Raw genomic sequence first — 72089 nt, forward strand, 5'->3', positions numbered from 1 at the left:
ACGAGTAATAAATTTTTGTTTACATGACCTATTTTATGGGCGCGCAATGTAACTGAACAGTGAAAAACGCTACTCCCTTCTCTCTTTGACGTGGGATAACGTGAGAATTCACGACATTTGGATTCTTGCCGCAGAAACGTGGCAGCTGATTGCTCTCTCACAACGCAGGGTTGCCAATATCGATATACTGCAGTAATTATCAACTTTTATAATTCAATCTGTTCAATATGTTTGAAATTTTCTTAAAATAACTCAAAATCAGAGTCCAATGCTATTATTTATAAATATATAAACTATTTTTAATAGTTTGTTTTCAGTTTTAATATTTTATATTGTAAAAAATTGTAATTGAAAACAAAGATGTGCTCAAAGCTATATGTATATGCGCATTGAGCAATGGCAACAATGTTCAAATGAAAACAAACGAAGATGGCTGATTTCTGCGTTTTTCCTACGTTCTCCACTGTGCACACATTTCGCGCGATAAGGAAGGAAAAGGAAAGAAGGCAGTAGCGTTTTTCGCTGGTTCTGATATAAGTACTGATCCGTTACTCTGTCTGATTCTGTCAGTTCGGTTCATGTACACGAAGTGCACCGTTTGTCTTCAAATCAGCGATAGAGAACAACTTTGAATCACTAGCGATCAGCTTATCTCTGATTTGTTTATGAACGTTCACATCAGCAGAAAATACCCAAAGTGATGCAAACTCATGTTTCAATGATTGAAACAATCGACAGCGTTCGGTTTGTATGTCATCCCCTAAACCAGTGGTTCCCAAACTTATTTTGTCTACCGCCCACTTTGAGAATAAATATTTTTTTAGCGCCCCCCTTTTTTCACCTATTTAAAAACCACTATAACTTCAAATTAATTGCTGTGACCTATATATGTATGTTAACGGAGAATTCTAAACGAAACTTTTACTATAACCAGCAACTTGAAACCTGAGCGCAGTAGGTAACATACAACGGCGCTTAGGTCTCAAGTTAACTCTTACAGGCTCCACCTGCCAATAAGAATGATTATTGAAACACAACTTTATAGTATTAAAACAGAGAATCTTTTATTAAAGTTAAAACTAAAATAATCGATTCATATATAAAAACTAATGTGAAGGATGAATCTGATGCTGTTTAATAAGTTAGTTAATATCAGGTTCCAATTTACTCAAGAACAGTCGCAAGTCGCCACGTTCGGTAACAAGCAAACGATTTCTATTTTTAGTAAGCTAGTAGATAGTAGTTTTAGTAAGTAGTAAATCCACGTTCACACAAATATGACGATGGGAATGCTATCAAGAATCGTTGAACGATTGACCACAATCCAGGGTACAATTGCGAGATCGGTTTTTGTAGCCAAAATTCTTGGTAACCATTGGTTGGTAACCAGGTTGTAGAATCGAGTCAGACAATTGCCTCTTGATAGCCAACGAACTTCAGTATGAAACAACAAATGATTGAAATCCTCGTCATTAGTAACACAAAGCTGATGAAATAATCTATCATTCAAAGAGCTGTTGTGGATTTTATTGACTGCTTTGATGACATATTGCAGTGATTGAAATAGTTTTTCACTTAAGTTTCTAGCAACTAAATGTTGTCTATAAATAACGCAATGTACACCAAGTACATCTGTAATTTTATTTTTTAAGTGAGCTATTAAGCCTTTCTGACACCCTATCATAGCCGGAGCGCCATCCGTAGCAATTGAAATAATATTTTCAAAGGAATCTCTTTCTCATCGCAAAACTTTTCCAATATATTGAATATGGTTTCGCCTTTTGTATCGGTTTCTAAATTTCTAGCAAGTAATAGTTCTTCACATATTTTCTCATCTTTAATAAACCTCACGTAAGACAACAACAATGCTTCATTAGTTGGTAAAGTGGACTCATCGAGCTGAATTGAGAAAATGAGAATTGTCCTCAGGTGATCGCACAATGATTCTTCAATGTTTTCAGCCATTTCATCAATTCGTCTTTGCACAGAATTATTACTCAAATGAATTTTTCGGATAATATCTGCGGCCGGTTTATGAAGCACGGTAGTTATTACTTCATTTATTGCTGGCAATATTAACTCTTCTCCGATGTTATGTGGTTTGCCTTTTTGAGCAATTAACAAAGAGATATTGTACGAAGCTCGAAGTCCGTCGTCATCTTGCTTAGCAGCCGCCGAAAATAGTTTTGCTACACTTGGCTGAGTATTATGCTTCTTCTCTAGGTCTTGAAAATATGCTACATTCTTGTCTCTCTTATCTGGATGCATTTTATTCAAATGATCTTGCAGTCTTGAAGGCTTCATTGCTTCATTCGAAAATGTTTTTAGACATAGAAGACACAAAGGCGAGGATGGGTTTGTGGGATTTTCAATGAATCCGAATTTAATGTATTCCGCACAGTATTGCCGTCTCTTCTTTTTTACTTCCGACATTGTTTTGCTTTCAGAAATACGTTTAACTTCGCGAGTAGTATAAAGGAGGCGTAAGTAATGCTCATCTATTGCGCGCAAAATCACAAATGAATATAAAATAAATATTACATTGTTTATATAGGAATGCTTAAGCACAATTATTATATAGTAGTCCAAAAATATGAATTCTTATTTTTCCTAGAAAAACATTTGTAAAAAAGGGATCTTTCTCCTTTTCGTATTATCTTATTTTTCCCACAAATACATTTGTAAAAAATAGGATATTTATCCTTTTTTTATTTTTCCCAGAAATACATTTGTAAAAAAAGGATCTTTCCCCTTTTCTTATTTTCTCCAGAAATACATTTGTAAGAAAGGATAAAGATCCTTTTTTTATTTTCCACATAAAAGATTTAAGGAGTTCAAAAGCTCAAAACGTGCGCTACATCAGCTACCTACCCGACGTCATTTCGCAAGTGATAAAATAAATTTTTCAAGAGCTCAAAGCATGCGCTACATCAGCTCGAACCTACCTACCCTACACTTTTGCGCAAATTATTATATGTATTATGATAGCAAATGCCCACATACAGATTTGGCAATGGCAATAGCAATACGTTTGACAGTTAGTATTCTATAAATTCTATCCTGTCGAGATGCCCCGTTATGAAACGGAGCGACCGATTGACATGATTTTCATTTTTTCTATATTCAATAAAATAGGACAGATATATGAACTACGCGGAGAGAAATATAGAACCGAGTTTGAGCTTAAAAGACTGCTCATATTAGTTGATGTTCACAACTTCTAATGAAATAATGTTTTGCCGCAAGATTGGTAGTCCTGTCAAATGCCTTTTACTAATAAACAGAAACAACTGGCGGATGTTTACAACTAATAAAAAACATTGACATCGCATGTTGATCGTATTTGCCTTTTTGTTCTTTCTATTGACATATTTTAAAATTGTGTGTATTTTTCTCTGATTTCAACGTGATTAACATTCTGCGTACAACACAAATCAAGTGAGTATTGTTGTTGTTTCGTATGTGATGCCATGCGGTTCGATTGTCGCTTGAAAATGCGCGGTGTGTGTAAAAAAAAGTGTTTCAACATTGTGTGTTTTTTCCAGATTTAATTCCATCGATTTGTTACATTTATTCGAACCGATTTTGTGTTTTTCTGCTGACCGTGCAACACACACAAAGCACGTGAGTATTGTTATTGTTTCGTTAGTGCTTCCATGCGGTTTGCAAATACACTGTTGGTGGGTCTTATTGCATATGCGTGTGTAGTTTAAGATGTAGTTTTAGGTTAATTTTTACATTTTTATTTATGTACTTCAAATATGCATACTCTAGAAAATGCCTCGACTACGCCAACGTAATACGGTTGGCAGGCATACGAGTGATTCACGTCGAATGTCAATATTAAGAAGAAATCAAAACGAAGAGCAGCGCGCTGAAGTGAATGCCCGAGGTAGAGCGGTGTACAGAGAGCGGCGTGCACAGATTAGAGCTGAATTCGCCGACAATCAACGGCCAAATTACCGTCAAGGCCGAGTTCCGGTCCGCCTTCGCGATCAAATGGAACATGTTGGCTTTCACTACGATCCTGACTGCGACTACAGCCTGCATGGTGCCATTGGAGCAATGGATATTATTTGTACGCATTGCAATGCAGCGAAATTTCGAGGAGAAACAGCTGGCATGTGCTGCTCCAGTGGCAAAGTGAAACTGCCTGCATTGGAACCGCCACCAGAACCATTACATTCCTTGCTCACTGGAGAATCGCCGACGTCTAAGCATTTCTTGCAGAACATACAAGCGTACAATTCATGCTTTCAAATGACTTCTTTTGGTGCCACAAAGATCATTAGAGATCCATTTATGCCGACGTTCAAGGTGATTACTTTGCATGGAATTTCCAGTGAAACATTTGACATTTTTATTCTGCAGATTCAGGGACAAATATACCATCGAGCAGGCTCGCTCATACCATTTGCCGATGCCGACTATCAATTTTTGCAAATATATTTCATCGTTAATGAAACTGACCAACTAAATCAACGATGTGAAATTGCGACCGGCACAAGGCGAGAAATCGTACTAAATTTGCAAAGATTTCTCCATGAGCACAATGAATTGATTCGATTGTTCAAAATCGCATTGGACCGCATGCCGTCTGATAACCATCGAATCGTCATCAGAGCAGACAAAATGCCGATGGGGCAGCATGCCAGACGATTCAACGCACCAACAATCGATGAGGTGGCAATCGTCATTGTTGGCGAACAGTTTGAATCGCGAGATATTGTACTGCACCGTAGAAACGAACAACTTCAGCGTGTTTCCGAGCTACACCGTTGTTATGATGCATTACAATATCCGATATTATTCTGGAGAGGTGATGACGGCTATCACATCAATATGCGATTGATAAATCCAACTACTGGTAAAAAAGTACAATTTCTGAGAAGAAATGCTACTTACGATTCAATATTTTGTGTATTGTTCATTTATAGGCCAAGAAACACCGAAAAAACTGAGTGCGATGAACTTCTATTCGTACAGAATAATGATTCGTCCGCAAGAAGATAACTACATCCTGAAATGTCGCAAGCTTTTCCATCAGTATTTGGTTGACATGTATGCGAAAATCGAGACCGAACGTGTCAACTTTATTCGATTCAACCAAGCGAAATTGCGTTCTGAAGAGTACATCCATTTGAGAGACGCCGTAATGAATGATGCAAATGTGAATAGCATTGGACGTCTGACAATATTGCCAGCCACATACATCGGCAGTCCGCGCCATATGCACGAGTATGAGCAAGATGCGATGTCGTATGTGCGCCATTACGGCAGACCGGATCTGTTCATAACGTTCACGTGCAATCCCAAGTGGAATGACATCAAATACCATTTGTTCCCCGGTCAATCAACAACTGATCGTCACGACTTGACAGCACGTGTATTCAGCGAAAAGCAAAAAGCAATGATGGATTTAATTGTGAAACTTCGTGTTTTTGGAGAAGTTCGATGCTGGATGTACTCGATCGAAAGGCAGAAAAGAGGATTACCGCATGCACACATCTTGATTTGGTTAGTTCGCAAAATACGACCAGATCAGATTGACAAAGTCATCTCAGCGGAAATTCCAGCTGAAGCAATCGACCCACAATTGTTCGACGTTGTAACAAAAAACATGATCCACAGCCCTTGCGGCGCTATTAATCCAACGTCACCATGCATGATTGACAATAAGTGTTCAAAGCGCTATCCTAGAGCTTTAGTTGATGATACAATCACTGGAAATGACGTATATCCATTATATCGGCGTCGATCCGCTGAAGATGGTGGTAATTCAACGGTCATAAAAGTTCGGGATCAAGACGTTGATGTTGATAATCGTTGGGTCGTGCCGTATTCACCATTGTTGTCAAAAATTTTCGAAGCGCACATAAATGTAGAATATTGCAACTCTGTCAAATCGATTAAATACATCTGCAAATACGTAAATAAGGGCAGTGATATGGCAGTTTTTGGAGTAGCTGATTATCAGACAATCGATGAAATTCAGCAATACCAAATGGGCCGTTATATAAGCAGCAACGAAGCGGTATGGCGCATTTTATCGTTTCCAATACACGACCGGCATCCCGTTGTTCTTCATTTGGCAGTTCATCTCGAAAATGGTCAACGCGTTTATTTCACTGCAGACAATGTACAACAGAGCGCAGCACGACCACCGCGGACAACACTAACTACCTTTTTCGAGTTGTGTGAAACCGATGAATTTGCAAGAACATTGCTATATTCCGAAATACCACAATATTTCACTTGGAATCCATCATCGAAAACATTTCAACGACGAAAGCAAGGGGAGCGTGTTGACGGTTATCCAAATGTCCGTAAAACCGATGCCATAGGACGCATTTACACCGTCCATCCGAACAACGCCGAATGTTTCTATTTGCGTCTGCTATTAGTCAACGTGCGCGGACCAAGATCATTTGATGATTTGAAAACTGTTGACGGTCAGTTGTGTGCGACGTATCGTGAAGCATGTCAGCGATTGCATTTGTTAGAAGATGATATGCATTGGGACACCGCACTTCATGACGCATCACTCACATCTCATCCAAAACAAATACGCGTATTATTCGCAATAATAATATCTACATGCCTTCCGTCAAATCCGCAAGAACTGTGGAATAAGTACAAAGACTGCATGACCGAGGACTTATTAGTTTTGGCGCGTAATCGAGCATCGGACGCAGACTTGCTATATACATTACAAATGTATAATGATGCTTTGATATTGGTTGAAGATCTGTGCCTTACAATTGCGAATAAGGCATTAGCGCAACTTGGCATAACTGCGCCCAATCGTTCAGTGATTGATATGCTTGACCATGAGCTTCAACGTGAACAACAATACGATTGCAATGAATTGCGTGCTTTCATACAAGCTAACATTACCAAATTAAATATTCAGCAGAAAAATGCTTATGATAAGATTATACAAGCGGTTGACAATAACGCCGGTGGATTTTTCTTTCTGGATGCGCCCGGTGGTACAACGTCCGGTGTGTTTTACGTGGGTACCTGTTGTCGACAACCTTACTCCACGGCGCTCAAAAGCACAGCGGATCAAATCAATGCGTTGATCAGCGCCCTGAGAATGCTAAGCATTTTCAGTACCAATTGGCAGTGTGGAATGGGCGCCCGGTGGTACAGGGAAAACGTTTTTGATCTCTTTGATTCTTGCTACTATACGGTCACAGCAGAAAATTGCGCTGGCAATTGCTTCGTCAAGCATCGCTGCTACTCTACTTGATGGCGGCCGAACAGCACATTCTGCGTTGAAATTACCGTTGAACATCCAAGTCGTTGAAACACCAACATGCAACATATCGAGGAATTCAGCAATGGCAAAAGTTTTGCAAGGAGCTGGAATAGTTCTATGGGACGAGTGCCCAATGGCTAACAAAAAGTCATTAGAAGCATTCAATAGAACAATGCAAGATTTACGCCAAAACCAACAACTTTTTGGCGGAGCATTAGTCTTATTATCCGGCGATTTTCGGCAAACTTTGCCAGTCATTCCTCGATCAACTCCTGCCGACGAAATAAACGCATGTTTAAAGTCGTCAGTTTTGTGGAGACATGTTCAAAGGCTGACTCTTACCATCAACATGCGAGTCCAATTGCAAAATGATCGATCCGCAGCGGCGTTTTCGAAGCAGTTGTTGGACATTGGCGAAGGCAAAATACCAATCGATGATACCGGTTTGATCACATTGCCGAACAACTTTTGTACACTTTTACAATCGAAAGAAGAATTGATTGAAAGTGTATTTCCGAATATTGTTGAATGCTATCAACGCCACGATTATTTAAGTGAACGCGCAATATTGGCACCGAAAAATGTACACGTCAACGAAATCAATTTTGCCATTCAAGAAAAACTGCCAGGAGAAGCTACACATATACATCGATTGATAGCGTTTTGAATCAAGATGAAGTAGTCAATTATCCAAATGAGTTCTTGAATTCTTTGGATCCCCCCGGTCTGCCACCGCATCGTTTGGTCCTGAAAGTCGGTTCACCCATTATACTTCTACGAAATCTGAATCCACCGACTTTGTGTAATGGCACAAAGCTTTCAGTCAAAAAATTGTGGCCAAATTTGATTGAAGCAACAATACTAAATGGCAAGGCAGCAGGTGATGTCGTACTCTTACCACGCATTCCCATGATTCCAACGGACTTGCCGTTTGAATTTAAGCGCTTGCAGTTCCCGGTACGTCTTGCCTTTGCGATGACCATCAACAAATCGCAAGGGCAAACGTTTCAAGTGTGCGGCGTCAATTTGGAAGAACCATGCTTCTCCCACGGCCAATTGTTCGTCGCATGCTCGAGAGTGGGAACACCAAGGTGCTTATTCATTTACGCGCCAGGTGGAAAAACCAAGAATGTTGTATATCAATATGTTTTATAAATAAGTAACAGTTTTACAACAATAAATAAAACACAGAGTAAAAAGCCTTAAGAGTTTTAATCGATTTAGGTGTAGCGAGGCACACAGGGTAACAGCTAGTTCCATATACATATGTACGTACTTGATGGAATTTTCATTATTTACACGTTGAAAATTTGTAACATGCGCACATTTTCAAATCGGATACATTTTTTCCCACACATGATTCAAATCAGTCCAGCAGAAAATTGTTGTTGTTCGCTGTACTTATAGATTAACCCAAATATTTACTCGTGGATTTACTTATAGTTTACCCAAAGTTTCACATCAATTCAAACAATCCTCGCACCGCTATAAACTGTCATGATACGATTGGAACCGAAACCAGCCATACCGTTTACTCGATCGTGATTGCCGAAGAACAGATTGTTTGTGTTGCATCAGATCAGTTGACGCTGGCGGCTACTCGAATTGATTAACAATGTTGTCTATGCTGAACTGAATTGATTTGATTGTGTTTCTGGCACGACTGTTTGTTGGCGAGAGAAAAGTTCTACGAATGATTTATGGTCCTCTGTGCGTTGGCCACGGCGAATATCCCATTCGATGGAACGATGAACTGTATGAGATATACGACGACATTAATATAGTTCAGCGAATTAAATGGCAGCGGTTACGCCGGCTAGGTCATGTCGTTCGAATGGACAAAAACACTCCAGCTATGAAAGTATTCGACGCAGTACCCGCCGGGAGAAGCAGAGGGAGAGGAAAACCTCCACTCCGTTGGAAAAACCAGGTGGAGAAGGACCTGGCTTCGCTTGGAATCTCCAATTGGCACCACCTTGCAATAAGAAGAAACGACTGGCCTATAACGTCGTAAGCCTGTAAAGAAGAAATAGCATTTAGGAATGCAAATACAATAATGGCAATGCAAACGCTTTTTGTTTTCAGCGACAATCCGCTGTTGAACTATTGAGTTTTTCTTCAACTGATTTCAGTGCTACCACTACATCAACGAACGGATCATTAACATTTCTTTGTTTACAAATATTGTGTAAAGCACAGCATACATTAATAATCATTGTTGCTTTACCACCCATAGAGTAGATAAGTAGAATCACTTAAAAATATTTTCGTTTTAGTATTTATGTATGTATGTAAGTAGTAGTACCAGTACTATAGAACAAAGTAGAACCCTCTGCTACATACAAAAAATAATTTTTACTTATTGTGTATACAAATTTAATAATAAAGTGAACTCGAATTCACCGCTACGAGAAGAAAGTGAAATGTAAAACAAAACTTACCAACGTTACTTATATAAACTCAATAATGTACGCAGAGTGCTTGTTCAATTATCAAAATTTAATAATCCTATGAGTGACAGTGAACTAGAGGATCTAGTGTCCGGTTTGTCAGGTTTACCCATAAAAACTAATCATTTAAAGCCAGATGATTACGAAAATTGGTGATCCAATCAAAGCCAAGCAAACAAAACATCGTTCAGAGAGTTGTAAATTAGGGCTCTTATCGAGTTTGCAGTTAACACTGCAAATCAGTTTCAAAGTTTTGAGCAAAAGCTAAAAAATATACAGAGAGAGTAAATTTCAAAAAACATATGTAACAGTACCCAAGGTACAATTGTAAAGATATGCCGAAATAATACCAACAATGTTCAAACGAAGCTTTAGATATAGTAAAGTCAGTACCCGACTTTAAACGGAAGCACGAAATATACGTCTCATGACGTAACGCTCCTCACACAGCCTATAAAGTTTTTGAAAAGTACGAGGGAAGTTCGAAACATTATCAAGTGTTAGGCATTCTCAAATTAAGCGTAAGCTGACGCTTCTCATTAATATAATTATAATGACACACAAGAGCACCTTGGCTGCTCTTAACAAAAAAATCAGAACAGATGTACTAAGAGTAATTATTCCAGATACAAATAAACCCTTAAATGACATTATTTTTGCGGCACATTCAAATGAACTGCCATCAGCGTTCACCATAGCTCAATAAATTGAGTTTAAACATGAACACTTTCAATTCACCAATAATTTTGTAAAAAGTTTGAAGGAAAGAGCTCATAGGGTTGAACGACGGCTGTAAAAGAGTTTAGACTCGGACAATACAAATCTACACCTGGGTAGAAATTCATTTTTTAACAGACATAAGACAGATGTCATTCCCTAAGCGGGAGCCATCTCAACGAATGGACATTGACAGTTCAGCCCGATTCAGACAATCTATCCAGTAACCAAATAGAAGTTTCTCTCCTTAGGCACCACCTTCGAATCAGACCATCAAAATGCCAAATACTGGCACTACAAAGTATACGGGACTGAAACAACAAAGGATAAATCATATTTCACAAAATAAAAGTGATTCTACTCTGGTTAGGTTAGAGGACTGATCGAAGACCGCATGTAGAATGCTATATGTGGTCCTTTGTTAAGCCATAGGAAAGAAGAATTCCTGTGTTCAAACTTATAAATTAGCAAAACGCTTACCTTTACTTTCCACTCCCGCCAGTTGGGTGGGGTGTCTGAAGGTATGCGCTCCCAAGTATTCAACTCTTGACCTTTCCATAAAGCTTCTGCTGATGGCGTCTGGTAAGATTCCTAATCTTACAGTATTGACGCCAATTGGGCAATGATCTGTTAAAAACCCTACAACTAGGGAGAGGCTAAACTTACTCAGGGCAAAGAGATCAATATATTTTTCCTGCAATCGATCTTGGGTCAAAAGGCTTTTGCCACAGCGCATTTATCGATGGTGGCCCAACTCTGGCCTAGCTTCCGCGAAGCCCAGCTATCTAGCAGTAGAACTTCTGACAGTAACCCTTCCACAAATCTTTCCCCAAAGCCTTGGCCCATCCGTAAATAAGCTCAGTGCTCCTCTCCCTATCTTCCAACGATGTCACGGGCACTATGTGCAAGATGGCGTTAAGTGCCATGGTTGGAAGACACTTTTGGTGAAAGACCCCAACTTTCGCCAATGTCTCCTATATAGCAGTATAAGGCAATCAATATCTTGTTTTGCTCTTTTTTAGATATTTGACTTCCATGAAAGCTTCTTATCCAGGATAGGACTTAGATATTGCACTGTATCTACCTGTTGTAGACGGATGTCTCCCATTTGCGGCAGCGATACCACTGAATTCTTATTTCGGTCACTGAATTCTTATTTCGGCTTTACTTGGGTTAATGGCGAGACAACTTCTGACCGCCCAATTTGTTACGACGCTGAGATACCCACCCCTGCATCATTTCATACACGGTGGTCAGGAACCTTCCTTTGATCATAAGTGCTACATCGTCCGGCAGCCACGCTTCTCAAGTTTTTAAGTAGGTTGTTAACGACCAGAATCCATAGAAGAGGAGAGAAAACTCCACCTTGTGAAGTTCTGCTACCCACATTCCCTCAAACGCGTGCGTTGCCCCTTTCCGTTTTAATCACTCTGCCGCACAGAAGACTGATAATGAGGTGTTTGAGTTTTTATTCACTCCCAAGACCGTCCAGAGCAGTAAAGACTCCTTTTGGCAGCACGTTATTAAAAGCTCCATTAATATGAAGGAAGGTCCCAGCAGCGAAATCCTTAACCCTACAACCCTTTAATAAGCATGTTGCGCTCCTTATGTACCAGTTCATCAGTCTCTTCAGATTTTTTTTTTGTAGAAAAGAGAGGCTTATAGACCTAAAGTCCTTGGCCGTAACCTGGGAACCCCTACTAACCTCCGGGATGAACGTAACTCTGACTCCTTTCCAGGCCCCTGGGATGTAAGCCAGTCTAATGCAGTTCACATAAACAGCTACATGACACCTAAGATGCATTATGCCATGCGGTCCCGGGGACTTGAATGGTTTGAACGAATCGATCGCCCAGCTCAAGTGTCGTTCATCCAAAAGGTCAACAAAGGCCGCACAATCATCCTGCAGCACTTCGAAAAATATCCCTCCCGAGGACGTATTGGTCGGGAAGTGAGCATCAAGGAGTATATGAAGTTTATCTTTACTACTTAAAGTCCACTTCCCATTTGCGTCTTTAAGATATCCCGAGGAAACAGGATTCTTTGCGAGAATACGCCTGAACCCAAAGAACTTTAGACAGCCCTCCACTTTTTCGCAGAAGGTTTTCCATGAGGTCCTGTTTGCCTTTTTTAACTCGGTTAACTATTGCAAGTCCAGTCGTCGGTTGAACCACTCCTACGGGCCTTATTGAATAAACGTCTGCAAAATGCTCTGATTTCCGAGAGTTCTATAGTACACCAGAGTGGTTTCCCTCTGACCTTCGGTTTTTTCTGTGGACAGGAACTCTCCAGTGCAGTTTTACACGCCGAACTGAAGACTTCGACCCATCCGTCTACCGTTCTGACCAACAAGTCTATCCCTACCCAGTTTGTATTCCTAGGATTTCTAAAAGACTTTCTATGCGGACATTCACCGACTAGACTGAACTCAATATGACGCCGGATCTGACGCCTTCGGAGAAGGTCTTCCTCAACAATAGGGGAGGTAGTTCCACATCATCGTCGTACGGCATTACGAAATTAACGAGAAATATCCGTCGTCGTACTCCACTTTTGCTTTATTTTGTAAATTGGCAGAAGCCGCCTTCGCATATTGAAAGCTAATCTGAAAGAATCTCATCCTTCTGACTCTCCTACAGAAGCGCTAGTTCAATACCCATGTCGTGCTCGACCTACACTTCGTCTAACAGCTGTTCGAGGCTAAGGACGGATTCGCCTATTGAGGAACCGCCCCCAGAACTCGCTATGTCCGAGAGACTTGCGTCCTTCTCCATGGTCATTTGGCCATCATCGCCTGTCGTACCCATCGCATCTGCACCTTGAGAGCCATTAGCTTTGGCATCCTTGGGAACTCTACGAATGGTAGGCACCTTGTCGTGATGCAGGGGCTTCACTGCAATGCACTCATGTCTCCAACCTTCATGAGTGGTGCGCCATGGCATCTCTCTTGAGGGTTGTCATAAGCTGCATGTGTGCGGCGAACAAGAGCTACCACCTCCTACTCCGAGGTATTATTCGACTCACATGCCCATTGGATGATTTGCAGCCAGGAGATTAATTCGGCTGTTTTCGAACGGAGCCTTCTTAACACCGGGCCGCATTGTGAAGTAAGGGCGGTCTTACCGCGCCGTGGGGCTCATGCGTGACGGATCTCCCTTTCCTTATAAAAATGTAGACCCGACAGCTCACCGTGTTGAACCACGGGTCGTTAGACAAGGATGAAAAACAAAAACAGCCAACAAAAGATAACGATAAACTCAAATAAGGCAACGGATCCGCGAAACGACCCTCTCCCACCAAAACGAGAACCCACCGGACACGATGACCCTCATAGGAAGGGAAAAAGTGGTGTCAGCTTGAAGTGGGCCCTGCGATACCTCTGGCAGAGGAAGACTCTTTAGGTGACGGAGGTACTGGCGAGGAACAGGACCAGGGGAAATAATGTCTACCTTGCGAAGGAGCGTAGAGGCAAAACCGCGTACGAACGCAACTCCGACCGGCAGAGAACACCTTCAACTACCCAGTCATAAACCGCGAAACGGAAGAGTGGGAAAATCCTGTGAAAGGAGCCCCCCAGTTCTAAAAGGCTGAAGGCCAATAACATGAAGGCAGCTGGAGGCCAACCCTCCGCACCAAATCCCTCCCAGGTGGAAGAGAGACGTCGCAGATATTCGGATTCTCCAAAAGGCATCCAAATGGCTGTGATGCCTCTCAATTACCCGGGGGAAACCCCTCATTGGACTGGTTCCTCATTGAGCCGATCCTGTAGTGACCGTCAACATGGAAGTTGCCCAGGTGAACTCGCACCACGCGGCGGCAGCCTCGGCTGTCATAGCGAGTAATCCGGATAATCGGGACATCCTGCTGATCCAAGGGCCATAGGTCTACAAAGAGGAGGTTATAAGCTTCAATTCGGATGCCAACAAGGTAATCTGGGATCTGTAAAGCGAGAGCTAGAACATGTGTAGCTGTCAGGAACAACATTGACTTCTTTTGTATTTCAGAGTTCCTGACACAGGATCTAGTAGCAGTGCAAGCCAGGGACAGCGAAGGAGCAGACTTCGTCCTGGCTTCAAGTTATTTTTCGCGAGAGGCATCCGCACAACTTCCAGAGACTGTGGATAGACTGGTGAGTCACTGCAAGCGACACCAGCTGCCCCTGATCTTAGGATGTGATGCGAACGCCCACCAAACTGAATGAGACAATACGAAGTGCAACACTTGAGGTGAGTCTCTTTTAGAATACATAATTATTAGTAACTTAGCCATAGAAGATATGGGTGGTGAACCCACCTTCGTCACAATATGGATGTCAACGGAGCCCTCTTTTTCGGATCATAGAATTATAAACGCAAACTGGGATACCTTTTGGAATACGCAGTGGCCAGAGTCAAAACTGACACAGTATTAGCATGAGATGGGATGTATACGACCTACGTGGAAGAAAGAGCTACGGATTTTCCGCGGGCGCACTTCCCGTAAAAAAATCGGGAAGATCATTGTCTACCCGTAGTCAAACACAAGCCATCTAGCTCTTATTGGGTAATCGATCAAATGGGCTATGGCTTTGTTCGAAAAATTCAATTCTCTGGGAGAGGACGGCATCTTTTCAGCACTCTAACAACAGGAAGAGCAGGTTCAACTGTCATACCTTGTTCGGCTGATGAGGGCTAGGCCCGCACTGGCGTACATCCCTGAAATACGGAGGGTCGCGAAGGGGATTTTCATACCTAAAGTAGGAAGAAAGAACTATTCACTGGCAAAATCTTTCAGGCCAATTTGTCCAACTTTCTTCTGGAAGACTCTGAAAACTGCATGCCTGCATGTGAATCAGCATGCTTACAGAGCAGGCAGATTAAGCAATACTGCTCTGTATCAGCTAACCTTGGATATAGAGAATTCGCAGGAAGGAGAAGAAATGATGTTCTACGCTTTCCTAGACATCAAAGGTGCTCTTGACAACATGTCTTACAAGAGCGTAGCCAAGGCACTGGTGAAAAGGAATGTAGTAGCGCCGGTGCGCAGATGAAAAGAGGCCATACTGCGCACCAGAATAGCTGAAGCCACAGTCGGAGATACAAGGATTCGTTTTGGTACAACAAAGAGCTGCCCACAGAAGGGAGTGCTATCCTAACGCCATGGAGACTTGTCGTGGACGAGCGTCTAGTATTGCTAACTGACAATAAGATCCTCTGCTAAGGGTACGTGGACGACATTGTAATTATAGAGATAGATATGACCAACATAATCAGATATCTTAGTCTCACGCTGGATTCCACTCTGCGGTGGAAGCAGCATGTTCACCTGACTTTTGTCAAGGCAACAAAAGAAGTGATGGTGTGCCATCGGCTGGCGAGAAAATCATGGCGCTGCAGGCCTGGGATTGTTAGGGGGTTGTTCACCCCTTCGCAGACTTTGGTAGAGCTCCAACTATCGAAGCTGCAATGACTTGCAAGTAACTGTATGTCGGGTGCAATGCGCACTTGTCCGATGGTAGCACTTGAAGCTCTTCAAACCTATGGAGGGATTTCGAGCATTTTTCAAGCAGAAGTTTTTGCCATAAGTCGATGCATAGAGATGAACCTCCAACGCAACTTTCGCAATGAGCGCAGCCTTACTTAGCGATAGTCAAGCGGCACTAAAAGCAGGTAATTAGAGGAGGGAGCCCCGTGTGTACTCGTTATACATAATTAACAGTCAAACAATTTAAAAATAAAACTATTAAAATTTATGAAACTTTATGACATTTTATGAAACGTTCTCAAACCACTGCTTACTCGCTATTTTATGTTGTTCACTTGCTGACGGTTGCTTTCTGACTGTGCCCTTTTGTTGCTGCCACTTGCTTCATTTTATCTGACACTTGTTGGGAAACAGAGTTGCCATCGGTTACAATGACCCAATGTGGCGCCCTCGCCCATGGTGCTCTCATCTTCGTCGTCTGGATCATTTGGTAGTAGCATGCACCAAGTTTTAAATTGATCTGATGCAAATACGGCTTTGTAATGACGGTGTGTTCGTTCGGCATGAGGTAAGTCTTCAATTACTTACCGATCATTTGCCAGGGCTTTGGTGATAATGAACGGTCCTCTGAATCGTGGTTCTAATTTACGTGATGTACCGGAGCTGATTAGTTCTTTTTTAGTCAAGACGAGATCACCTTCGTTGTACGTCTTCGGTTGATTATGCTTTGCGCCGTATACATAGCTTCTTGGCTTGGGCTTTTACGTCGTTTATTTGTTGAGCAGTGTCGACTCGTAGTTGCTGTAGGTCGGTGTCGTTGATCAGGTCACCATCAGCGTCTTGGAGTGCCTGGATAAGTTGATTCTGCAGGATGTCTCGTGGCATGTACCCATAAAGTAGTCGGAATGGTGTCCAACCGGTGGTTTTATTCGGGATGTTATTATGTATGTCCATTGTATTTGGCGTAGTCTTTTGTCATCAGTAGAAGGTAATAGCATGGATAGGATGACGCGGTTAGCTCGTTCAGCGTGTCCGTTAGCGCGTGGCGTACGCACTGCGTTGAGAATATGTTTGACGTTGTTTTCATTGCAAAACTTTTGGAACGCTTTTGAAGTGAAGGCCTTTCCTCGTCGGATATGATACGTTCATGCATTACCAAATAGCTCGAGATCGCGAGCAATACCGGAATTACAGAGTTTGTTTGCGGTACTCTTGACTGCTTGTAGAATTGTGAATTTGGTAAATGAATCTACAATTACCAACACATGCTCGTTGCGTTTTGAACTTTTTGGGAACGGACCCAAATGATCAATGTGCATTGTCGCAAACGGTCGTTGTAATATCGACCCTCACGTCGTCCGGCAGGGATTTTATTTAATTCAATTTATTTATTCACAACCCACACATGAGTTGATGTAGCTCTTTAAGTAATTGCGCATTCGAGGAAACCAGAAGAGATTCAGAATTCGTTTTACTGTTTTGTCAACGCTCATATGACCTGCCTTATCGTGGTATTCGTAGAGTGTTTGGAACCTTAATTGCTTCGGAACAACCCACAGTAGTTTATTATCGTATTTCCGATATAAGCGTCTCAGTTCAACAACGTAGTCGGGATATTCTGGTTTCATTAACGATGTTTCTTATTTTTTCGTCGTGTAGTTGCACTCTAAACAACCAATCTGCCTTGTCGGTAATAATCTTGGAAATTTTGAGATCAGCGGTATCTACTTCGTGTGCCCCTTCATAAGGTGCACGGCTCACCGCATCGAGATGGGCCATACGAGCACCTAGTCGATGTTGAATTTCAATGTCGAATTCTTGGATTCTCAACCACCATCGGCCAATGCGTGGTATGAGCTCTCGTTTCGCCATGGTTGTTCGTAGAGCGTTACAATCAGTGATAACTTTGAACTTCTTTCGCGTGCGTTTCAACTCATATAGGCCGTCCGTTGTAATGAAAGCAGTGTACTTCCGATTATCGGGTGTCATTTCGATCTGATAGTACCCACTATTCAAATCGAGTGACCAAAATTATCGAAACGGCTACATGAACGTTCGGGACTGGAAAATTTTCTTTCCAACGACATACGTGCAACTCCTCTTAATCGTGTATAAATAGCCAGCAATTAAAATTTCTCGTCCCATCTATATGCTTCCACTACTCTATCGACTCTGTCAATAAATTGCTCTACCGTAATGCTTGCCTTATTTGTTGGATCAAATTCCGGCAGGGTGTTTGCAATTTCTTTTACTGACGCGTGTCGCATATTCCCATTCGTGGAAATATTCCCGTTCGCAGAAATATTCCCGTTGCTTTGAATGCGTGTTGTAACGTTGTTGTTAGTTGACACTGTGCTGTCGTCGTTCGTTGAAATAGTGTCAGTGGCGTGACTTTGAACGCCTGCGCCGCCGTTGACTGCGACTGCGCTATCGTTACTAGCTGCGAGTTTTGTACCGTTTGTCCCTCTTGCGTGCAGGCTGTACCAGTGCCGTTATTTTGTGCTTTTAACTAGTAGCTGTACCATCATTTCGCGTAACTGCTTCATCTCCTGCTGCAGTTGTGCCACCGTTGATATCTCAGATGACTCCTCCGTAATGTTGATTTCTTGGATGTCCACCTCGTCGGACTCCTCATATGCGCTAAGACGTTGCAACAACTGATCTCGCGTGCCTGTCGTCGCTAATTGACTTTCCCGTAGCAACCTCTTTAGTTGTTCCACCTTCAAATCACTAATTTTCGCCATCGCACATAGGAGCATTTGGTCTCAAAAACCGGACAAACTTATTTAAAGTGATTTTATGAATGAAAATTAATAAAAATGCATGATTAATTATAATAATGCAATATATTAAAATAAAACAAGTAAGGAAGACCTAAGTTCGGGTGCAACCGAAAATTTTATATTGAATATATTTGAGAAGGGGGTAGTGCAGACCAGATTTTATCTATTTTTACTCATCCCACATACTACTAATATGCCACATACTCAAAAAAAAGTTCCCTCGATTTCATTTAGGTACCTTACATACAATCAGCGAATCATTCTTCCCCAGAAGAAAGACGATTTAAGGGCATGCCCTTTGAATGTCCGATCCCCTAATTGAAAAGATAGCGTTGTCCAGCTGGTTGATGTCCTCGTAAAACTAAAGGATGACATCACCGTTGTCCAAGAAGTGCGATGATCGGGACAAGGAGACGAGTAGGTACGTGTTATATTTCATAGCCGAGTTCTGCCATTCATCGCGGTGGATGAACTTCAAGCCAAAATCCGCATCAAAGTGAAGTTCTTCAAGATATCCCACGTCCCGAATGAAGAAAAGGATGAAGTGACCAAAGATGTCTCATATAAGCGCTTGGAGCGCTAAGAGAGCTGGCGGTCTCTGGTGGAAAAGTCACCAAACAGATCGATCATGTTGTGATAGAAGGAAGACACTCCAGTATTTTAGATATGCGTACGCGTACGCTCCGAGGTCGAAGCACATGCCTCTGTGAAGCAAAAATCACAACAGATAGCCAAACGATTTTCTACTGGACTTGCACTGCTGCTCTATGAGAGCACTCGTCAGCAACTCGGTAGAAGGGAACTGTAGGACGGTATTTAAAGTTTTTTACGTAAAGCTGCAAATGAAACCTTTGGCTTTTAGAAAATGACAGCTGATACGATGAGAAATCATCATCTGCTATATGGTGCAGTGGCATGGACGATGACAACATCTGTACCTGTCTGGAGAAGCAGAGGTAGAGGAATAACTTCACTCCGTTGGAAAGACCAGGTGGTAAACGATCTGGTTAGATTTGCAATCTCCAACTGGCGCTATACAGCCAAAAGGAAGAAGGACTGGCGCACTGTTATAAACTCGGCTACAACTGCATAAGCGGTGACTACGCCAATAAAGAGGAGAAGAACATATCAACTGGATAAAATCCAATACTTCTTAAAAAGTTTTTTACTGTTATCACGTTTCTTTTTTGCAGTACTCTTTTAGCAAAAAACGATTTCTTCTATATCTTCTTTTGTTAATATTTTTCTATATTTCGAAGCAACAGGCTCTACGCGAAATCATTACTGCAATATTGCAGCAAAGTATCATCAGAGTATCAGCTGAGCATCAGCAACAGAATATCAAGTTAGTAACAGGGTTGCTTTATTGCGGTAATTATTAAGCAACTCAAGCACGCCCAGCGTCAAAAAGTTCAGTGACATGAACAAGCTTCGTAAGCAGAGGCACTTCTCAAGGAGGGGTCCTTTCCTCTCTTTTATCGGCGTTGGCGCTGAATGTAATACTAGTTACTTAGACTCAATGGAGAAGAAGTTAAAATAGTAGCATATGCAGACGACATAGTGTTGATGGTATCCGATATTTTTCTTTCCACAGTTAGTGAGATTATAGAAAGAGCAGTACAAAGGTTACACTTATAAACCACGAACAACGGACTAGGTGTTAACCCTAATAAAACAGAACAGATGCTTTTCTCAAATAAAATTTTAATTTAACCTATTCTCACTTGGTGGAGGAAGGAGTCATGTGTAGAAGTTCACGCAAGTGAGGGAAGTTCTCTGATCGCCATTCACTTGGGAGTGGCCAGAAACAATTTTTTTTACATATGACTCAAGCAGCTCACGACTTCCGGTTTTTGACCAAGTATCCTCTGGGTAGCCTAAGAACATCCGTTTGGAGGCGAGCTAAGGTGAGAAAGCGAAACATCTCCTGCATAGGATTGTGCGCTGGGTTGGGGACCTGCCACGTAAAAACCCTCCAATGAAAAACCACCAACAGCCTCGGATGAGAGACCCCTCTTTTGATGACGACCATAGCAAACGAATTAAAGACTATGATTTGAGCGCATGCACCTGGAATGTCCGGTACCTTAATTGGGAAGGTGCCGCTGCCCAGCTGGTTGATGTCCTCGTGAAAATAAAGGCTGACATCACCGCCGTCCAAGAAATGCGATGGACGGGACATGGACAGTTACGAGTAGGTCCTTGTGACATTTACTACAGTGGCCATATAAAGGAGCGCAAGATTGGTGTGGAATTCGAGGTGGGAGAGAAACTCCGTCGCCGAGTATTATCATTCACTCTGGTGGATGAACGTTTAGCCACAATCCTCATCAAAGCAAGCTGATCGCTGATTTATGCCCACGCCCCGACGGAAGAGAAGGACGATGTGATCAAAGATACCTTTTATGAGCGCTTGGAGCGCACTTATGAGAGCTGCCCCCCCACGATGTCAAAATCGTGCTTGGCGATTTTAACGCCAGGTTGGGCAAAGAAGGCATCTTTGGCACTATGGTCGGTAAATTCAGCCTCAACGATGAAACATCCCCAAATGGGTTGAGGCTGATCGACTTCGCCGGGGCTCGAAATATGATTATCTGTAGTACTAGATTCCAGCATAAGAAGATTCATCAAGCTACCTGGCTGTCTTCGGATCGAAAAACTACCAACCAGATCGATCACGTAGTGATAGACGGAAGACACGTCTACAGTGTTTGAGATGTGCGTGCGCTCCGAGGTCCTAACATCGACTCGGACCACTATCTTGTTGCAGCTAAGATTCGCACCCGCCTCTGCGCAGCAAAAAACGCACGTCAACAAACACAAGGAAGGTTCGACGTCGAGAAGCTGCAATCACAACAGACAGCCGAACGATTTTCCACTCGGCTTGCGCTCCTGCTTTCTGAGAGCACTCGCCAACAACTCGGTATAAGGGAACTGTGGGACGGCATTTCAAACTCCTTACGTACAGCTGCAACCGAAACCATTGGTTTTCGGAAAGTGCAAAAGAACAGCTGGTACGACGAGGAGTGCTGTGTGGCAGCGAAGAGAAAACAGGCTGCCTACCTCGCAACGTTACGATCGACCACAACACGTGCGGGTTGGGATAGATACCGAGAGTTGAAGAGGGAAGCGAGACGCATTTGTAGACAGAAAAAGAAAGAGGCCAAAATGCGTGAGTACGAAGAGCTTGATAAGCTGGCCGACAGGGGTAATGCTCGAAAATCCTACAAAAAGAAGGTTTAAGACCGGAGCATACTCTTGTAGAACCCCCAAAGGTGATCTAGTCACCGATGCCCAGAGCATACTTAAATTATGGAGGGAATACTTCTCCAGCCTGCTGGATGGCAGTTTACGTACAACGCCAGGAGAAGGCGAACCCGATTCCCCAATCGATGACGATGGAGCAGACGTCCCATTGCCCGACCATGAAGAAGTTCGAATAGCAATTACGCGCCAGTTGCGTCGTCAAACGACTCCACCACTTTCAAACTTGTCGATATACCAAAAAAGACAAGTATTTTCTAAGTATTTTTTATTCGTATAAAATGTAAGTTGAATCTTCAGATTCAACTACATAGTTACATACATATTAACATGCATAAATATATAATATGCATAAGCAAGCAATCATATTTTAAATTCCTTAAAAATGAAATCAAATACCACTGTTAGTATTTGATATGTTTATCTAAGATATGCCGGGTAGTTGATGCTGAGGAATGTCAAGTCAGCACAACGGCTTCAAGTAAATTTAGCAAATAAGATTTTTATAAAGAATAAGATAACTAATAATAAACTGAACGGCAAGCCGCACAGTACGGAAGTACCGGAGTTTTTATTCAAACCAAAGATATATAATATCGTAATTGGCGCAACCGGTAATTCGGTGTTCCCCATTTTTCTACTATAAAATACATCGTAACAATTTTAGTGCGTTGAAAGCAAAAGTTATTCTCAAACTTATACTAAATAAATGAAATATTATGAAGTAAATTAAACTATATAAAATACGCTAAATAAAAAAATTGTTAATAAATTATTAATAAACTTTGCTAAATAAATGAAAGTTGCAAAAAAAAATAAAAATAAAAGAAAAACTAATTTTTTAAGGCGTCATATTTATGTAAAGCATATACAATTTCGCATAATTTGTTGAAGTGAAAAAAATAAGGGAACTATAAAATAATTTTATAAAAAAATATATATATGTAATTGTGTACCAGAGATATTTGTAAGTGCCATACAAAAGCAACATCAGCAGCAACAACAACAAAATTAACCAAAGGGACAACAACATTAACAACAACAACGGCACCAGTAACAGTAACAACAGCAACAACATTAACAACAACAACGACACCAGTAACAGTAACAACAACAAAAACAGCAGCACCAACAGCAAGGTAAAATAATATTCAACTAATAATTTAAGTAGTAGTTTTATTTGAAGTCATTACTTTCTTTGTAAAAAAAAAAAAAAGTCAACGCAGAACTTATACTCACTAAATGTTTCAATCAATTCAAAAACAATAAAGTTAGAAATAGAAACAAACGCAATTGTTTTATAATTTTTGTTGCAAAAATAAAATAAAAATAAAAAATATGGCAGAGCAAATAGAAATGCTAACTCGATGCTTGGCATCTTTAGCACAGATAGCTGCACAAAATGCAGCAATAAATCAACTTACAATTAGGCAAAGAGTCGAAAAAGACTTAAGATATGTATCTCCCTTTGAAGGAATTGTAAAAAAATTGCCATCTTTCATTGAAGCAGTTGACAGGGTACGAAGGGACTATGTAGGAGAGGAAGAAATAGTATTCAGGGTTATTTATGATTTGAAAATTGGTGGATCAGCAAAAAAATTTTTGCAAATAAACCCACCTGAAAATTGGGAAAGTTGTAAAACTAAATTAAGGCAACATTATAGACCCACAAAAAATCAAATGATGATCACGAAAGAAATTTCGATTCTGAAAGTAAATAGTATAGCTGAATTAAGTAAAAGATTAAACGAAATCGTGGATGATATAACAGAATATAGTGCACTAAGCGAAAATGGTGACACTATGAGAAAAATTTTTTCAGGAATGCTAATTCAGCGAATAAAACAATTAGCATCAGGGACATTTGCATATACAGTGCAATCGGTCACATCATTAACGGAAATGGCGAATGGAATTTATAAATTTATTGGATTGGATGAAGGCAATCTAAATCCTTATCTGAAAAAAGGGGGAAACAACTTTCAAGCTAATACCAAAAATAATGGTGTTAACAACAAAAATGTTTATTCAGGACAATATCGTTCACAAAATCAAAATTTTTCTGAACAACAGTATCGTCCACAATCCGGACAACGTCAAATAAACCTTCATCGACAACAATCCAATCAAACAAGACAGCCTCGATGGCAAAATCGTACAAACTATTCAGAACAAGTTCGAACAAATCAAAATCATTACAATTATTCACAACAGCAAAGAAATTTAGTGAATAGTAGACAACAAGTACAAAATAGGGGACCAGAACCCATGGACGTGGACACAATGAGTAGGAGAGGTGATCCACAAAAATCAAACACGAACGAGGAGTTTTTTACAAATTAGCCTAGGAATCATCAAACAAAATTATAATAATATTAACATTTTTTGAGAAAAAATTTTATGCTTTGGTCGACCCAGGTTCAACCATAAGTATAATGAAAAAATCGAGTTTAGAAAAATTTAAATTACCAGTGCTTGAAAGTGAAAGCACTTTGGTGAATACTTTAAACGGGATAATTAAAACGCCAAATGTTAAGGTAAAAAGCCCTTGTCCCAAAGAATTTAAATACCCGGAAAACGCAAAAATGAGATAGTTATTAATGGATTTTAATAAACCATATGATTTGTTAATTGGAAATGATTTCCTTTTTAAAAACGTTAAAACCATTGATATCGAAAAAATGACAATAATTTTGAAAAATGGTGTGAATCTTCCATTCTATATGAAAACTATGCAAGAGCAAGTTTATACATTAGATATAACTGAAGTAAAGAACATCAACCTCGATCATTTAAAATCAAATGAGAAAAAGGAAATCGAAAAATTATTAAAGCATTTCAATAAACTTATCTATAAAGAAGGTGACAAGCTCACAAATGCAAAAGCAGTAGTTCATGAAATTAAAACAGTTACGGATCAACAAATAAACTCAAGAATTTATAGATTACCTCCAAAACATGAAGAAGAAGTAAGAAGACAAATTTCTGAATTAGAAGAGCAAGGGATAATTAGAAAAATAATAATACCGAAAAAGAAAGATAATACAGGAATACAAAAATTCAGGCTAGTGGTTGATTATAGGAGGTTAAACCAATTGACTGTAGACGATAAGTATCCTCTACCGAATATCGAAGGAATCTTAGATAAATTGGGCAAAGCACAGTACTTTAGCACTATAGATCTAGCAAAAGGTTACCATCAGATTTTAATGGCAGAAAGGGACATCCAGAAAACAGCTTTTGTCACTCCGGCAGGACTATATGAATACGTCCGAATGCCTTTCGGGTTGAAAAATGCCCCAGCTACTTTTCAGAGATTTATGAATGACATATTGAGGGAATATAAGGGGTGATTTTTTTGAGGTTAGGATTTTCATGCATTAGTATTTGACAGATCACGTGGGATTTCAGACATGGTGTCAAAGAGAAAGATGCTCAGTATGCTTTGGCATTTCATCATGAATAGACTTACTAACGAGCAACGCTTGCAAATCATTGAATTTTATTACCAAAATCAGTGTTCGGTTCGAAATGTGTTTTATCGACAAATTTTGTTCAGCGATGAGGCTCATTTCTGGTTGAATGGCTACGTAAATAAGCAAAATTGCCGCATTTGGGGTGAAGAGTAACCAGAAGCCGTTCAAGAACTGCCCATGCATCCCGAAAAATGCACTGTTTGGTGTGGTTTGTACGCTGGTGGAATCATTGGACCGTATTTTTTCAAAGATGCTGTTGGACGCAACGTTACGGTGAATGGCGATCGCTATCGTTCGATGCTAACAAACTTTTTGTTGCCAAAAATGGAAGAACTGAACTTGGTTGACATGTGGTTTCAACAAGATGGCGCTACATGCCACACAGCTCGCGATTCTATGGCCATTTTGAGGGAAAACTTCGGACAACAATTCATCTCAAGAAATGGACCCGTAAGTTGGCCACCAAGATCATGCGATTTAACGCCTTTAGACTATTTTTTGTGGGGCTACGTCAAGTCTAAAGTCTACAGAAATAAGCCAGCAACTATTCCAGCTTTGGAAGACAACATTTCCGAAGAAATTCGGGCTATTCCGGCCGAAATGCTCGAAAAAGTTGCCCAAAATTGGACTTTCCGAATGGACCACCTAAGACGCAGCCGCGGTCAACATTTAAATGAAATTATCTTCAAAAAGTAAATGTCATGAACCAATCTAACGTTTCAAATAAAGAACCGATGAGATTTTGCAAATTTTATGCGTTTTTTTTTTTTTAAAAGTTATCAAGCTCTTAAAAAATCACCCTATATAAATAAAATATGTGTCGTATATTTAGATGACATATTAATTTTTTCAACTTCATTAGAAGAGCACATAAACTCATTAAAAAAAATTTTTTTTTGAAACTACAAGAGAATAAATTAAAAATACAGGCAGATAAATGCAGTTTTCTTCAAAGAGAAACTACATTCCTAGGACACATTTTAACAAAAGAAGGCATCAAGCCTAATCCAGATAAAATTATAGCAATTCAAGAGCTACCAATACCAAAAACTGAGAAAAAGTTAAAAGGATTTTTAGGAGCAACGGGCTATTATCGAAAATTCATAAAAGATTATTCTAAAATAGCTTACCCCATGATAAAATATTTGAAAAAGGGCAATAAAATAAACGCTAAAGATCCACAATACGAGTATATTAAAAGCTTTGAAAATTTAAAAGCACTAATTTCATCTCACCCAACTCTCAAATTCCCAGAGTACGACAAAGAATTCAGTATCACAACTGATGCTAGTGACTATGCTATTGGAGCAGTGCTTTCACAGCAAGGCCAACCAGTATGCTATATTTCGTGATCACTGTCCGATCAAATATCTTGTTAATAAATATAAAGGAAAAGAATTTTCTCAACGCCATCAGAGATGGTTATTGAAATTGCAAGAATACAACTTTGAAATGCAATATTTAAATGGAAAAAATAATGTTGTAGCTGATTTCTTGAGTCGAATTGAAAACTCACCAAAAATAAAAGAAGGTAACGACAATGAATCAAACTTAGAATTGTCGGAAACAATTCATTCAGCAGATGAAGAACTGCTTGAACACTTTCCAATTAAAGAAGAAATTGTAAATAAATATAAAATTCAAATTATATTAACATATAGACAAAAAGAGCAAATGCAAAGACTCCATGGAAGAAAAATAATTGAAATAAACCCAATGGATGAAAAAGAAGAGTACAAGGAAACATTAAAAAAATATATAAAAGGAAACGGAATAGTAGGAATATTTTCAGAAGTATCTGAAGCAGATTACCATAAAATACAAAAACTACTTATTGAAATGTTTGCTCAAGATAGAAGTTTAAAATTTATAAAATGCACAAAAAGAGCGTCAGAAATAGAAGAAGAAGAAGAAGAATTACATAAGCAAATATCACTATACCATACAAAAGAATCTATGCATAGTGGCATAAATGAAACCTGTAATACATTAAAGGATAAAATATATTTTCCAAAATTCAAAGAAGAAATACAATTGATAATAAATAATTGCCAAAAATGCCAACAAATCAAATACGATAGGAAACCCATTAAACCTAAATTTCACCTAACTGAAACTCCAACCAATAAAAATGAGATACTTCATGTAGATATATTTCATTTCAATAAGCAATCATTTGTAACAGTAATTGATAAATTAACAAAATTCGCAGCGGCTTACAGAATAACAGACAGAAACTGGAGAGCTAAAAAGACAATAATTATGGAACAGAAAACAATAGCCAAATTAAATCAAAACAGAGAAGAATATATAGAAAACAGACAAACAGGACCAATTGAAAACTACAAAAGAGTACGGCATAAAGATCAACCATATTTCAGAATATTTCCCTTACAAAACGTCCATCCGGCAAATATAAAAAGACCAATGAAATTGGCAAACATAGATAATCCAAATGAGAATGATGACGATTCATTCAGTCTAAGGGCATTTAATGGAGATAATAACATTTATTTTTTTTTTCTACATATATATACATGATTTTTTTTTTACCCCAGTGGGTAAGGGGTCTTTTTAGAATATACCCATAGTAAGAGATGCCTGTCGTAAGAGGCGACTAAAATCCAATTTAATTTTTTTTTAAATCAAAACTTAAAACGGTTATACATTTTTACTTTTACAGATGACGATAATAATTATTTTTTTAACAATAATCATATCATTGGTGACAGCACTTTTGCAAATTACACCAATAATAGAAGATGCGGGGTATACAATTATACAAATAGCGGACATAGAAATAGTTAACGAAATAAGTACAGTTATACATACTATAAATCCGAACAAGATAGCAGACGTAGTTGATCAGGTTAAAGAAAATATTGGAAAACTAAATATTGAAAATAAAGAAATTTTCTTTGATGAAATAAAAAATATAAAAGCAAAAATCACATCTATAACACCAAATATCAAAAAGAGAAATAAAAGAGGCTTGATAAATATAGGAGGAATAGCATATAAATGGAGATGATAAATGGAGATGTTTGGAGTCATGGATGATGATGCAAGACAAGACATTTTGAACCATTTAAAAATTATTGAAGAAAATGGCCATAATGCCATTGTAAATTTAAATAAACAAATAGTAATTAATGAACATTTAAATAGGTCACTAAACTTATTAAAAGGAACTATAGACTCAGATAGGAAACAAATAATAGAAACTTTAAATATAATAAACAAAGAGGAAAATAGAATTGAAAGACAAATCTATATATATAAAAGAAAATTGATGTTAGTTACACCATTTATAACTCAAGAACGGCTGAACCGATTTGGCTCAAAATTGGTGGAGAGGTAGCTTAGAATCAGGGTAAGGACATAGGATACCTTTTATCTCTTTATGTCAAAATTTAATACAACTCATAAATACAAAAATTATATTTTAAATCATAAGCATTTGTTCAAAATTTATGTTTGTAGGAATCATTTAAATATATGCGTACAATTTTAAACAGTCTTCTCAAAAATAATACAATTGCTAAATATTTGGAATAGAAGAAAAGAACTGCAACCAAATACGCAGTATAATAGATTATAACTGGTTCAGTAATCAGTCGTTCAGTATGTAACGGGTGATTTTTTTGAGGTTAGGATTTTCATGCATTAGTATTTGACAGATCACGTGGGATTTCAGACATGGTGTCAAAGAGAAAGATGCTCAGTATGCTTTGACATTTCATCATGAATAGACTTACTAACGAGCAACGCTTGCAAATCATTGAATTTTATTACCAAAATCAGTGTTCGGTTTTTTTTTTTTTCGGACAAATTTTGTTCAGCGATGAGGCTCATTTCTGGTTGAATGGCTACGTAAATAAGCAAAATTGCCGCATTTGGGGTGAAGAGCAACCAGAAGCCGTTCAAGAACTGCCCATGCATCCCGAAAAATGCACTGTTTGGTGTGGTTTGTACGCTGGTGGAATCATTGGACCGTATTTTTTCAAAGATGCTGTTGGACGCAACGTTACGGTGAATGGCGATCGCTATCGTTCGATGCTAACAAACTTTTTGTTGCCAAAAATGGAAGAACTGAACTTGGTTGACATGTGGTTTCAACAAGATGGCGCTACATGCCACACAGCTCGCGATTCTATGGCCATTTTGAGGGAAAACTTCGGACAACAATTCATCTCAAGAAATGGACCCGTAAGTTGGCCACCAAGATCATGCGATTTAACGCCTTTAGACTATTTTTTGTGGGGCTACGTCAAGTCTAAAGTCTACAGAAATAAGCCAGCAACTATTCCAGCTTTGGAAGACAACATTTCCGAAGAAATTCGGGCTATTCCGGCCGAAATGCTCGAAAAAGTTGCCCAAAATTGGACTTTCCGAATGGACCACCTAAGACGCAGCCGCGGTCAACATTTAAATGAAATTATCTTCAAAAAGTAAATGTCATGAACCAATCTAACGTTTCAAATAAAGAACCGATGAGATTTTGCAAATTTTATGCGTTTTTTTTTTTTTAAAAAGTTATCAAGCTCTTAAAAAATCACCCTTTATTATAGCACGTGCTTCCCAAAAGGCTGATGTCATAACCTTTCCCGCCGTCTTTTTCGTTTTTGCTCGCCTGAGAACCGGTTCATCATGTGCAGTCCACTACAATGACTGTCGATTGGACTCCAGTGGGAAATGATGGAGCTATGTTTCTATCACTGACGAAAAATTTCGGCTTTATTCTTTAGAGAGCACTTAAACACTTCTCAGAATCAGTTATTCGTCGTTTTTGTTGGATTATGAACTTGCGAGGCACCTACTTTGCTCATTTCGCCTGTTTCCAGGTTAGCAAATATCTTTTCAACGGTGGATTTCCCTGAGCCCAAATTCAACAGTATTTTCCCCAAAAAGCCAAATGCTTTATTAACACACGAAATGATTTATAATCCATTTTTTTGTAAACTAACACAAGTTGCTTCACAAAATATTATATCTCATTAACTAATAGTTATAATCCAACTAATAGAAATCATATAGATGGTAGTAGTATTATCTATGTATCAGCCACAGTGAAGCGTGGACGGGTCCTCTAGTATTGTATAATGATGAAATGAATAAACTAAAATTCATAGAAAGTAAAGTTCAAGAAATACAAAATAATATAGCGGCGGCTAAATACAATATGGTACATCCAAGTATGTTAACTAGGGAAGAAATTGAAAAATATGAGATTGATTTTTACAAACTAAAATTATCAAAAGTAGGAGTAGTAGTATACAGAAACGATACAATAATATTCGCAATTCAGATACCAAGAACATTTTTTCAAACTAAGATTCAATTAATAACCCCAATGCCAAATAGAAATAAATTACAGATTATTGAAAAAGAAAAATTCGTTATAAAAATTGGCGAAAACTATTTTGATTATGTAGAAAATAAAGCATTTAAAAATCTAAAATTGAGTAAAAGCTGCATATTTTCAAATACTTGCGAATTTAAATATAATAACAAAACATCAATACAAGAAATAAGCGATGACGCAATATTAATAAGAAATGCAAAAAATCATGTAATAAAACAAAACTGCGATAACAGAAAAATTGTATTAAAAAATAACTATATAATCAAATTTGTAAATTGTAAAATGGAGATTTTAAAACAAGAATTTAAAAATAATAAAACAGAATATATTCATACAATTATATACCCTGCCGAAAAATTAAACCAAAGCTACACACCAAAATTACCATTCAATGATATTGCAATAAAAAATATAGAAAATATAAAAGAAATTGCAGAATTAAAATACCATAAAAATGTATCATATGGTATTAATATAACATTGATAATCATTGTAATGGTAGTAGTAGCAATCCTAGTAATAATATTAAAGAAAAAAACAACAAAAATAAAAATTGTAAATGCAAGAACTCAGAAGAGTTCAAACAGTAACGCTGGGGGAGTTGCGTCGTCAAACGACTCCACCACTTTCAAACTTGTCGATATACCAAAAAAGACAAGTATTTTCTAAGTATTTTTTATTCCTATACAAATATATGGGCACCTCTTAATATTAATATTAAGAGCTCATCTTTTGAGTGACTTTTTTTACACATTTTCGAAAGTTTTGAGCCTGTTTTTCAGTTGAAAAAAAAGGTTGCCTCAGAATGGCACACTCTTATAAATATATAATATGCATAAGCAAGCAATCATATTTTAAATTCCTTAAAAATGAAATGAAATACCATTGTTATTATTTGATATGTTTATTTAAGATATGCCGGGTCGTTGATGCTGCGGAATGTCAAGTCAGCACAACGGCTTCAAGTAAATTTAGCAAATAAGATTTTTATAAAGAATAAGATACTTAATAATAAACTGAACGGCAAGCCGCACAGTACGGAAGTACCGAAGTTTTTATTCAAACCAAAGATATATAATATCGTAATTCGCCTAAAGAACAACAAAGCGGCGGGGCCAATGGATTGTCGGCCGAGCTATTCAAACACGGCGGCGAAGAACTGATAAATAGCATGCATCAGCTTCTTTGCAAAATATCGTCGGATGAAAGCATGCCCAACGATTGCAATTTAAGTGTGCTATGCCCAATCCATAAAAAAGGAGACCCCACAATCTGAGCCAACTACCGTGGGATAAGCCTCCTCAACATCGCGTACATGGTTCTATTGAGCGTATTGTGTGAAATATTAAAGCCCACCGTCAACAAACTGATTATACCTTATCAGTGTGGCTTCAGACCTGGTAAATCAACAACCGACCAGATATTCACCATGCGCCAAATCTTGGAAAAGACCCGTGAAAGGAGAATCGACACTCACCACCTATTCGTCGATTTCAAAGCTGCTTTCGACAGCACGAAAAGGAGCTGCCTTTATGTCGCGATGTCTGAATTAGGTATCCCCGCAAAACTAATACGGCTGTGTAAACCGACGTTGAGCATCACGAAAAGCTCCATCAGGATCGGGAAGGACCTCTCCGAGCCGTTCGATACCAAACGAGTCAGACAAAGCGACTCCCTATCGTGCGACTTTTTCAATCTGCTGCTGGAGAAAATTATTAGAGCTGCAGAACTGAACGAACAGGTACAATGTTTTATAAGAGTGTACAGCTGCTGGCGTATGCCGATGATATTGATATCATCGGTCTCAACACCCGCGCCGTTAGTTCTGCTTTCTCCAGACTGAACAAGGAAGCAACGCAAATGGGTCTGGCAGTGAACGAGGACAAGACGAAATATCTCCTGTCATCAAACAAACAGTCGTCGCACTCGCGACTTGGCTCTCACGTCACTGTTGACAGTCATAACTTTGAAGTTGAAGATAATTTCGTCTATCTTGGAACCAGCGTAAACACCACCAACAAAGTCAGCCTGGAAATCCAACGCAGGATTACTGTTGCCAACAGGTGCTACTTCGGACTGAATAGGCAATTGAAAAGTAAAGTCCTCTCTCGACGAACAAAAATCCTGCTATATGGTGCAGAGGCTTGGACGATGACAACAACCGATGAGTCGACGTTGCGAGTTTTCGAGAGAAAAGTTCTGCGAAAGATTTATGGTCCTTTGCGCATTGGCCACGGCGAATATCGCATTCGATGGAACAATGAGCTGTACGAGATATACGATGACATTGACATAGTTCAACGAATTAAAAGACAGCGGCTAAGCTGGCTAGGTCATGTTGAACGGATGGATGAAAACACTCCAGCTCTGAAAGTATTGGGCGCAGTACCCGCAGCGGGAAGCAGAGGAAGAGGAAGACCTCCACTCCGGTGGAAGGACCAAGTGGAGAAGGACCTGGCCTCGCTTGGAATATCCAATTGGCGCCACGTAGCGAAGAGACTGGCGCGCTGTTGTTGACTCGGCTATAATCGCGTAAGCGGTGTCTACGCCAAAAAAGAAGAAGAAGATTCTCACTTTGTGGTAGAACAATTTCTCTCCCCATCACAGCTAAATGTCTGGGGTTGAAATCGATACTGAACTAAATTGGAAAGCTAACTAGATTAACATTAAGAAAAAAGCAAAATAAAGTTGCACATTAATGTCTTCACCCGTAGAAAGCAGCACGTTCCGCTATAAGCATACAGTAATTAGGAGGTTGGATTAGGAAAGATTATGAACATAGCGCCATCCTGCCCCACCTAAACTTAAGTAAATCAGACAATAGACTTCAATAGCTACTTCCATTTGAGGATACCCTCTAGACTTGAGTGGAGGAGAGATTTGGTATAGGAGGATTATGCAGTCTCTATCTATACCTTGTCCACAATGAATTGCGGAGTAGGTGGCGATCAACCTCAGCCAGCATCTTCCAAACGGAAGTAGTAGGTATAGAGAGAGCATGTGGGGGCTCAATTGAATAACTACGGAGGAAACAAAAAACATCCCTATACACGGATAGCCAAGTGTAAAGTAGCACTGCTGACGTTATCGACACAACTAATTAATTCCAGCGTAGTTTGCAATTGCAGAAAGCTAACTGGCGAATCAACTTTTGGATTCCCGACCTCAGAAACATTTTAAGTAGTGAAAAAGCAGACGAGTTGGCCAAACTAGAAGCCTCTTTTGATTAATCCAAAGCGAAGTTAATACCATGTCCGCTTATAACGATTAAAAGAGAGATTTATCCTCATAATGAACAAATAGTACAGTGCAGATGGAAATCAATAACCAACTGCAAGGTAACGCAGCAGATATGCCCCAAATATAACAGTACTAGAATCAAGAATTTAGTGCACAGGTCTAGAAATAGTATTTTCAGGCTTACTACAACTATAACGGGGCACTGGCCACTGTCTGCCCTATAACAATATTTGCGGCAGCTGCATGCTAGGAGAGAACAAGGAAACAGTCTTCTTCTTCTTCTTCTTTACTGGCGTAGACACCGCTAACGCGATTATAGCTGAGTCAACAACAGCGCGCCAGTCGTTTCTTCTCTTCGCTACGTGGCGCCAATTGGATATTCCAAGCGAGGTCAGGTCCTTCTCCACTTGGTCCTTCCAACGGAGTGAAGGTCTTCTTCTTCCTCTGCTTCCCGCTGCGGGTACTGCGCCCAATACTTTCAGAGCTGGAGTGTTTTCATCCATCCGTTCAACATGACCTAGCCAGCTTAGCCGCTGTCTTTTAATTCGTTGAACTATGTCAATGTCATCGTATATCTCGTACAGCTCATTGTTCCATCGAATGCGATATTCGCCGTGGCCAATGCGCAAAGGACCATAAATCTTTCGCAGAACTTTTCTCTCGAAAACTCGCAACGTCGACTCATCGGTTGTTGTCATCGTCCAAGCCTCTGCACCATATAGCAGGATTTTTGTTCGTCGAGAGAGGACTTTACTTTTCAATTGCCTATTCAGTCCGAAGTAGCACCTGTTGGCAACAGTAATCCTGCGTTGGATTTCCAGGCTGACTTTGTTGGTGGTGTTTACGCTGGTTCCAAGATAGACGAAATTATCTTCAACTTCAAAGTTATGACTGTCAACAGTGACGTGAGAGCCAAGTCGCGAGTGCGACGACTGTTTGTTTGATGACAGGAGATATTTCGTCTTGTCCTCGTTCACTGCCAGACCCATTTGCGTTGCTTCCTTGTTCAGTCTGGAGAAAGCAGAACTAACGGCGCGGGTGTTGAGACCGATGATATCAATATCATCGGCATACGCCAGCAGCTGTACACTCTTATAAAACATTGTACCTGCTCGATTCAGTTCTGCAGCTCTAATAATTTTCTCCAGCAGCAGATTGAAAAAGTCGCACGATAGGGAATCACCTTGTCTGAAACCTCGTTTGGTATCGAACGGCTCGGAGAGGTCCTTCCCGATCCTGACGGAGCTTTTCGTGTTGCTCAACGTCAGTTTACACAGCCGTATTAGTTTTGCGGGGATACCAAATTCAGACATCGCGGCATAAAGGCAGCTCCTTTTCGTGCTGTCGAAAGCAGCTTTGAAATCGACGAATAGGTGGTGAGTGTCGATACTCTTTTCACGGGTCTTTTCCAAGATTTGGCGCATGGTGAATATCTGGTCGGTTGTTGATTTACCAGGTCTGAAGCCACACTGATAAGGTCCAATCAGTTTGTTGACGGTGGGCTTTAATCTTTCACACAATACGCTCGATAGAACCTTGTACGCGATGTTGAGGACGCTTATCTTACGGTAGTTGGCGCAGATTGCGGGGTCTCCTTTTTTATGGATTGGGCATAGCACACTTAAATTCCAATCGTTGGGCATGCTTTCATCCGACCATATTTTGCAAAGAAGCTGATGCATGCTCCTTATCAGTTCTTCGCCGCCGTGTTTGAATAGCTCGGCCGGCAATCCGTCGGCCCCTGCCGCTTTTTTGTTCTTCAGGCGGGCAACTGCTATTCGAACTTCTTCATGGCCGGGTAATGGAACGTCTGCGCCATCGTCATCGATTGGGGAATCGGGCTCGCCTTCTCCTGGTGTTATGTGTTCACTGCCATTCAGCAGGCTGGAGAAGTGTTCCCTCCATAATCGAAGTATGCTCTGGGCATCGGTGGCTAGATCACCTTTGGGTGTTCTACGGGAGTATGCTCCGGTCTTGAAACCTTCTGTAAGTCGCCGCATTTTTTCGTAGAATTTTCGAGTATTACCCCCGTCGGCCAGCTTATCAAGCTGTGCGTACTCACGCATTTCGACCTCTTTCTTCTTCTGTCTACAAATGCGTCTCGCTTCCCTCTTCAACTCTCGGTATCTATCCCAACCCGCACGTGTTGTGGTCGATCTTAACGTTGCGAGGTAGACAGCCTGTTTTCTCTCCGCTGCCACACGGCACTTCTCGTCGTACCAGCTGCTCTTTTGCACTTTCCGAAAACCAATGGTTTCGGTACAGTTCCCTTATACCGAGTTGTTGACGAGTGCTCTCAGAGAGCAGGAGTGCAAGCCGAATGGAAAATCTTTCGGCTGTCTGTTGTGATTGCAGCTTCTCGACGTCGAACCTTCCTTGTGTTTGTTGGCGTGCGTTTTTTGCTGCACAGAGGCGAGTGCGAATTTTGGCTGCAACAATATAGTGGTCCGAGTCGATGTTAGGACCTCGGAGCGCACGCACATCTAAAACACTGGAGACGTGTCTTCCGTCTATCACAGCATGATCGATCTGGTTGGTGGTTTTTTGATCCGAAGACAACCAGGTAGCTTGATGTATCTTCTTATGCTGGAATCTAGTACTACAGATAACCATATTTCGGGCCACGGTGAAGTCGATCAGCCTCAACCCATTTGGGGATGTTTCCTCGTGGAGCCTGAATTTACTGACCGTAGTGCCAAAGATACCTTCTTTGCCCACCCTGGCGTTGAAGTCGTCAAGCACGATTTTGATATCGTGGCGGGTGCATCTCTCATAAGTGCGCTCCAAGCACTCATAAAAAGCATCTTTGGTCACATCGTCCTTCTCTTCCGTCGGGGCGTGGACGCAAATCAGTGATATGTTGAAGAGCCTCGCTTTGATGCGGATTGTGGCTAGACGTTTATTCTCCGAAGTGAATGATAGTACTTGGCGACGGAGTCTCTCTCCCACCACGAATCCAACACCAAACTTGCGCTCCTTTATATGGCCACTGTAGTAAATGTCACAAGGACCTACTCGTCTCTGTCCTTGTCCTGTCCATCGCATTTCCTGGACGGCGGTGATGTCAGCCTTTATCTTTACGAGGACATCTACCAGCTGGGCAGCGGCACCTTCCCAATTAAGGGACCGCACATTCCAGGTGCATGCCTTCAAATCATAGTCCTTATTTCATTTGCCATGGTCGTCATCAAAAGGGGGGCTGTTCCGAGGCTGTTTTTTCCTTTTCATTGGGGGTGTTTTTTACGTGGCGGGTCCCAAACCCAGCGCACAACCCTATGCAGGGGATGTTTCGCCTTCTCACTTTAGCTCGCCTTCAAACGGATGTTCTTAGGCTACCCAGAGGATACTTGGTCAAAGACCGGAAGTCGTGAGCTGCTTGAGTCATATGTAAAAGAATCGTTTCTGGCCACTCCCAAGTGAATGGCGATCAGAGAACTTTCCTCACTTGCGTGAACTTCTGCACATGACTCCATCCTCCTTCTTCCACTTCTCTATAATTGAGCAGACACAGAATATTTGGAACACATCAGGCATCAGTGGCTGTATCGAAAGCACAAATTGGTTTGAGCCCAAAGATGAAACGAGACAGCAAGTTTATGGAAGTCCGACGATAGTGCATCAAAATAACGCATTCAGCGCTAATTGTAACAAAAGTGGCAGCACTCATAGCTACCTTCCTACCTGCAATCCTGGCTAGATAGTCGTCGTACTTCCGTAATACAATATATCTCGGCGCTGTGGCGTTAGCACACTCAACCACAGCCGCCATCTCGATGACCGAGATTTATCAGTTTCACCTGTAAATAACGCTTTTGATGTTCCATAGACTCTTCTAAAATAGAAAAGGCTACTTTGTCCCCAGAGCAGCACATATCCGCTCTTTCTTCTTTTTAATGAGTCTGTGTGTAACTCTAACTTTGCGTGACGTGCGGTTTGCTAACGTCTGCGCTGTTCAACATGATAAATAGATTCTTGCTGTCTAGCAATTTTAATGTCTCGAGCTCTTTGTGGGCTCAATGAAAGATTTGATTTACATTTCTGAGCGTAATAAAGTACAAAACGATAAAGTAATAAGGTGTCAAAAATATTAATATTAATCTATAAAAAAGCTATAACACTTGTTGCTAAAATATTTCCACTACTAATAATTGTATCTAAATATAGTTACATGACAAAAATACTTCAGTCAAATAATCCGGAACACTGGTTTATTTATGTATGTATGTAGGATGGAGGATGGAGTCATGTGTAGAAGTTCACGCAAGTGAGGAAAGTTCTCTGATCGCCATTCACTTGGGAGTGGCCAGAAACGATTCTTTCACATATGACTCAAGCAGCTCACGACTTCCGGTCTTTGACCAAGTATCCTCTGGGTAGCCTAAGAACATCCGTTTGAAGGCGAGCTAACGTGAGAAGGCGAAAAATCCCCTGCATAGGGTTGTGCGCTGGGTTTGGGACCCGCCACGTAAAAACCTCCCCCAATGAAAAACAACACACAGCCTCGGATGAGAGACCCCCCTTTTGATGACGACCATGGCAAACGAAATAAGGACTATGATTTGAGGGCATGCACCTGGAATGTCCGGTCCCTTAATTGGGAAGGTGCCGCTGCCCAGCTGGTAGATGTCCTCGGAAAGATAAAGGCTGACATCACCGCCGTCCAAGAAATGCGATGGACGGGACAAGGACAGAAACGAGTAGGTCCTTGTGACATTTACTACAGTGGCCATATAAAGGAGCGCAAGTTTGGTGTTGGATTCGTGGTGGGAGAGAGACTCCGTCGCCGAGTACTATCATTCACTCCGGAGAATGAACGTCTAGCCACAATCCGCATCAAAGCGAGGTTCTTCAACATATCGCTGATTTGCGCCCACGCCCCGACGGAAGAGAAGGACGATGTGACCAAAGATGCTTTTTATGAGTGCTTGGAGCGCACTTATGAGAGATGCCCCCGCCACGATGTCAAAATCGTGCTTGGCGACTTCAACGCCAGGGTGGGCAAAGAAGGTATCTTTGGCACTACGGTCGGTAAATTCAGCCTCCACGAGGAAACATCCCCAAATGGGTTGAGGCTGATCGACTTCGCCGGGGCCCGAAATATGGTTATCTGTAGTACTAGATTCCAGCATAAGAAGATACATCAAGCTACCTGGCTGTCTCCGGATCGAAAAACCACCAACCAGATCGATCATGTTGTGATAGACGGAAGACACGTCTCCAGTGTTTTAGATGTGCGTGCGCTCCGAGGACCTAACATTGACTCGGACCACTATATTGTTGCAGCCAAAATTCGCACCCGCCTCTGTGCAGCAAAAAACGCACGCCAACAAACACAAGGAAGGTTCGACGTCGAGAAGCTGCAATCACAACAGACAGCCGAACGATTTTCTACTCGGCTTGCACTCCTGCTCTCTGAGAGCACTCGTCAACAACTTGGTATAAGGGAACTGTGGGATGGCATTTCAAACTCCTTACGTACAGCTGCAACCGAAACCATTGGTTTTCGGAAGGTGCAAAAGAACAGCTGGTACGACGAGGAGTGCCGTGTCGCAGCGGAGAGAAAACAGGCTGCCTACCTCGCAACGTTACGATCGACCACAACACGTGCGGGATGGGACAGATACCGAGAGTTGAAGAGGGAAGCGAGACGCATTTGCAGACAGAAGAAAAAAGAGGCCGAAATGCGTGAGTACGAACAGCTTGATAAGCTGGCCGACAGGGGTAATGCTCGAAAATTCTACGAGAAAATGCGGCGGCTTACAGAAGGTTTCAAGACCGGAGCATACTCCTGTAGAACCCCCAAAGGTGATCTAGCCACCGATGCCCAGAGCATACTTAGATTATGGAGGGAACACTTCTCCAGCCTGCTGAATGGCAGTGAAAGCACAACACCAGGAGAAGACGAACCCGATTCCCCAATCGATGACGATGGAGCAGACGTTCCATTGCCCGACCATGAAGAAGTTCGAATAGCAGTTGCCCGCCTGAAAAACAACAAAGCGGCAGGGGCCGACGGATTGCCGGCCGAGCTATTCAAACACGGCGGCGAAGAACTGATAAGGAGCATGCATCAGCTTCTTTGCAAAATATGGTCGGATGAAAGCATGCCCAACGATTGGAATTTAAGTGTGCTATGCCCAATCCATAAAAAAGGAGACCCCACAATCTGCGCCAACTACCGTGGGATAAGCCTCCTCAACATCGCATACAAGGTTCTATCGAGCGTATTGTGTGAAAGATTAAAGCCCACCGTCAACAAACTGATTGGACCTTATCAGTGTGGCTTCAGACCTGGTAAATCAACAACCGACCAGATATTCACCATGCGCCAAATCTTGGAAAAGACCCGTGAAAGGAGAATCGACACTCACCACCTATTCGTCGATTTCAAAGCTGCTTTCGACAGCACGAAAAGGAGCTGCCTTTATGCCGCGATGTCTGAATTTGGTATCCCCGCAAAACTAATACGGCTGTGTAAACTGACGTTGAGCAACACGAAAAGCTCCGTCAGGTTCGGGAAGGACCTCTCCGAGCCGTTCGATACCAAACGAGGTTTCAGACAAGGCGACTCCCTATCGTGCGACTTTTTCAATCTGCTGCTGGAGAAAATTATTAGAGCTGCAGAACTGAACCGAGCAGGTACAATCTTTTATAAGAGTGTACAGCTGCTGGCGTATGCCGATGATATTGATATCATCGGTCTCAACACCCGCGCCGTTAGTTCTGCTTTCTCCAGACTGAACAAGGAAGCAACGCAAATGGGTCTGGCAGTGAACGAGGGCAAGACGAAATATCTCCTGTCATCAAACAAACAGTCGTCGCACTCGCGACTTGGCCCCCACGTCACTGTTGACAGTCATAACTTTGAAGTTGTAGATAATTTCGTCTATTTAGGAACCAGCGTTAACACCACCAACAATGTCAGCCTTGAAATCCAACGCAGGATAACTCTTGCCAACAGGTGCTACTTCGGACTGAGTAGGCAATTGAAAAGTAAAGTCCTCTCTCGACGAACAAAAACCAAACTCTATAAGACGCTCATAATTCCCGTCCTGCTATATGGTGCAGAGGCTTGGACGATGACAACAACCGATGAGTCGACGTTGCGAGTTTTCGAGAGAAAAGTTCTGCGAAAGATTTATGGTCCTTTGCGCGTTGGCCACGGCGAATATCGCATTCGATGGAACGATGAGCTGTACGAGATATACGACGACATTGACATAGTTCAGCGAATTAAAAGACAGCGGCTACGCTGGCTAGGTCATGTTGTCCGGATGGATGAAAACACTCCAGCTCTGAAAGTATTCGACGCAGTACCCGCCGCGGGAAGCAGAGGAAGAGGAAGACCTCCACTCCGGTGGAAGGACCAAGTGGAGAAGGACCTGGCCTCGCTTGGAATATCCAATTGGCGCCACGTAGCGAAGAGAAGAAACGACTGGCGCGCTGTTGTTGACTCGGCTATAATCGCGTAAGCGGTGTCTACGCCAGTAAAGAAGAAGAAGAAGAAGAAGATGTATGTAGGTAATGAAACACTAGGTTCTCAAACCCTCAAAACTAGTGAAAAAAGTGAGCCCGCCATAGACGCTATGCATGTTTGCTGTTTCTAATGATATTGCTGCTGCTGCTATTTCCAGTTAAGTTCTGATTTCCATGTGTAATTGCTTTGAAACATTTGAGAAAAATGGTTAGCCGTGGCTGGCAGGGATATTTCCTTGTAATTACTTTATAATTCAGCAATTTAAAAATTGTATGTGTTCATAGTATCGTTATTTTTAATGAAATATGTCCCAACATTTATATACAGGGTAGGCCATTTAAAGTTGACCCATTTGTTTCTAAAAAAAAAAGAACAAAAGAAAACAATGTTTTTTGTTCATTTCAAAAATAATTTATTTTGGTCCAAGGGGATTTGTTTCAGCTAATATTTAAAAATTAGATCGCGTAAATGGGCACCTTTAGCTTTGACAGCTAAATGCACTCTTTTTTCGACATTTTCCATGACTTTGGCCAATGTTTCGGATGATATGGCGGCTGTTTCAGGTCGAATGTTGGCTTTCAGTTGAGCTAAGGTCTTTGGCTTATTAGCGTATACCTTGGATTTCAAATAACCCCACAAATAAAAGTCTGGTGGCGTCAAATCTGGTGATCTCGGTGGCCAGTTAACATCACCATTTTTCGATATCAATCGCCCATTGGCCCATTTGCCAAAATTAAGGCGTCGCGGATAATCAGCTGGGTTTAGTTTTTGTGCCATTTGAATTTTATATGGAAACATCTTCAAATCTTTATGAATTATGCGTCGGAGAGTGGTGCGAGAGATGTCTAATTCCTGAGAGCGGCGATAACTCGATGTCGATGGAGTCTCCTCAATACTGGCTCGTACAGCTTCGATATTTTCATCAGAACGTCTTGTGCGTTGTCTGGATGCATGACTGGCATTACTGAGATTACCGGTGTTCACAAATTTTGCGTATAAAGACTTAATTGTGTTCTTAACTGGAGCACTTTTCACTTTATTTTTTTTGCGAAACGCACGTTGAGTTAACACAATTGAAAAGTTATTTTAAATATAAAGCTGAACAATTTCAGCGCGTTCTTTTGGAGTGTACTGTTCCATGGTATAAATTGTCTTCGAATGACGCTTCTAACGCGGTATGACATTAGCCGATTTGTCAGTGCTGTTAAAAGTTACAGCGTTGCCAGATGGGTCAACTTTAAATGGCCTACCCTGTATATACATGCATGTTTCATGAAATGAAATCGTGAGACTCGTTCTGAGTACCACTTTGAGATTACGATTACACATTTTTCGAACAAAAAATCGAAGCGACATGTTCTAGAAATCACTATCACAAATTTTTTGATATATTACTATCGATGAGCAAAAAGTGCGGAAAATTATTAAATTTGATTTAAATACTTAAAATCTTAGTTTTTTAGGATTACGTCTCAAAAAGTTCCTTTTCTAATTTTAGGGGAAAACATAAAAGCCAAACGCAGGAAAATTGTTTTTTAAATTTAAAGGCAAAAATCCGGACTTTGTTAAAAACTTTTGCTGCAGAGGCTTTGTGAGCAGAATTACCAAAAATCTAAATAGCGACGATTTTTGTAGAGCATTCAATTTATACGGACGTATTTTGATGCCCTCCGTAAAAACTTAAAAAAAAAATAAACAAATATCTAAAAAGTGCATAAAGTGCAAGCGTTAGGAAATAACGCCGAAAGTGATAATCAAAACATGAAAATTCACAAAGAAATTAAACTGTTTATAAACAATAAACATAATAAAATAACAAATAAGTGCAATATAAAACAAAAAACAAAGGCATGAGCGCAGCGCGGCCCCACCAACAAGGCCGCAGGCATTTTCTGAATGCCAACTTTAGCTTTGTCGAGCCTGCGAATTCAGTTCCTACCAACAAACAAGACAACGATGAGAAGGATGAGCCATCGCACCGACCAACTGAGCAGCACCAGAGCTTACAAAAAACAAAAGCAGCAGAGAACGGCAGTCAACAACGGCCAGCAACAAACGTGACCACACAAACAAGTAAACCGGTACCATCAAGCGCGCAGACAGCGCAGAATAACGTAACGCAAGGTGAAAATGTACCAATAAAAAAGGACCATCTACGTTAATATAAAAAGGAAATTAAGTCCTTCAAAGTCAGCGGTCAATCCTAAAAAGATTCAAGGCAGCACACCAAATAAAAATAAAACGGAAATTTTAAATGGCAACAGATTTGCCATACTATGCAATTGTTCAGACGACGATGCGAAGGGTACCCCCACAGTCGTTAATGCCAAACCACCTCCAATATACATATGTATTTGCGCGAGCGTAGCGGTAAAGCTCTTATTGCTAAATTAAGTGAGATTGTAGGTACTAACAATTTTCATATAGTGCCTTTGAAAAAAGATATTATAGATGAAACAAAAATTCAGTCCTACACTGAAAAAAGTTTTATGGAAATAATTAAATTATTGTCAAATAAAAACAAGAACTATTATTCGTATCAATTGAAGAACTCTTAGGGCCTAGTTATCGTAATTAAGGGTATAGAGTCCGCCGTAGACACTAGTGTTTTTGGTAGCGTTTTTGGTACTAAAACTGTTGTAACTATATTTAATGGACACAAAGCACCCTAGCCAATGTTTACAATTGAATTGTTGCCAAACTCTAATCAACTAAAAAAAAATAAACACATCCTATATATAATCTGAAATATTTGCTACATCGTAGAGGAACCACTTAAAAGGAACGGTCCGGTACAATGTACTAACTGCAAGAATATGGGTATACCAATTCTTATTGCACTCTACTTAGACACTGGTATGCGATGATTTACATCCCACTTCAAAATGTACCCTTCGGAAAGACGATTTAAATAAAAAATGCAGCTTACTACAGGGGTTGCCCTGTATATAAAGATTTCAAATCGAAGTTGTCACAAGGCATTCAAGCGCGTCAAATGTTACAAATATCACGTAATGAAATTGTAGCAACCGTAGATAAAATTTCGAATCCCATTACTTCTATCAATAATAATATGCACGGAAGCTATGCAAATGTGGTGAAAGACAACACTGTGCAAACGCAACTGTCGCAAAACTGTCCCCCAAATGGAGGTATTGAAACTATGATTATAAAGTGTATGACACAATTTATGTCTAGCATGCAAAACATGATCCAAGATTTAATAAAATCACAAAATCAAACGCTGCAAAATTTATTATGTAATTAATGAGCTTACTAAACATCTGTATATGGAATGCTAACGGTGTTAACCAACATAAATTGGAACTTATTAGATTTCTGGATGAAAATAATATTGATGTAATGCTATCGTAAGAAACTCATCTTACGAACAAAAACAATTTCTTTATACCGGGACTTAAGCTTTATATTACAAATCATCCGGATGGAAAAGCGCATGGTGGCACGGCAGTGTTGATTAGAAATCGTTTAAACCACTATGCTCTAGAATCTCATGCTACACCACAGTCACAAGCTACAACAATATCACTCAAAAATTGGAGTTGTGACCTAAACCTTACGGCTATATACTTTCCACCTCGTTTTAAAAATCCAGATAGTGAATTTAAAGACTTTTTTGGAATACTAGGTCAAAGATGTCTAGCAGGTGAAGATTACTAAGTAAAACACACGTACTGGGGCGTCTTATTAATCCGAAAGGACGACAGCTGTACTACACAATTATGAATAAGCATAATAAGCAGGATATACTCGTAATATCTCCTGGTAAGCCGACATACTGGCCCAGTGATAGAAAAAAATATCAAACTTAATAGATTTTGCTCTAGTCAAAAATATAGATAGATCGCTTATGACAGCTCATACATGTGCAGACTCATCATCTGATCATTCTCCTGTACTAATAAAGTTATACGAATAGACCATGATATTTAAGCCAACAGTTTCTCTAACATCACATAAAACTAATTGGTTGAAGTATAGAAAATATATCAGTAGCCACATCAATATTTATTGCAAAAAAAAATGCAGGAAGAGACGTTGATGAACTGATGCAGCTGTATTCGCAACACCAAAAAGAAACAATAAACCAGATGTTTTAGAAAGATCACCAATAATGAAATAGAGAAACTTCTAAATGAGAAAAGGGGAACTAGACGTGTATAGCAGTTAAATCGCTCCCCTTCAACTCAAAATTGCTGTACGAAAGTTAAAAAAGCGCTTAAACGTGAGGAAGAACACAACACCGAAAATTATATAAAGAAACTGTGTGTGTGCATTTTAGCTTTCGAATTGCATAAAACTTTGGAGTCATATTTAAGTAACAGGATATTTACAGCTAAAGTATCAGACTTCATATCAGAAGAACGAGACATAAGGGCTGGTGTACCTCAGGGTAGCGTGCTAGGCCCAACTCTGTACATAATATATACAGCAGACATTTCAACAACGTTTTTGACATCCACTTTCGCGGATGACATAGCTTTAGTAAACCGTAACAAATGCCCCATCAGAGCATCAATAGTATTAGAGCAGCACTTAACTTTAATGAACAAAAGTGCAAGCATGTTACGTTCTCGCTAAGACCAGAAGCGTGTCGGACAGTTAAAATAAAAAAAATGTCCTAGTACCTCAAGCGAATGAAGTAACTTATCTTGGGATTCTCCTAGGTCGATGGCTCACGTGGCGAAAACATATAGCGAGTAAAATAACTTGCACGAAGTTAAGAGCAGCCAATTTAAATTGGCTTTTAAACAAGAATTCTAAACTTAGCCTAGACAACAAAGTCCTGTTGTACAATGCAATCATAAAACCCATTTGGACGTATGGCATTCAACTTTGGGGAACGACCTGTGCAACCAACATTGATATAATACAAAGGTTCCGATCTAAAATGCTTAGAACAATCACGTGTGCACCATGGTACATGCGTAATGAAAATATTCACAAAGATCTTGATATTCCTGCGGTAAAGATGGAGATAGAGGATAGCAGAATGAGATATTTCTCTAAACTTCGCGAACATCCAAACCCATTGGCTAATGCCTTGGTGAATTCCTGCAATCAAACATGTTTAAAAAGAAGTGACCTACCAGCCTTCTAGAGAGCACCGTTCTACCAAAAAAGCTCAACCACATTCTTGAGCTTCCTTAGTTTTAAATAGATTTAAGATTTGAATACTTATTTCTACACTTTACCAAGCAGATGCAATAAATAAAGAAAAAAATAGCGAAGGTTTCTGCAAAAAAAATTAACGTATGGAAAAAGTGCGCACAATACCGCATAGTTTAAACACGAATGTGAACTGCACTAACACTTTTTATAAATAGGTATCCTCCGATTAGAAAGGCTGTACCGGAAGAAAATCGCACAAAAAAATGTGGAAACAATACTACTGGAGGAAGTTAGTATAAAAAATTTTGCTAACTACCTTTGAGGAAGAAATAGCTCATATTTGAGGCTTCTGTACATTCATGAAAGTCAACGCAAATAGCCCTGCAGGAAGGGTATCTGTCTCCAAACGTGTAAGCTACTTTTTATTATACACTTTTGCATACATTACACTATTTGTTACTTATATGAGCATCTTGTTTGTTATATTTTGGTTAACAGAATACATACACTAGTTATTAAATCTGTTCACAGTTTCTAAAAGGTAGCAAATACTTTTGTTAGCGAATAGGTTAACTATGTGTTTTACATAACCAAAGCATTGTTACCAAAATTTCTGTTGGTGTTATTATTTTGGTTAGCATTTTGTTACCTTAAACATACGAGTATAACTATGTTAGCGTGTTTGTTACCTATTTGGTACCAGTAACAAGCATATCTGTTACCTCGATCTCCTCGATATGTTATTCATAAGTTAGTATATTGGCTACCATTTCGGTTTCTTTAACTAGCTTCTAAAAATCCATTCTTAATAATTTTCAGAAATTATTTTGCTAATATATAAATTTATATTTCATTATTTTAGCATTCAAATTTAAGATAAATAATCAAACTAATCAACAATTAAAAAATATATTTTAAAACTAAGTTTAAAAAAAAATATTCTTATACGACAAATTTACAAGAATAAACCAATAATTTTCTTCTTCTTCTTTAATTGCGTAGATACCGCTTACGCGGTTATAGCTGAGTTAACAACAACGCGCCGATCGTTTCTTCTTTTAGCAATTTGGCTAAAATTCGAGATATTCTTTAGCCCTGGATTAGGACTCTGAAATTATAGGGATCTTGCGAGAGAATGGCCGTGAACGAAGAACGGCATCGTTTCATAGAGTAAAAAATTCTTCATAATTAAGTTGATACTTTGTATAGCTGATTCCTATAACCCACCCATATGAGGAGCGCTTAAATAGATGCAATAAGAGCGACCTTAGCTATTTGTAAATGTAGGTGCGTCACTGTATCGCATTGGGAGTATAATTACTTTAACTTGCTTACTTGTGCAATCAATTAAACTTGCTTTTGAGATTTTATTTATTTGAAAAGTAAAGCTTCTTTTGTTATATTATATGCACTAATTTGGCGTTTAGTAGCCCGCCACCGCTCTAGGATTTGTTCAGAATTGTTTTTTTTTTTTCATTATTGGCGAAAGCCATCCTGCGGGGCGAAAAGTTTTATGCGCTTTTAATATAGGAGGAAGTATCCCTATATCTCGAAATTTCTTTAATTGTGAATTAAGGTATTCGTTGAATTTTTCTTCAACTTCAGTTGTCATGGTAGAAATTGTTTCAATATCTAGTTCACTTAGTATCCAACCGAAGATAGTATTTTGAGCTAGAAGGGTGTTTGTGATTTTTTCAACACCTTCTAGTACAATTTTCGGTATCAGGTCGCTGCCTATTAGCATGTCTATTTGAGATGGTTTGTTGCAGTCGGGATCTGCTAGTTTTAAGAGTGAGACCTTCTGCCAATGTCTGCTACCTATATGATAGCTTGGAAGCATATTTGCTAATTGCGGTAGGACTATAGCTTCTGCTTTAATTCGCTTATCCGCTTGGGGGGAAATTAGGGTAATGGGACAGATTTTATCTGAGTTTTGGATTACTCTTCCGCCCATTCCCGTAATTTCAAAATTTGATTGTTTGGTTGACAATTTTATTTTATTTTGTGCCTTAGACGTTATGAATGATCGTTGTAATCCTTGGTCTACTAAGGCTCTGAGTTTGAACAGTTCTCCTCGGTGTTCGATGGAGACGACTGCTGTGGGTAGTATTACCCTATTTTTATTTTCGCTGTGTAGCGCTTGTGATTTTAATGCCTTTGAGCAGCATAGTGCTTTTTGACAATTTTCGAGATTTGCTTTTGCAACTAAGCCCGTGGTTCTTTTTGTGCTATTACATGCGCTCTTTTTAGGTGAGCTGGGAAGTGTGCTGTAGTGAAGCATCGAATGGTGTCTTTTGTGACAATTTAAGCAATTAATTTGCTTTTGCAATTTTTATATGTATGCGCATGTGACAGACAATTTGTGCAAAGTCTTTTTGACCTGACAAAATTATTTCGGTTGTTAAGCTTTTAAACCTCTCGCAAGATTTAAGTTTATGCCCTCTTTTGCATAGTTCGCATGACATAGGTTTTCGTTGTTCAGATGTGAACGATTGCGTTTTGTGAAAGTTTTTGTTACTAACTTGGGGTCTATTTAAGCTTCCATTTTGGTCGTGTTGACTGCTCTTAGTTTTAATTATTTTTTCTTCTAACCTTTCCGCAATTTCATATTGGATAGTAAGAAAATCTTTCATTTGTTGCCACGTTGGGCACTTCTTTCGTGATGAGAGCGATTGCTCCTACAAAAGTAACGATTTTTCTGGTATTGCGGCGTTACATATATTTACCAGAATAGGGTCCCAGCTGTCTGTGGGGTGGTTTAGTGTCGATAGAACCGACAAACCATTTGAAACAGTGAATTCTAATTTGATGAGTTCTACACTTGTTTCTTTCTTAATTTTTGGCAAGTTCATTAGTAGCGTTACTTGTTTATCGACCAGTATTCTTTCATTTTCGTATCTTGCTTTCAGAGCTTCCCAAGCCAAATTGAAATTATCGTCATTTAATGCGAACAGTTTGATTATTTCGCCTGCTTGCCTTTTGTTTTGTATCAGAGGTGATACAATTTTTGTTCTTTTGATAGTTGCGGATGGTTGATGCAAACGGCTGTAAACATGTCCCGGAAGGACACCCATTCTTCACACCTCCATAGAATGTTTCTGTGTCATATGCGCGCACCTCGAGGTGGATGCCTGAACTTGTCTCTTGATATTGTTGCATTTGTGGCAGCTCTACTCTCGGATGTGGAGTAGGTGCGATTGCTTTTATTAGCATTAATTGATCGAAGATCATAGCTTTTGTCTCTTCGTACTGGACTAAGCAGTTTTCACATATTGCGTAAGCCGATTATTTCAAATTTTGTGATAGGTCTGAATTGTCAGATTCTATTATGGCGTCATGAGCCGCTTGGAGGCAAGTCCAGAAATTTTTAAGATTTTGACCTTTTATTTCTAATAACGATTCAGAGTTTTCTTGAATCGGTGAAGAGGCAAATCTAGTGCAGTAACTTGTTAAACTGTCACTTTCTGAAATAAATTTAGCAACCTGTTTTGGGCGTGTAGCTCCTGCAGGTGTATTTTGATTATTTTTGTTGTTAACCATTTTTGCAAAATAATATTATCTATTTATATTTTACTTCGAAAATATATTTGAATTGTTAATTTGTATTAAAAACCGCGCTTTTTATTAATTAAAATATTTGATGTCCGAAATTTTGTATTTAGGTACACCCTAATAATCGGACTTGTATATACATATGTATGTATGTACTTATGCTTTATGCGATTGAGAGCTAGTTGAAGAGATCAATGCGCTTTTTACATTAGTATGCAGGTATATGAGCAAAGAATATGCTGTAATATTTTGTGCTTTTTATATAATATTATGAGTTTTTCCTTCGCTTACAAATCTTAGGCAATTTTGCATATTACTGGATCAAGTATAAAAGATATCGCCGGATAAAAAAAAAATATTCAAGTAAATTTTTGAATATTTATTTTGTTGGAAGGTTTATTGTGTTTGGAATACATATGTATATACAGCATATGTATATAAGCATTAAATTTAAAACTTGTTATATGTTATTATGTATGTACACATATGTATGTATATATGGTACATATGTATTTATATTGCACTAAGCGGTATTGCGGCTTTTACCGTGTTTGATTTTTTTATCAAGCCGTTAGAGGGTATTTTTTATTACAAGTTTTATCTCAAATAAAACTGTAATATTATTCATACATACAGTGGAACTTCCTTATAGTGAATTCGCAGGGGACCTGAAAATCGCTTCACTATATGGAGACTTCACTATATAGAAATTAATTTTTTCTTTTGTAATTTTATTTAAAATAATCAGTAAGTTTGGTTTGAATTACATTCTTCCATTTTTCATTTTCAACAAAAGCTTCCAAATCATTTAGACAGTTAAAAACATTAATCGGTACGTCACTTTTCATCTCCGCAAAGGTTCTAATGCAGTTAATGGAAGAAAAAACGTGTCCTAATGTAGGTAATGCCTCATGAGTATCTGCCATTTCTTCTTCAGTGTTCAAATCGACTTCATCGATATCTAAAAAGGAAAAAAAAGAAATTATGTTTATTACATAAATATTTGTTTGGTTACAACAAAAATAAATATTCACCAGGTACAGCTAGAACTCCGCAACTTTCTAGAACGCTGCTGACGATATCTTCCTCGGACGGGTTTTTCGAGGTCGGCACATCAATATCAACATTGACATAGTCCTCAAATGATGCCTCGATATTTGTCACTTTTTTAAATGAAGACTGCAGAGCAGCCAAATCCGCTATTGAAAGGTCTTCTTCATCCCACTGCTCAGATGGATTTTGCATGGCATCAAAATCCTGTCTTTCTAAAACAGTTGGCAATTGTTTCTGGTTTAACATAGGCATCCCATACAGTGCTTAAATTTCGAATAGCGTGGAGTAAGTCTATGGTAAAAACAGAAGTTCCCCCATCCAGCTGAGCCAATATATTCGTTAAAATACGTTTCCTGTAATGTTGTTTTATGTTGTAGTTAATGCCTTGGTCCATTGGTTGCAGTAACGAAGTCATGTTGGGGGGAAAATAAGCAAGCTGTATGTTTTTTAGCTTGTCTTTTACATCTCTAGGATGCGCAGTGAAGTTATCAACAAAAAGTAAGACCTTCCTGTCTTGGTTACCAAATTTTTTGTCCAGCTTTAGAATCCATTTGGTAAAAATCTCATTGGTCATCCATGCTTTTTTGTTAAACTCATAATCGACATCTAACGATTTTACTCCCTCAAAGCACCTCGGATTCTTCGCCTTTCCGATTACAAGCAATTTAAGTTTTTCCGATCCAGTCATATTCCTTCCCATCATGACAGTTATTCTCTCCCTGCTTTGTTTTCCCCCAAACCATTGCTCAGTTTTGAATGTCAGTGTTTTATTTGGCAGACATTTGAAAAACAATCCAGTCTCATCGGCATTAAAGATGTCGTTTGCGTTGTAATTTTCAATCAATCTTGGTAAAACGTTCATTACCCATTCTTCGCGATTTTGTAGGTTGACGTCAGCACTTTCTCCACATAACGTTTTTTGAACAATACCATGGCGTCTTTTGAACCAACCTGTACTTGCCTCAAATTCATGGTGTCCTAGTGCTTCAGCAAAATCTTTGGCCTTTTGCTTCAATATTGTTCCAGATAAAGGAAGATTCTTACCACGTGCAACGACTATCAATTTCAGCACTGCTTCATCAATATCCTCAAACTGGCAAGTTTGAAGCCTTTTGCGTTTTACGCTAATTGCTGCATCTTCTACATTTTTCAAAATCATTTCCTTATTTTTTAGAATATCTTTTTTTCGCACCTTCCCTTCTTTAACTTTGTTAATAATTAACAACTTTTTTTCAAGTGAAATGCTGCTTCGATGCGTCATTTTTACTTCAATTTCTTAACACAACTGTACTCCTACTACAATGTACATATGTATGTATTTTCATTTTGGAATTCCCTGTATTACATTTATACATTTCGTTTATTTCTGAGAATATGCAGTTACAAATAATTGAGTGTAACCGAAACCACTTTTGAAAAAATTCACTATACGGAGACAAAAACGTATGATGCTTGACTTTCAAGCAGTAAAATTTGTTCATTATATAGAAATCTTCACTATATAGAAATTCATTATAAGGAGACAAAAATGCACCGAAAGTAGAACCAAAAAGCTGTGTCTTCAAAATGACTTCATTATAGGGAGAGCTTCATTGTAGGGAAGTTCACTATAAAGAAGTTCCACTGTATTTGCATAATATGCATATTAAATTAAGATGAACATAATACGCTCACTTGGTGCTCGGTTTGGTACGTTTTGTTGCGTGTATGCATGTGCTCATGCTTCCTTAATGCCTTCTTCTTGGTTTGTTCCCCGTCCTGTGCTCCAGCTGGCTTCCTCCTTTTGCTGTTGTTTTGTTGTGTGTATGTATATTTGTTTTTATATTCGCGTCCGTTTATTTAGTTTTTACTTTTATATTATGTTTTGGGTTTCGCGCCCGGTTTGTGGTTTAGTTAGTTAAAACGTTTGTATTTTTGTATTTCTTGTATTTGGGAAAAACTGTAAATATCTTATTTTAGTTAGTTTTGTGATATTTGTGTATTTTTGTTTTGTAACACCACTTTTTGCTCAACAAATGGTGAAAAGTTTTTGTCACTACTTTATTTCTCACTTTATGCGATAGTAACAAAAAAAATATTATTTGTTTTCTGTTTATATGAAAAATATACGTATTTTTATTACATTCTCAAAGTATGCTATTTTTTTGTACATGACTGTATATATATATATATATATATATAGATTAAGGTGGGCTAAAAATATTTTATTTTTATTTTTCTTAGTTACCATGAAAATCTCATCCGACATGACTAAAAACAAATTCTGGTAAGACCTGAGCTCTTAATATTGATATTAAGAGGTGCCTCATCGACATTTTTGATTTCCCATATAAATAACACAGGAAATTTTGTTTATTTTGTTTGGGTTTTTAATGTACACAACCAAATAATTGGTAAGCGAGAATCAACACTTATTCTTATAGGAAATTTACCGAACTACAAAAAAGGTATAGAACATTTTTTGGCTGAGTCAACTCATTCAAAGTTATTCGTAGTTAAAGTCCAACAAAAAATTATAAAAAATGATTTACACAATTTTTCATCTTATATTACAAATTGATGGCTAATAAACATAACAAATCATATTTTTCGTAAAACTTATCGAGTGTTTAGCGATGTAACCATAGAATTTTCACAAAATATCGATAATCGTTTAATAAAATCAATTTTTTAAGTACTTAATTTAAACAAAAACTTTGAACTCTTTTCTGTGTGAGCGATGACTTAGAAACATTAATCGTAATTATTATCTTGGTATTCACCTATATAGAAGGCTGACGTGGAGGAAACACATCTCTAGTAAAATAGCCCAAACTCTTTGGCTAATGCTTTGGTACATTCCGGTAATCAGACACGATTTAAAAGAATAGATATTCCTGCGTATTAAAGAGCGACGCATCACCACAACAGCTCAATCACTTGCTTGAGCCTGTCTACTTTTTAAATAGATTTAAGATTTTATAACTTATTGTTAGGCTTTAAGAAAAAGCAGATTCAATAAATAAAATAATTAAAAAAAAATATGTATATACATAGGTGTCGCTAAGATCGATAGTTACAATGACTTAAGCGGTAAAATACAAAAATAGTAATGAAAATTAACAATTAAGTTCAGCATGACAAGATTGCTTGAATTTCTTTTATGAATTAATTAAAGAAAAATGAGATAAATCATAAAAATATGATTTGTTATGTTTATTAGCCATCAATTTGTAATATAAGATGAAAAATTGTGGAAATCATTTTATATAATTTTTTGTTGGACTTTAACTACGAATAACTTTGAATGAGTTGACTCAGCCAAAAAATGTTCTAGACCTTTTTTGTAGATTGGTAAATTTCCTATAAGAATAAGTGCTGGTTCTCGCTTACCAATTATTTGGTTGTGTACATTAAAAACACCAAACAAAATAAACAAAATTTCCTGTGTTATTTATATGGGAAATCAAAAATGTCGATGAGGCACCTCTTATTATCAATATTAAGAGCTCAGGTCTTACCAGAATTTGTTTTTAGTCATGTCGGATGAGATTTTCATGGTAACTAAGAAAAATAAAAATAAAAAATATTTTTGGCCCACCTTAATATAGATATATATATATATTTGTTTCTTTCACTTCACCGTTTCTCTCTACTTTCTTAAAATTTTTGCTACCTCACTGACATATGTATATACATATGTATATGAATATGGTATGTTATTTTTATTATTTTTTTTTTGTTCTGTTGTTTGGGTCAGTGCGTTGTTTTTTTTTCTTTTGTTTTTTTTTCGTTCCACTGCACTTTTTGTTTTTTTAATTTTAGCACACTGAGCTCGTTTGGCTTGGTTGCTGTTTTTAAATGCACTTTGTTTTTTGTTTGTTCACTTTTGTTCTGTTTGGGTCACAGCACTTTGTTAACTCTTTTTTTTTATTTTGTCACCACACCAGTTATTTATATATTTATTTAATTTTGTATTTCACATAGTGCCTTTCTGTGAGGCTCGAAGGACCACAAATAAATTGCTGCCCAACTTGAATTACAAGCCCACTTTCACAATCGTTAAATAAAAAAATACCTTATTTAAACTTTACAATAATTTTAGTTTAAGGTTTATTTAGCACAAGTATTAAATACAAAGTTATTTTGGAAATTCAAATATCCGGAGCGGGGTGGATATAGTTCCCAAACGGAGTGATATTGACGTTGCAGCGCGGAGGATCAATCGATGACGAATATTGAAACCGCGAATCTGTGTATTCTAATACATATTGACGTGCCATGAGCGTCTGAAGCATCGTTCAAATCCTTTTTTGTTGATTTAGCGGCATGCGTCGTGTGGCGACCGCTTGTTGGGTGATGTGATGTTCTCAATTGTGGTGTGATTTAGTGTCATCAGCTGTGGGGAATTAAGCTGCCTTGTTAGGGTGCGCCAGTTATTCCGGGTAAAGTAAGTGGATGCTTAACTCACTTAAACAATTATAAAGGGGTAAGTATAATAATTTTCCAACTTTAAATTGAGTTAAGGGAAGTATTGAGGCAAGTAATATTTTAGTATTACAAATGTAATATTAGGAGAAGTATATAATAAAGTTCCTTAATTCAAGGCCAGTTTGTGGCGAGGACGAGGTCGTTGACCTGCAGATTGCGTGTGGAGTGCAGCCACTTGTTACGTTCCTAAAGGCCCGTCAGGTATGTTTCAGACCACTTTCGCCGAAACTGTTGCTTGAGAGAACAAATAAGTTGCCATCTCTCGCAGCAACGAATTGGGTCCACTGACACCTGCTCTGGAGGTAATGCTCGCAGGGAGCAGCCTATCAGTAGATGTGCTGGGCCGTCGTTGGGATTCTGGCGTTGTCGCTGAATATCTTCTTCAGCATTCCTCGGCGTCTAATGAACCTTTTTAGGGCGAAAATAAATGAATTAGGAGATAGGTCCCAAACTAATTCTAAATGTACTGCTTTTGAAGTGAAGCAAACGGAAACTGCAATATATGTTTTCTCGGGTGGTCTACCCCAGATTAAGTTTTTGCAAGTTTGCGGGTAGAGTGGTACCTTTATGCAATTTTTGAATAACATCCGAAAATTCTGAAAGTTGAACCACCTGTACACTTTTTAAAAAACTCAGGTTTAACTCATCTAATGTTAGCTCCTGTCCCATGGAGAATTTTCTTGGTCGTCTGATCCATCGTAAGATATATGCGAACACAGGAAACATTTTTTATGGGAAGAGAATTTCCTCCTTTTTCTTGGTAGTCGAAATTAGAGTATATGTATTTTTCTTCTTCCCTAATGCTTTGTCTTCTGGTGAGAGTTGGAAGTGGGTATTACCTGGCCATAACGCAGGTTCTTCAAGGAGGAACTGTGAACCGCCAAACCATATCGAATTATCCAATTCGTTCACGTTACAACCCCGAGACACTTGCCGCAGGAAGAGATTTGGTCTTCAGCGCAGCTACTCTAGACATTGCAGTAAACAGCTTACATTTAATACTACTAGCAGATTGGCTTCGTATGTATATGTAGCATCCATATGCCCTTATCGAGGCGTCGGCGAAACCATGTATTTGGCAGATGGCACTCGACTCAACGTTTACGTAACGGGGAATGCTTATAGATGAGAGCTGCATTAGGTTGGTTTTAAAATTCTGTTGGCTGGTGTCAAGGCGCAATGGAATCGACTCATTCCAATCTAGTTTCTGGATCCAAAGCTTTTGCAATAAGATTTTTGCTTTGTAACTAGTGGGGCTAATAATCCAAGGGGATCAAAAAGGCGAGCAGAAACCGATAGTATGTTTCGTTTAGTAGCTCGCAGATCATTAAAATTGTGATCTAAAACAAATCGAAACAAATTTTCCTTCGGCTACCAATTGATTCCTTACCGTTTATGCGACTTCATGGCATTTCGCCCCTCCGCGCAACATTCATCACACAACATTCATCGCGCAACCTTCATCATCATACCACGCAACCCCTCGCAACAAACCAACTTTACTACACACACACCATACACCATAAGGCTTCGCCTTTTTTCGACCGCTCATCGTTTCACATTTCAAAAAGCTGGAATCCCGTCCGATCGCGTGTGTTGTAGGATCGGCAGTGGCCAATTAATCAAATTATAATATTGTTTGTGAAGTTATTGGAATAATTGAAATCGCCAAAGAAAAAAAAAAATATAAACATAAAATTGCATTTATCAAAAGGAAATATCTTTTAATTTAAATAAAATAAAGGGGATACATAGTTTGCAGTTTAAGTAGGTATATCCCCACATACAAAGTGAAACTAAGTGTGAAGAACAAATGGTCCTTCGAGCCTCTCAGAAAGGCACATGAGATAAAAAACCACAAACGTAAAATAGAAAATGAAAAAATAAAAATTAAATACATAACGATACAATACATAAAGAAAAAGTGCAAAAAAGTGAAGAAAGTTATGGGCATATATTAACAAATAGCATATATTAACAAATAGCGCGGTATAATACAAATTAACTAATTAAAGAAACTAAAAACGAAAGTGCGGTACGAAAGTGAAGTGACAATTGAATAAAGAAACAATACTGAAAAGTGCTGTGAAAAGAAATATATAAAAGAATGCTCAATAGAACATACTTGTAACTAGAGTGCAGTGCAGTGCTAAAAGAACAAGATAAATACGTAAATACATACATACATACGTATTTCAGTGACAAAACCCCAAAACATACGGCAGAGCAAACAAGGAGTACAAGCAACGTGGGAACTGACTACAAAATCAACACGGAAAACATCAAAGAGGAAATAAAAACCAAAAAGAGAAAAACGACATAGAGAGAACACATAAGTATTGCCCAAAACCCCTTGGCGGAGAAAAAAGTGAGTCCTTTCCATTTAAATTTTTAATAAAATTATTTATGCGCATATGTATGTTTAATATATAGTTTAAGCTGTAATAAGGCATACAGCTACTTAAAAATAACCCAACTGTTCTATACGAAAAACCAGTTAGACAGTTCGGAATATACATATGTATGTATATAGGTGCCTATTACTTATTTTGTGTTTTCAAGGACACTATAATTTTCCAAAATCAAAAAAAAAAAATTTCAAAGTCAAGTATTATTACTTGCATGTTTTGGTGATACCCCTGGGGCTAAAAAAGCAGCAAGCAGGACCGCTTTAAACTATAAGCAAAGACAGAAGAAAAAAAACAACAAAAACTTAACAGGGGACATTTATGCATGTACACATGTGTATGTATATCGCGATCCAACTATTTCTCGTTTATCTCTCTGCCTTAATATATACCAACGTAGCAATAAAAAGATTACAAATATATACATACCTACATAAAAGTAATAATATATAAAATATATTTATTACTCCGGTCAGCGAACTTTAAACAAACAAAAAAAAAACCGGAACAAAACGGAATCAAAATACATGTAAGTTAACTCAAATAGCTCATCCACAGACGGAGAACTCACGCGTGGCTTGAGTTATCAAAATTCTTATCCCACGCTAGCCACTGCGTTGGTCGCTCGATATTATTAATAGTACAACAGAAGATATTGAGAAGATAAGGAAATTCGTTATCTCACGTCAGCCACTGCATTGGTCGCCTGATGCTATTAATAGTGAAACAATACAAAGCCACGTAGCTAATAGTAAACATAGGCTCTAGATATACTTTTCTTTAGATTTAAGTTTTAGTTATAAATTGTAGCTCATAAGGTGCAGCAGTAGCTCACCAAATTATTATAAAATAAATAATTAAAAAAATAATAAATGTTTAACTTATTTAACTGGCGCCCAACAAGAAGGAGGAACCCAACAAAAGGACTGGAACCCAACAAAAACAAACGGATTGGAATATAATTATTATAAATAAATAAAGAAGCATATAAGTAGAGTGCTTATTAAACAAAGAAACAAATAGAATCTGTGCGAAAGGTTAATTCATTTTCATTAAATATTGTAATATTTTTACGAGTGATAGTGAAGTAGAGTAATCAGACCATATAAAATGTCGCTTAGAGAATCAGAAATAAAAACGCTTATTGAGTTTGCGGTTAACTCTGCACTTTCAAATCAAGCTCAAATTTTTGAACAAAGGGTAAAAACTTTAGAAAATAAATTTGCATCATTAACGGTACCTGAAGTAGAAGTATTTAGAGATGCTGAAATAGTACCAGGAATATGGTGCGATGAATCATTAGACATGGTAAAATCACTACATGATTTCGAAGGGAAACACGAGACATATGTCTCTTGGCGTAAGGCTGCTTATGAGTCTTATAAACTGTTTGAGAGTTATGTAGGAAGTTCTAAACACTACCAGGCAATAGGCATTATTAGAAATAAAATAAGGGGCTCCGCTGATATGGTGCTGTCCTCATACGATACACCACTGAATTTTAAAGCTATTATCAACAGGCTAGACTTTACCTACGCTGACAAACGACCTATTTACCTTATTGAACAAGAGTTATCGACTCTACGTCAAGGAAACTTGTCAATAATGCAGTACTATGAGGAAGTCGAGCGTAAGTTAACGCTCCTCATTAATAAAACTATAATGACACACGACAGCCGCTTAGTTTCCTCCCTTAACGACAAATACAGAACAGATGCACTGAGAGTATTTATTTCAGGCACGAAAAAACCCTTAAGTGACATTCTTTTTGCAGCACGTTCAAATGACCTGCCATCAGCATTAGCCTTAGCTCTAGAAGTTGAGTCTAATCATGAACGTTTCCGATTCGCAAACAATTTTACTAAAAGCTTAGAAGAAAGAGCTCATAGAAATGAATATCAGCATCAAAAAAGCTTAGATCCAAACAATGAAAACGTGGAACTGGCTAAAAATCCATTTTTTGGCAGACAAAAAACACTAAATAGAAGACCATTTTCAAAACAGGATACACCCCAACCGATGGATATTGACAATTCATCTCGATTTAGGCAATCTATCCAACAACCAAATAGAAGTTTCTCTCATTATGTACCACCCACTAATCAGATCATGAAAAGATCATATAATGGCACTGCACGGTATACGGGACCAAAGCAACAAAGGATAAATCATCTTTTACAAAATAAAACCACACTTGCTCAAGACGAATTTGAATATCAAATTACAGCCGAATTAGAGGCAAATGATATTACAGATAAAACTAATCAATATGATGAAGTAAATATTTTTAGAAATTCCTCCCTGTTACCGTTTGTAGAGCGAACGATAGCAGGTAGAACCATAAAGCTTCTTATTGACACAGGAGCTTCAAAAAATTATATTAAACCTTTAACTGAACTAAATAACGTCACTGCAGTAAACGAATCTTTCTTAGTTAAGTCACTTCATGGCTTCAATTCCGTAAAAAAAAAATGTCCTATGCATATTTTAAACACCATAACTACATTCTTTATACTCCCAAATCTGTCAACATTCGACGGAATAATAGGATTAGACCTGCTTAATGAAGTAGGTGCTACATTGGATTTCAAACATAAAGTATTAAAAACAGCATCCGGTTCAGAAATAATTCAGTTTTTAAAATCTTCTGACGTTAATTTTACAGAGATCGAAAGCATAGAAGTTCCCAAACAAATTCAGCCAAAATTCAGAGAAATGATAACAAAAAGACAAGGAGTATTTGCTGAACCCAATGAGGCACTGCCTTACAATACCAATATTGTTGCCACCATCCGAACAGAAGACGAAGAAGCGGTATACTCTAGATTGTACCCTTACCCAATGGGAGTTTCTGACTTTGTAAATAGCGAAGTTAGTAACTTGTTGAGAAATAATATAATTAGGCCATCTAGAGCATCACCCTACAATAACCCAGTATGGGTAGTAGATAAAAAAGGATTAGACGAACAAGGAAACAAAAAAAAAAATTAGTTATAGACTTTAGGAAGCTAAATTCCAAAACAATTGACGATAAATATCCCATACCAAATATAAGTGCAATTCTGTCGAATCTCGGAAAAGCCAAATATTTTACCACGCTAGACTTAAAATCTGGATTTCACCAGATATAACTTTCTGAAAAGGACAGAGAAAAAACCGCTTTTTCTGTAGCAAATGGGAAATACGAATTTTGCAGACTTCCTTTTGGTTTGAAAAATGCTCCCAGCAAAGAGCTATAGACGATGTACTTAGGGAGCGAATAGGAAAATCATGCTACGTTTATGTAGATGATGTTATAATTTTTTCAGAGAATATGGAAGACCATGTAAGACATATAGCATGGGTATTAGATAAACTCTATACAGCCAATATGAGGGTTTCACGATAAAAGTCGCATTTTTTCAAAGAAAAAGTCGAGTATCTTGGGTTCGTAGTCTCACGAGGAGGCATTACAACAAACCCAAGTAAAATAGAAGCTATTAACCGATTTGAACAACCAACCACATTGTTTCAAGTTCGATCATTTTTGGGTATGGCAAGCTATTATAGATGCTCTATCAAAGACTTTGCATCTATAGCCAAACCATTAACAGAAATTCTGAAGGGTGATAACAGTAAAGTGAGTGCCAGTCAATCAAAAAAGATACCAGTAAGCCTCAATGAAAAACAACGACTAGCTTTTGACAAACTAAAAAATATTCTAATTTCGAAAGACGTCATGCTGCTCTATCCTGACTACCAAAAACCATTTGACTTAACAACAGATGCCTCATCTCTTGGCTTAGGAGCAGTTTTATCCCAAGCTGGGAAACCAATTACTATGATTTCTAGAACCCTTAGGGATAACGAACAAAATTTCGCAACAAATGAACGTGAGCTACTTGCTATAGTGTGGGCATTAAAAACCTTAAGAAACTATCTGTATGGCGTAAAAAATCTAAACATTTATACCGACCATCAGCCGCTTACGTTCACAGTTTCGGATAAAAATCCAAACGCGAAAATAAAAAGATGGAAAGCCTTTATTGATGAACATAATGCACAAATCTATTATAAGCCAGGAAAAGAAAATTTTGTTGCTGATACTTTATCAAGGCAAAATTTACATGCTTTAGAAGAAGATGTACCATCTGATATGGCCACTGTACATAGCGAATTGTCGTTGACATATGTCATTGACTCCACTGACAAACCAGTAAATTGCTTCCGGAATCAAATAATCATTGAAGAAACCTCAGTCACCTCAACACAAACTATAATTATGTTTGGCCAAAAAACAAGACATATCATAAATTTTTCAGACAGGAAGGGTCTGCTAGAAAAAGTAAAAGACGCAGTCAATAAGAATGTGGTTAATGCAATCGTGTGTGAATTACCAATCTTAGCACATATTCAAAGTAAACTCGAGAGATTTCCCGACAACAAAATTTTGGCACTCAAAAAAATTGGTCATAGACGTTATCGACAAGAATGAGCAAAAAGAGATAATAGTCGCCGAACACAATAGGGCCCACAGGGCAGCCTAAGAAAATAGCAAACAAATACTTCAAGACTATTATTTCCCAAAGATGACCCATCTGATAAATGAAATAGTTGCAAATTGCAAAATTTGTAATAGAGCAAAATATGTCCGACACCCGAAAAAACATATTATCGGCGAAACACCTATTCCTTCTCATGTAGGCGAAATACCCCATATTGACATATTTTCTACAGATAAAAAATATTTCTTAACTTGTGTCGATAAATTTTCAAAATTCGCCATAGTACAACCTATAACGTCGAGAACTATAATTGATATAGAACCATCAATTTTACAACTTATGAATTTCTATGCGCATACCAGAATTATATTTTGCGATAATGAGCCATCTTTAAATTCAGGGACAATAAAATCACTTCTGGAAAATAGTTTTAACGTTCAAATTATAAACTCTCCACCACTCCATAGTACATCAAATGGACAGGTAGAGAGATTTCATAGTACCCTCGCGGAAATTGCTAGGTGCTTGAAACTTGAAAAACACATTAATGACACAGTTGAATTAATACTTCAAGCAAAAATTGAATACAATCTATACTCTATAATAAATAAGAGACCAATCGACGTAATACACTCCCACTCACCAGATCTCGAAGCAGATATAAGAGAAAAAATAAAAAAGAGTCAACAAATACAACTACGGACACATAATGAGACAAGACGTAACTGAACTTTTCAGGTAGGGGATAAAGTACTTATGAAAATAAATAAGAGGCTAGGAAACAAACTTACGCCTCTGTATGAAGAAGCTACAATAGAAGCCGACTTGGGAACAGCGGTTCTAATTAAAGGGAGAGAGGTCCATAAGGACTATTTAAGATAAGTCTAAATCCCACTTTCTATTCCAAACTATATTTTTCTATTTAGGCTATCGACCGTGCTGTTTTTCGTGGCTGTAGCAACTGCAAAACTATCCGATTATACACACTCGGACTACATCCCACTAATCGATGGAAATGTAGTTATCTGGCAGCATTTTAAATATCTCAGACACTCATCTAATTTAACCATGTATTCAGAAATAGCTGGCGAAACAAGATTACTGATGAAACACTTTCCACAGTCGCATATGAAAAAAATTTTAGATGATATAGGTCATATAGAAAGACTTTTAGAAACAGTTAACATTCACCATAGGCAAGCAAGGAGTATTAATATTCTAGGAACTGCTTTGAAAGTGGTTCCTGGAACTCCCGATTTTGATGATTTTGAAAAACTAAAATTCAATCAACAAAAGCTAATTGAGTCAATAGATAGACAAGCAATAATAACTACTCGGATACAGGAACGAATTAACAAATTAACAGAAACCGTTAATACTATCGTTAATTATACAAAAGATAAAGAAATCGACACTGGTCACCTCTATGAAACATTACTCGCAAGGGATAGAACCTTAATCTCAGAACTTGAAACACTATTGTTGTCAATTACACTCGCAAAGATTCGCGTTATTAACCCTCTTATTCTCGATTCTAAAGATATAGAAAACATGTTAAATGAGCACTCTACAGGTATGACAATAATAGATTTAATGGAAGTAGCATATGTCAATGTAATACTAGATCATAATTTCCTACATTTCATAATTAAATATCCTGAACCTAGCTTAGTTTGTAAAAAGATAACTCTTTTTCCTGTTGAACACAACGGCACAATTCTACATTTCGCTAAAGGCAACAACGTTGCAGATTGCGGCGATAAGATCCTGCCAATTGGAAACTGCACCAATACATTAACTAAGACTTTCTGCAAGAAATTACCTTTCACCACTTGCGCTCAACAACTACACTCCGGTGGCACGGCACATTGCAATACTCGTCCCAGCCACCTAAAACCATTGGAAGTAATAGACGACGGTATCATCATTTTAAATGATGTAACTGCTGTTATAAAAATGGACAACAGTTCCGGAAAAACCATCTATGGTACATTTCTGGTGACATTCGATGAAGAAGTCGAAATAAATGGGTCTCTATTCTCGAACATGAAGAATATTGTTAGACGACATCCCAGCTCAGCGACATCGGCGTTCTTGAATATCACTGGACACCAAGAAATTCTAAGTCTATCATACCTACAAAGGCTTAACATCAAGAATCTACAATACATTGGAGAAATAGATAAAAAACTGACAACAAGGCCCGCAACGTTTAGCGTGGCTATCCTCCTCATCATAGCTATTGTATTTTCTATTTTGAAGGTGCTCCAAAAATTAAAAGAAAAGAGACGCGCATCTTCCCTAAAGATTGTTATTGACAGCCTGAGGAAGCCCGAGGACGGCCTACAACTAGAAGGGGAGGAGTTAACTCAAATAGCTCATCCACAGACGGAGAACTCACGCGTGGCTTGAGTTAACAAAATTCTTATCCCACGCTAGCCACTGCGTTGGTCGCTCGATATTATTAATAGTACAACAGAAGATATTGAGAAGATAAGGAAATTCGTTATCTCACGTCAGCCACTGCATTGGTCGCCTGATGCTATTAATAGTGAAACAATACAAAGCCACGTAGCTTATAGTAAACATAGGCTCTAGATATACTTTTCTTTAGATTTAAGTTTTAGTTATAAATTGTAGCTCATAAGGTGCAGCAGTAGCTCACCAAATTATTATAAAATAAATAATTAAAAAATAATAAATGTTTAACTTATTTAACTTGTACATGGAGGATATCCATACCCAAACTTTGAAAAATTAAAATTAACCAACATTCATATTTGCGTGTGCGCATTTATACATATATACATTGGGGTGTGCCATTCTGAGGCAACCTTTTTTTTTCAACTGAAAAACAGGCTCAAAACTTTCGAAAATGTGTAAAAAAAAGTCACTCAAAAGATGAGATCCTAATATTAATATTTAGAGGTGCCTATTTCAAATTTTCTGTTTTCCATATAAATTACATAGAAAAAAAATCATTTTTTTTGTGGTGGTTATTGTGCGGAGGTTTTATATGTGCCCCGATGGCTGCCAGTAGGGATGGTAAAATAATCGATTTTTCGAATGTCAAGAACCGATTCTTAATCGACTTCGACTACTCGAGATCGATTCCGAAAAATCGATTATTTTACGAGAAAACTCGATTTTTGAGTAGAATCGGAATCGAGTTTACCAACCACCACAAAAAAAAAATGATTTTTTTTCCATGTAATTTATATGGAAAACAGAAAATTTGAAATAGGCACCTCTTAATATTAGGAGCTCATCTTTTGAGTGACTTTTTTTACACATTTTCGAAAGTTTTGAGCCTGTTTTTCAGGTTGTCTCAGAATGGCACACCCTAATATACATATTTATAGTATATATGTGCGTACATCGGGTACTTATCGGAATTTCTTTTTATACTCTCGCAACAAAGTTGCTAAGGAGAGTATTATAGTTTTGTTCACATAACGGTTGTTTGTAAGTCCTAAAACTAAAAGAGTCAGATATAGGGTTATATATACCAAAGTGATCAGGGTAACGAGTAGAATTGAAATCCGGATGTCTGTCTGCCCGTCCGCCCGTGCAAGCTCTAACTTGAGTAAAAATTCAGATATCACGATGAAAGTTGTACACGCATTTCTTGGCTCCATAAGAAGGTTAAGTTCGAAGATGGGCAAAATCAGCCCAATGCCACGCCCACAAAATGGCGAAAACCGAAAACCTATAAAGTGTCATAACTAAGCCATAAATAAAGATATTAAAGTGAAATTTGGCACAAAGGATCGCATTAGGGAGGGGCATATTTGGACGTAATTTTTTTGGAAAAGTGGGCGTGGCCCCGCCCCCTACTAAGTTTTTATACATATCTCGGAAACTACTATAGCTATGTCAACCAAACTCTATAGAGTCGTCTCCTTCAGGCATTTCCGTATACAGTTCAAAAATGGAAGAAATCGGATAATAACCACGCCCACCTCCCATACAAAGGTTATGTTGAAAATCACTAAAAATGCGTTAACCGACTAACAAAAAACGTCAGAAACACTAAATTTTACGGAAGAAATGGCAGAAGGAAGCTGCACCCAGGCTTTTTTTAAAAATTGAAAATAGGCGTGGCGTCGCCCACTTATGGACCAAAAACCATATCTCAGGAACTACTAATCTAATTAATTTTACAGCAAAATAAAAAATATGTAAATGACGGATAATGAAATCTCGATTGTCACTTTATCATGCGAGAGTATAAAATGTTCGGTGACACCCGAACTTAGCCCTTCCTTACTTGTTCATGTTCTTTTTGAGCAAACGTATGCAGATGCAATTCAAAAAACATTTGCATATTTACAAATATATAAAAAATTGTATACTAATTTTCAGCTCATTTCGTTATATGGCATATACGCCTCAGTTTATACAGTAGATAACCTTTTGCGTGGTAGCTTTCATGGGGGTGAATAGCGGCCATCTTGGATTATCAGTGGTAGCAACCTCTAGCAACGCAGTGATGTATAAATTGAGGTACTAAATACTTAGCAAATCTATTTTATTAAATAAAAAAACTATAAATATTGTTGCTTAAAATAAAAGAAAATTATTTATTAATGTTATATATTTACTAATAGGTGATTTAAATGCCATAGTGTGCAATATTTCGGCCATAAAAATATCATTTACTGATACTCAGATATTCTTTTTGTAGTGAGTTCTTAATAATAAAATGCAGTCCTGTTTTCAGATTTCTCGGTGGTCAGTTTTCTTCTGAATGTATTTGTTTACATTTGACCGACAGAAAACATAAAAGGTGCAGCTTTCAATATTCGAACATTAAAATAAATCAAAACAAAGTTTATTTTGTATAAAGTTACTAAATATTTTATTTAAAGTTTAATAATTGGAGTGAAGGTTTTATACAATAGAAAATGTCCGTTGAACCAGATATCGCCAATGAAGCGGTACTTAAAAGAAGTGAAAAAGCACGGAAAACATACCCATCGTGCGGAGCTATAATTGAAATCAAGGAATTGATTACTCAAAATTATTTGAGTCGTGTGTTAATACGGGGTTTCAAGCTACTAATCTTGTGTTGGCAATAAAAGAAATCAATCTAATGGTAATGTAACTATTTTTTGTGGAAAAGTTTTAAGTATTTTAAAATATTCTTATCTTGATTGTAGACAGCAGCCATTGAAACCTGAAGAAGCCGATTAGCATGAAACGGATGAATTCATTAGACGAAAACATAGCTGTACAATATTCCTTGGATTCACATCACATTCGTCACCAGAAGATCTATCTATATATTTGGTCAAGGACTGTTAACTCGTTTTAGATTATTTAATTTATTAGCATATGTATTTCTCATATACTCTTTATTCCAACGAAATTAAACAAATTTTATTAACATTATAAATATTTTTAATAATTTATTTTTTAATCTTTAAGTTTTGCAAATTCCACACCACCCCTGAAGTTTGCAATAAGGCGCGTTACCGACTGTTTTTAGGTGTTCGGTTCCCCGGACAACAAGAATCAAAATTGTCATTCAATATAGCATGAAGTTTTTTCAAAAAATCTATGAAGGGTTCAGGAGCTTTTACCAGATTTGACGAATCGTACACTTTTTCTTTTGTAAAAGTGAATGCGTCTTCAGGGATCTGGTCTTTTTCAAAAAGTGGCAAAGGTTGGGAACAATTATGCAATTCAAAATATTCATAATACATATAACCACAAAAATATGCAAATGAATTTCGCTGTAGGAAATCGCTTTCAATTACATCGATTTCGATACAATTCCTAACATTATAGGGGCTATCTAAGAACGGTCTTGGCAAACCTTGAAATGTTTGCCAAGAACTATCCGGAATCAAAGGGTCATTACATACCCTTTCAAGGGTATTGAAAGAAAATATCTTTAAATCTCTACCCTGCAGAGATTCACAATTGCCACGAGTCACAAATTTGACATGTCTAAGGCCCCAAGATTGGCGGAAAAGGTCAGAAAACATAGAAGGAGTTGTTCTGGCGTTTAATCCTCCCACTTTCCTAATCTGTCCGAAGTAGTGTTCCAGTTCGTCTTGGCAAAGTCTTCTTGTCTTAATATATTCAAATCCCTCCCGGGACAATATGCGCCACAATCGTCTTAAACTGCAAATGTTAAGAAGCCAACCTCTAATAAACGAAAATGTATTTGTGATATCTCGACCAAACATATCATATCGAAAAACAAAACAAACTCCGCGGTATTTAAAAAAGTTTGGGACTGAGATGTATTTAAGTGACCCGTTATATACATGGCTAACATTGCGCTAGCAACTGTATTGCTAAAGACTTGGGCAGCTAAACGTACATTCATTTTTTGAAAAGTACTGGGCTTTAAATGTGCGGAAGTCAATTTTGGCGCACATCGAATATCACGATGTGAATCCTGTTCATGGAAATGAACTACGTATATCTTTCCAATCTACAGAACGCCCACGAAATTGTATAAGGTTTCTGAAGGTTTCAATACAATTTCTCGTACTCTTTAACAGGTGAGGAGAATCATAAAAGAATACGATTTCTTCACCATTAACTTCAAAATAGGGCCTATCATCTGTAATCCCCACTACCTTAGCAAAATTAACAAAATTGGATCCTTGATCACAGACTAATTGACAGGTATGAAGACCTATTCCCCCTGTTTCTCAATCACTTCAAAAACATACTTCCGAACCACATCCCCTTTACAAGAATTATGGACGAAAAAGTATGCAACTGGTTGAGACCAGGAGTTGCCTCCAATGCCTTGAGCCATTACTGTAAAAACACTGTTGGCTATCCTGGACGTGCGATTTTCATCCCCATAGTCCTTCAATCCTACTATCCTGACATCAAACCCCAAAAGGAATCACTTCTGCCCTAACTTTTTCTGTTTCCCTAAAATAATCAAAACCCTCCTCCTAAGCAGCAAAATCCTCAGGCCCTAATCGAATTACCCCGTCATCTGCGTCCGTCTGTTCGACTAAGCCACCTATTCCAACCCCTAAATTATTTTTTGTAATTCCATCTACTGTGGGTGCGTACAAATTACTATCGGGGACTGCCCCTTTACTTAACTTTAATTTGTTCCTCATCCGGAACGAGAAATGGCGCTGGCAGGCGAATAGCTCCTTTTTTGGGGTGTCTGTTACCCCAAAAAGTTGCATCCATTTTCCTCGTCTATAAAAATTTTCATAAATTTAACAAAAGAATATGCAAGCAAAATGGTTAGTATAAAACAAATAAATCTTGGTTAGTTTTTTTTTAAATAAAAATTAAAATGGTGCAAAAAAAAAATTAAAACGCATGAAAAGCATTAAATTGGTTAGTTTTTTTAAATAAAAATTAAAATGGTGCAAAAAAAATTAAAACGCATGAAAAGCATTAAATGAATGCATGAAGTGAACCAACCTTTTTGGAGGTATCATTTAAAACATCGCCGAAATTTTTAATAAACTATTTATAAGTTTATTTTCATACAAAAAAACTTATCTTTTAAAAACTATCATATTATCTATGACTAATTTTTAAGGTTTAACAAAATGAATTACCTTAAGTAATTAATACAATTTATGATATTGATAATTTAAAAGTAACACGTAGTCATATTTTGTATAACAACGCTCTTATAAGTTAATATAATATTTACTTAATGAATTATATTTATATTAAACACTTTCGTAACAAATATTTTGAAAGCCATTTGTTCTTTAACCTAATTAAAACTAATATAGTTTTCATTATACTTAAAAAAAGTTCTTAACTAAAATTGTATTCCGTAGGCCATCCCGAAAAAAACATAACCACTTCTCTTGGGTAGCTTGTATTGGTGGAAAGGCCGCCTGTAGATAATACACATGTGGCAAAAAAATGTTTTTGAATTAATAAAAAAGAGTTTGACACTTTCAAAAAATCGGTTTCTTTCATTTTTTTTTTTGATAGTTTAAACGACATTTTAAAAATTGCTGACATCATAACTCAACGAGATATTGACCAATCGACTTCAAATTGAAACTGAGTATTCTATAGTATATTATTTACTACGACCTACGATCTTTTTCATTGGTTGAAAATTGTCAATTTGCCATTAAAAACTGTTTACATATAAAAAGACAATTTTTTCGGAACCTCCGAAGACAGCACATAACTTCGTTATTTTTAAATATTTTTGTAAAAAAAAACTTCAAATATAGCCGAAAATGTACCTTATTCTGTCCAAAGAACTTGGAAATATTCGATGGAGTATTAAAAAAAAAAAAAATCACGTAATTCGCCTAACTTTCCATTCGTAACACTAGTATAGCTCCTTAAATATTTGATAAATGTTATATATATAAAAATTCACCCAAGTATTATGTGTAAAATATCTAACACATATTCCAAAATAAATTCATACCTTGCTAATTCTCGTTCCGATGGGAATTTGTAAAAGGATCAGGGTTGTCGAAAAAATATCGATACATCGATATATCGATATAATTTTTTCAATGTAACAATATTTTTGAGCGATATTTATTGTTTCGATATATCGAGGTATCGATATAATATTATAAGTATTGAAAAGGTATAAAAACGATATTTTTATGATCAAAAATTTCTAAATACTTTTTTATACTAACTGTTTAATCCAAACAAATACTCCTCTACATTACTCTCACAAATTACGTAAAGTAATAGAAGCGTAATGCAGAGGATTATCAACCGTCCCAACTTCACTCAACAGGCGAAAGAGGAGAAAAAGAAAACATCTTTTCCCGCGTTTTTTACAAAAGGATTGTGGGCACACTGTTCTTCAGAGTTAGGTGTCATACGAGATCTGATAATATTGCTTACCCCATTTAAGCAAGCTACTGAAGAAATTAGCGGCGATCAGTACGTGACTTCAAGTTTGGTGATTCCCATTGCAAACTTACTTCAGAGAGATCTTGAACAAGTAAAGCTTTTCACCGAATTTGGTATTGCTGTTCAGAAGAGTTTGCCAAAGCAACAATTTTAGACCCACGCTTTAAGTGTATTCATTTTAGTTCAGCGCTAGCTGCTTCCACTGCAATAACCGAACTGAAAAATTCCGAAAAATCTTCGCAGTCGTTGTGGTCTGGACATGAAAAAATTATGATAGATATTGCTGCAGCTTCAGCCAACTCTTTACTTTCAACTTCAACCAGTGATGGTATGCCTAGCGAACTAAATCATATCTAGATCAGCCTATAATACCCAGAAAAGAGAATCCAACAAAATTCTGGTTTGATTGTCGTCATTTTACCGTAGTCCTTTCTGATATAGCTCTAAAGTATTTGATATCGCCTGCGTCCTCGGTTTCCTCGGAGAGAGTGGCATCTGTGGTGAATCTCGCAGTACCCAATAACAGAAGTCGGCTTACAGCCGAGCACGTAAATCAAAGAGTTTTTTTATGTCTGTATCAGATAATATTGGTTTGATTAATAAATAGTTAATGTTTTAATTGTTGTTCTTGATTTATTAAAAA

The 72089-nt window shown here is 38.2% G+C and overlaps 2 protein-coding genes across 2 annotated transcripts; one reads left to right on the forward strand and one right to left on the reverse strand.

The window, feature by feature from the left end:
* The first annotated feature begins 593 nt into the window (after positions 1 to 593).
* LOC125779098 (uncharacterized) lies at positions 594 to 39642 on the forward strand. Its single transcript, XM_049459567.1, has 4 exons — positions 594 to 4317; positions 4372 to 4867; positions 4938 to 21674; positions 39533 to 39642. Exons 1-3 carry the CDS (start codon positions 3778 to 3780, stop codon positions 7253 to 7255), a joined length of 3354 nt encoding a protein of 1117 aa, XP_049315524.1. The 5' UTR covers positions 594 to 3777; the 3' UTR covers positions 7256 to 21674; positions 39533 to 39642.
* Positions 39643 to 50531: 10889 nt separating this feature from the next.
* On the reverse strand, positions 50532 to 53395 carry LOC125779139 (tigger transposable element-derived protein 4-like). The gene is made up of 2 exons (XM_049459775.1): positions 51219 to 53395; positions 50532 to 51145 (listed from the first exon to the last, which is right to left on the reverse strand). Exon 1 carries the CDS (start codon positions 52496 to 52498, stop codon positions 51434 to 51436), a length of 1065 nt encoding a protein of 354 aa, XP_049315732.1. The 5' UTR covers positions 52499 to 53395; the 3' UTR covers positions 50532 to 51145; positions 51219 to 51433.
* Positions 53396 to 72089: the final 18694 nt, after the last annotated feature.

Source organism: Bactrocera dorsalis, chromosome 6, assembly GCF_023373825.1.
Source record: "Bactrocera dorsalis isolate Fly_Bdor chromosome 6, ASM2337382v1, whole genome shotgun sequence".
Taxonomy (NCBI): Eukaryota; Metazoa; Arthropoda; class Insecta; order Diptera; family Tephritidae; genus Bactrocera; species Bactrocera dorsalis.

Coding starts and splice junctions, on each gene's coding strand:
- LOC125779098 (XM_049459567.1), top strand. CDS start 3,778: ATGCCTCGACTACGCCAACGTAATACGGTTGGCAGGCATACGAGTGAT. Junction 4,318..4,371: donor CATTTATGCCGACGTTCAAG/GTGATTACTTTG, acceptor TTTATTCTGCAG/ATTCAGGGACAAATATACCA. Junction 4,868..4,937: donor ATTGATAAATCCAACTACTG/GTAAAAAAGTAC, acceptor GTTCATTTATAG/GCCAAGAAACACCGAAAAAA.
- LOC125779139 (XM_049459775.1), bottom strand. CDS start 52,498: ATGACGCATCGAAGCAGCATTTCACTTGAAAAAAAGTTGTTAATTATT.